General features: G+C 37.9%; 1 protein-coding gene and 1 pseudogene across 1 annotated transcript; one reads left to right on the top strand and one right to left on the bottom strand.

Moving 5' to 3' along the window:
• On the top strand, positions 12,337–13,047 carry SRY (sex determining region Y). Its single transcript, NM_214452.3, has one exon. It carries the CDS (start codon positions 12,337–12,339, stop codon positions 13,045–13,047), a length of 711 nt encoding a protein of 236 aa, NP_999617.2.
• On the bottom strand, positions 32,913–59,694 carry LOC100625900 (annotated as a pseudogene).

Here is a 72,089-nt window from a genome sequence, read left to right as displayed (position 1 = left end):
CCCCAAAGATTTGGTTGGGCTTATGACCATGCGGGAGCAGAGTGAGCTGGAGTTTGGCACTTGCCATCTGCCTCTACACAGATTGAATCATGAGCTGCTACAGCTGCTGGCCCTCAACACCCCCTGAAAGGAGCTCAGGGTGGAGATCAGGGATGAGACACTCTGCACTCTGGGAAGACTGGCAGAACAGGTCTTCAGATAGTTAGATTTTTTTTAGGAGAAGATTTTTCTGGTTCCAATTCTTGCATCTCCTTGTGTCTAAAGAAGTACTAAAATCCTCCATGGTGACACTGGCTCCTTATGACAGGTAGTGACCTTCATGAGACCAGGAGCAAACTTATATAAAATGGCATGTTCCCATCCTTTCACCAAAATTACATATATACTGATATTTCCATCTGCCTCTTTGGAGTGTCACTTCAGAAATATCTGAAGTGCTGCCTCCTGGGCCATAGCCCTGATTTTGCCCCAAATAAAACCTAACTCTCAACGTTCAGGTTGTGATTTTTTTATTTTTTTTATAGGTTGAAAGTTTATTAAGCCAATTTAATGAAAAACAGCAGGGCAGTCTGCCCCCTAATTACTTTGTCCAAACTTACTTATCCTAAGTAAGATCCTCCCAGTCCCTCCACTGAGGATAGCCCACTCAAAAAAAATCTTCTCAGTGTCTTCTACCCTGAGGATAACCTACTCGAGCAAAATCTTCTCAGTGCCTGAGAAGGATAACCCACCCAAGTACCCAACCTGAGCAAAAATCTTCCCAGTGGCTGTTATACTGAAGATAACCCAGCTACCACTTCAGACTAGGTTCCAAGGATAACACACTCTTCTAGGGAGAAGTTAACATCACTGAATAAAGTTTAGGACCATCAACCAGTAACAGGAGATCCTATTGTTGCCAAAACTTGGCCTCTGTCCACGGGTGCTGAATAGGAACGCAGAGACAGAGTTTGGAGTGAAGAAGGAAAAATAACTGTTATTGCTTCGCCGGGCAAAGGAGGCCACATTAGGCTAATAATGCCTTAAAGACTACGTTCACCATTTGAGGGAGAACCACAGGGAGTTTTATAGTCAAAAGGAGAAAACCAGAATCCTTATTCTTTCAGGATTGGGGCAAACATGCATGCTTCTTTCTTTGGGGGAATCTTGGTCATCACAGCCAGCATCAGGAGATCTTGACATAACCCTTTTTCTATTGCCTAAAATAACACTGCTCACAACAAGGGCACATTGACCAGAGATTAGAGCAAACTAGGAAGGTTCCTGAAAGATACCATCTGCTAACAATCTTCAACTCACAGGCAATTGTGCTCAGGGTGATTGTGTTTAGGGTGCAATCAAATGAGGGAGAGACACCAGGAAGGGCCATGAGATGTTCAATTTTAAAGTACTAATTTCTAAAAGAACCGTAAGGAATATCACTTTTCTCTTAGGTGTCTTAGATGCCTATGTCATGATATGTATCCCTTGAGAAGGAACCAGGACACCACCCCAAGCCTGTACTAGACTATTGCTTGACTCTTCCTCCTTTGTCTCTGTGTCCTCCTTTTTTCTCTGATCAGCAATGTCTGAACCTGCCCATTGCACTCAGGGAAGGCCATGGAGGCTGAATGAGACCCATTTTCCTAAAAACAAGAAATGGAGGACACAGAACGTCTTTTGTGCCCAGGAGATACATAGAGCTCTGCTTGGTCTTGCTAGCACAAGGAGAGACTCACACAGATTTGCCTGGACTCCCTGAGAGGCAGATGGAGAATCACAATGGGCCTCTGCTCATACCAGGGCTCCAGTTCCTTGCAGAGTTCAGGCAAGGGAGAGAAGTCTGCTCTGGTCTTCTTCATCACTCGTCATCATAAATGTTAACTGAAATAAATAAACGTATGACCTAAAAGTTGAGAGTTATGGTTTATTTGGGGCAAAGTGAGGCCTTAAGCCTGGGATCCAGCATCTCAGCTAACCCTGAGAAAGCCACTTCAAGGAGGTGAGGGAGGAGCTAGGGTCTACAGGAGTTTTGCAACATAGGGCAGTTGTTGGAACAAAATATTACTGCTAGTAACACAAAACTAGATATCTCAAGATAAAGAATTTAGTGTTTTTCTATGTGTGGGAAGATGCAAGGTCTAAGTGCACTGAAATCATTCCTTTTGATGTGTACCTTGGCTATCTGGGACCAGCATTGCGTGTTTTCATATCCTCAGTTTCCTCAGGGTGCACCATAGGGAGTGGAAGCTGTCTGGTAGCTGCTAGAATGCCAGTTTTGTTTGTTTCCTTCCTGAGTTCCCTCAGGGCTCACTGGTTCACCCTTGGAGGTGGTTGCCATTGCTATTGACTGTGACATATTTCATTCACTGATATGGCAGGCAAGAGTTTATTTCTCAAGAGTATCAAAAGAGAAAAGTGAAGGGTGGGAGAAGTAGAGAGAATGAGGTTTGCATGGGCTGTCAGTAGTGGAAACAAATAAGTTGCCTACTTATAAACATATGCACTTATGTATCTATCTATCTAAATCTATATCTGTATTTTTCCATATCATCTATATCATCATCTAGATATAGATGATCATCTATATCTATATTATCTATCTCTACCACCTATCTCTTTCATCTATCTATCATATATCTATCGATCATCTATCATCTATCTATCATCTATCTATCTATCTATCTATCTATCTATCTATCTATCTATCTATGTATCTATCTATCTATCTTCTATCTATCTATCATCTATCTATCTATCTACTATCTATCTATCTATCTACTCTCTATCTATCTACTATCTATCTATGCATCTATCTATCATCTATCTATCTATCTATCTATCTATCTATCTACTATCTATCTATGTATCTATGTATCTATCATCTATCTATCATCTATCTATTTATCTATCTATCTATCTATCATCTATCTATCTATCTATCTATCTATCTTTCATCTATCTACTAAATATCTATCTATCTATCATCTATCTATCTATCTATCATCTATCTATCTATCTCTCTATCATCTATCTATCTATCTATCTGTCTATCTATCTATCTATCTATCATATATACCAGTCTATCTATCTATCTATCTATCTATCTATCTATCTATCTATCTATCTATCTATCTATTTATCATCTATCTATCATATCTATCTATCTATCTATATATCTGTCTATCTATCTATCTATCATCTATCTATCTATCTAGCTATCTATCTAGCTATCTATCATATCTATCTATCTATCTCTCTATCATCTCTCTATCTATCTATCTATCTATCATCTATCTATCATATCTACCTATGTATCATCTATCTATCATATCTACCTATCTATCTATCTATCCTCTATCTATCTATCATCTATCTATTTGTCCATCTATCATCTATCTATCTACCTATCTATCATCTATCTATCTATCTATGTATTATCTATCATATCTATCTATCTATCTATCCTCTATCTATCTACTAAATATCTAGCTATCTATCATCTATCTAGCTATCTATCATCTATCTCTCTATCATCTATCTATCTATCTATCTAGCTATCTATCTGTCTATCTATCTATCTATCATGTATCTATCTATCTATCATCTATCTATGTATCTATATCACTTATTCCCCCAAAGTTCAAAAGCAGAGACTTGTTTGGTTGAAATAAAACCAGACACAACTAAAACAACCTCACAAATAAAAAATATTCATAGATAATTCAATGTCCTATTTTTTTATTATTATTCACAAATTTACGTAGAAAGTGTGACATGTTTTGCTTATCACCAGACTCAGATAATTGTTTGGGCTGACTTCTAATCAAATTTCAAGCAAGATATAACCAATTACTAAATAGCAGAGAAGTACAAACAGCCACAATTCTTCATATTTTTCCCTGTGTCATTATCAGATACCTGCTATAACTTCACCATAAAGACTATTTCAAAAGCAAGCAACATTGTCCGGCTGGTAAGATACTGAAACCAAAACTGAAAACACCCCTGAAGAACCCAGCCAGAACCCGATTTGGACTTGAACCCAAAAGCTGGGACTCAAATATATCCAAAATCCAGATTTGGACTTGAACCCATATGTCTGGATTTGAACCCAGCCTAAACCCTGACTGGGATTTGAACCCACAGTTTTTTAATTAGAATCACTCCCTTGGTGCTCCCACTTACTGAGGCTCAGGTTCTTTGCATCTCAGTGCAGAAGGAATTCAGTGAGGACAAAGTGATAGGCAAGAAATAGACTTATTAAAATAGGATTATTGTGAGGCAGGCAAGAGGGCAGGTGAGGAGGCTCTGCTCCGAGGATTAAGTGGGCTACATTTTTATAACCCAAGGGGAGTGTTGGGCAGGGACTGTTTTCTTCCTTGTTCTCTGAGTAGACATGAGGCTAATATTGCTAGCTCCTCCTTTGTATTGGGTAAGAGAGTATCTGACCCTGCGAGGTCAAACCAGGTGCTTATTTGAATCAGCAGAAGGATGGAAACATAGGCTAAAATATGTTGAACTATCTCAGGTTTCTATATAATGAGGGTTTCCTCCTTTGGAATGCCATCTTTTCCTTAAATTCCTGTCCTTAGTGTTGTGGTTTCTGTGAAAAAAAATTTTCCATATTTAAACCCAGGTGCAGAAAAGAGAAATTTATTGAGGCAAGAGACACTGTTAACCCACTGGGCCAACTTCCTTATAATCAGGGACAGCTGATTCTGGGTGCATGGTCGTGTCTGCTTTTATAGCCCAAAAGACAAAGGAGTGTGAGGAGAGGTCTTGCTGTACACCTGTTGACTTGCTGATTGGTTGGGGAAGGATGGGGTCTTCGGATACACTTGGTGGCTGTTTGGGGCATATATGGTGCCCCTATAGGTGTGGGGGAAGGAGTGGTCTACATACTTTTTCTAGTGGGGGGCAGGAAGATGTAGGCCAGGTTGATCAAGGGGAGGAGGTGAGGAGTGGGCCATGTACATTTCCTAGTAGGCCAAGTTTCTGGGGTGGGGAAGTCCTTAGGAATATTGTAGCAATTACAGTGAGACAGGTGGGGTGATAAGGGTCTGGTAATGCTTATCTCCGCTGGAGGCTTTTTGGGTTTTATCTCCTTGGAGATGCCTCAAAATCCCACTCTTGGTCTTAAGGATCTTTATCTTGCTGGACTTGAAGGAAGGCCCTCATTTTTTCTTTTACTCAATGACCTGAGGCATATTGTGTGCTCTTATTTACAGTTTTGTAGTTAAGCAAGCCTGCTTCCTTCTGATGGCTTTCTTGAGAAATTATTGACTTAGAGTGGTCTCCCAAAGTTCCCTAGGTTTCTCTCTCTTCTGTGACTTCTGCAACTATCTATATATCCCTCCAACTCCATCCCTATCAAAACCAATGTCTTTCAAACAAGACCAAAATAGGGATGAATAGCATAGCCATTATTACTGTGCTACTGTTTTGAAGGTTCAAAGATAAAAGGGATAAATGCCAATATATGGCAAAAAATAGTAAAAGGACCCATGAAATGAGTTTCAGCTAAAGGATGGTGAGTTTTTTATATATGAATGATGAAGAAGAAGAAAGAGGAGAAGGAGGAGAAGGAGAAGGAGAAGGAGAAGGAGGAGAAGAAGAAGAAGAAGGAGGAGAAGAAGAAGGAGGAGGAGGGGGAGGAGGAGGAGAAGAAGGAGAAGGAGAAGAAGGAGAAGGAGAAGGAGAAGGAGGAGGGGGAGGAGGAGGAGAAGAAGGAGAAGGAGAAGAAGAAGAAGAAGAAGAAGAAGAAGAAGAAGAAGAAGAAGAAGAAGAAGAAGAAGAAGAAGAAGAAGAAGAAGAAGAAGAAGAAGAAGAAGAAGAAGAAGACCTCCACAAAAAATATTTATGAGTTGACCAAGTATTGGGATACTAAACAAACTACTTCAAAAAATTAGAAACTGAGTGAAAACAGTTTCTGATATTAATGTAGAAAAGTGACAATAAATGTATATAAACTACAATGGAGCACTCCATGGAGTATCTTTAACTTTTTTTTCTTAAAAAGGCAGTTTTTTGTTCAAACAGTGGCTTAGTTTACTAGAGAACTGAGATAATAATTGACCTTGCATAGAAACAGAGGGGAGATCCAAAGTGACCTTCACTTTATACAAAAGCACCAGCTTAGACAAATAACATCTGAGCCGATAAGAGGAATTAAGAAGAGTAGCTCAGAAGTTAAGTGAAAGGAGTGACACCACCTGTATGTTTCAAGAAAGAAAGGAGGACTGCATTGTAACCCATTTTTCTGCTTACATATTTTAGATTTGGCTAGCACTGAAAGCAGTTCTTTTGCCCCTTTCCTGTTTATCCATTTATCTTCCCCTCTAAACTTAAAAGAGCCTAATTATAGGAAGAAGATCACTGGACAACTTAGCCTAACTCCTGATTTATGCACTTCTGAGTGCACACCATGCCTTGCCTAAACTGTTGATTCTTTGCTGAAATAATAATAATAATAATAAAAAAGAACAAACACTTAAATAGGTAAAGGATGATTAGCTCTCTAACATTAGTTAGGGGAAGATAAGCAAACTTGCAGGCAGATCACCCAGGCAAGAGAGACTCAGCCAGTCTGCCCAACATGGAGATTGATGCAGACCCCAATCTTCTGCCACAGTGATTCACTAGGACACCATCCCACCACCACCATTAAAATTGTGATGGCTGAGCAGAAACTTTGGATTTGGTTTCTGGACATGAGTCACAATCTCCCCATACTGATAGCTTTTCTGACTAAGGCACTTTTCCTTTCTCCTGACACTTGCTTATTGAATTACTGACTTTTGAGCTGTGAGCAGCTGAATCCTAAGTTCAATAACAGCAGAGGTGGTGCAATTTTTAATACCGTCATTTACAACTGATGTGGAAATATGCTTTGGGCTATATCAAGTTGTAGGCAATTTCCAATATTTTGGAATGATCAAAATGGTAAATTAAAAGAATACATTTAACTGAGGTTAGAAAAGAAAACAAGAAGCATTATTTTATGGTTGGAAACTGAATATAGCAGGAGCATATTTGCAAAATTATTTTGTTTGCCGTAGTTTCTTTTTCTTCTGCTCAGATTAATTAGGAGACCCCTGGGAAGGAGAACACAATGAAATTGATCCCATTTAAGAGAATCATATGCTACATGATTTACTGGATGAAAGTCTTGGAACAATGAAATAATTGAGCATCAATTTCCATATAGCACATTAAAAGAAAATTTCATTTTAATTCTTTAAGTCCAGGCCATATTTATTTTAAGACTCTGGCAAGCTTTAAAAAACAAACAAATAAATAAAAAGAACTTTAGGATATTTGCTCTCCAAAGTTCTGAAGGCAGTCTGTCTGTCTGTCTGTCTGTCTGTCTGTCTGTCTATCTATCTATCTATCTATCTATCTATCTATCATCTTTTATATCCAAGACATGGAAACAACTTAAATGTCCCTCAATGGAGGACTGGACAAAGAAGACATGGTATATATATACAATGGAATATTACTCTGTCACACAAAAAGAGAATGAAATATTGCCATTGCGGCAACGTGGGTGGACCTGGAGATGATCATAATTGTAAATCCAATAGAGAAAGACAAATCTCATATGATATCACTTACATGTGGAATCCAATTTTAAAATGATACCAAAGAACTTATTCAAAAAACAGAAACAATTTTAAGATTTCGAAACCAAACCTGTATTTATCAAAGGGAAAATGATGGGGGGCAATGGATTGGGAAGATGGATTGGCGTGTACACACTCCTGTATACAAAATTGATGGGTTATAAGGACCTACTGTAAAGCTTGGGGAAATCTGTTCAGTAGTCTGTGATAGCCCATGTGGGGAAGCAATCTGGAAAAGAATGGATATACATGTACATGCATGGCCGATTCACTTTGCTGTACACCCAAAGCTAGCAGAACATCGAGAGTCTCCAATACTCCAGTAAAATTTAATTTGAAGAGAGTGAGAGAGAGAATTGCAGGAGATCTCTAGGTCCCTTCTCTCATGTAAGGCCTCAGCAACAAGGCACCTTCTGTACACCAGAGGGTGGGCCCTCACTAGATGCTGAATCTCCTGGTGCTCTGACCATGGACTTCCAGAATCCAGAACTCTGAGAAATGAATTTCTGCTGTTTGTTTAAAAAATAATAATTATAATTATGGTGATGAAATTTTTTTAATTCGCAAATTAATATTACTCTATTTAACCTTTTCATTTATTTGGTAGTGACCTTTGATGCACAAGCATTTTAGTACTTGCTACTATGCACTTTATCCACTTTTTCCTTTTGTGTGTTTGTCTTTGGTGTCCTTTATTTCATTAGGCATTAAAAGATGGTTCCTGGGAAAACTGTAAAGGAAATGGACATGTGAGTGCACTTAGGTTAGTAAACTACAAGTGGTGTAAGATTTGAGGGGGTTATTTTACAATCACATATATTCATATTTTGATGGGGATGTCCTGATAAAATTAAAGGAAATTAATGTGGTAATAGTCATGTCATTTTCATTGTATGCATTTCTTAATTAAAAAATGTTCTGAATTTTTTGTGTGTGTATGTGTGTGGAGGGGGAGTGATGAGGAGGAAAAAAATTAAAAAAAATTATTAATGTAAAATTGTTCAGACTTGATTAGGAAAACACTGTTGAGCTCTGCTTCCATTCACCATAGAAGTTAAAACAACATCAACATCAACAATGTGAATAGAGTGTGTAGCACAAATACACTTTATTTCATTGGAATAATCTAAATTATCATTTTCAGTTCTCGTTTATTTTTTATTCTAAGTTGAAAAGGAACCAGACCATACATGAAATTACTGGAATCTGATATCTCTTGAGCATTTTTCTACTGCAAAGCTGTAATCTTCCCCAAAGAAAAAAATGAGTTTGTTAGTTGGACAGCATTTATTCTCAGTAAATTCCATTTGGATTTAACATTGGTAGGACTTACTCCCACTTTGCTTTTGGGTCTGATTGAGGAAAAGATATTTAACAACTGTTGGGACATAGCCAAAAATGAAAAAGAAAACTGGTAGTCATTTAACACAATAGTGTCTTAAAATTTTCTTTACTGAACATAGGGGATGGAAATGGCATTCCAGTTACCCAGGAGTTCAGGCAAGCATATTTGCACTCTCCAGAATAAAGACTCAATGTTCTAAGAACGGTTAAATATTGCACCTGGGCACAGCAGCTGAGTATCAGCCATGCCTGTGAAATAAAAATGAGTTGAAACATTAAATATGTACTTATAAATTCCCTGGGTAAGCTCAGTGGGTTAAGGAGCTGGCATTGTCACTGCTGTGGCTTTGGTTACTGCTGTGGTGGGGGTTCAATTCCTGGCCAGGGAACTTAAAAAAAATAAATAAATAAAAGGCACTCAAAGAAACATTAGGTAAACTGTTGATATCATATTAACAAGGTGGACCATGCCTCCCTCTCCCCCTCCCCTTTCCTCCATTTTTGAATAAAAAGGTGTTACTTTTGAGACTCATTGGGGGTTTTGTTTGTTTGTTTTAAGTGGATTACCACTTTCTTTCTTTCTCCAGGCTTGGAGCTATTTTCACTCCTTTTGTGATTTGAAGCATTGAAGAAATATTGCAAGGACCTAATGTATGCCAGGCTCTATTTTAGGAGCTCGACATCTAAAAGTGATGAAATCTCTCTTTTTATTGTACATGTTCTTGCCACCCCCTCCCTCAACGAATTCTCCCCACCTTTTGTGTAATTATATTCATATCTGAGAGGCTCTATTTTTCATTTTCTTTTTCTGATATGATTAAACATACATAATAATAATATTCATTCCATTCATTTTAAAGATCTAAAGTGTACAATTTGGTAGCTCAAGAGCATTCACAATGTTGTGCACCCATCATCTGTGTCTAGTTCCAGAATGTTTCATCACCCCAGGAAGACACCCTGCACCTCTTGGCAATTACCCCCCCTGCCCTCCTCCCTCTTATTCAGTCCTGCGCAACCATCACAGATCTGGTCCCTGACTCTTATGTATTTGCTTCTTCTGTAAATGAAATCATTCAGTATATGGCCTCTGGTGTCTGCCCTTTTTTTTCACATAAGGTGATGTTTTCACATAAGGTGATGTTTTCACAGTGCTTCCATAGTCCAGAATGTGTCACTTCTTTGCCTTTTAATTTCAAATTTGAAATGATATATATTTACTTTTTTTCTCATATATTAATTTCTAGCTTTACAAAATCTGCTTTTATGTATGAGCGCAATTTAAACACTTGAGTCTGTACCAATACAGCTGCTTTAAATTAGATCAAGTAACAGTATTTCATATTTTATTTGAGTCTTGAACACTAAACTTCTTTGGGTGACTAAGATACAATTATGGAATTTATACATGCTTTTTGAATGAATAAAGTTAATTTTTGTTTGGACTTTTTAATATTATTGTACCATAACACTTATTGCTTGAATCACATTTGGTGATGCAGATTATTTGTATGTGATGCATTTAAATTTTATTTTCTCATGCATTGTGGCATCATTCTTATGCAGTCTTGGTGAGACTTATTTTTACTTTTCATAGGTTATGTTCTGTGCAATCTACAGTCATTACTCCCATTTCCCAAACATGGTTTTAAAACTGTACGGGGGACATTTCCTCCTATTTTAGCACATGTAAGTATTTTATGACAACTTCCAAGTCTGCCTTAACAATCTATTTGGAGGAAGTATTCACTTATTTCATTTGGTAAGCCATGACCTTTAAATTTTAAAAATGTTGTCCTAAGATTGAACTAGAATAAAAAAAATGATGAATCAGTGGCTGTAATTTAAAAAATTAGATTTGTAAAGCATTGTTCTTTTCATTTTGTTCTGTTTTGATCATTAGTGATGTAAAAGTGAAGAAGACAGAGGCCAGTGGTGAGCATACTCCTGACAGTCTCGAGAACAAAATGGTCCCTTTGAAGTGTTATGTTCACCTCGGGAAACTTTGAGTTCCAAGGTTATCTGTTTTTCTCTTAATGGAACCATTTTTAAGTCTCTTGCCAGAATTCAGCCTCTGTCTGCCAGTGCCGAATTGAAAGAATTGAAACGCAGAGATGGGGTTTGGGGTAAAGAAAAAAAAAATAGCTTTATTGCTTTGCCAGGCAAAGGAGGATCAGAGCAGGCTAATTAATGCCCTAAAGACTGTGAAGACTGTGCTCCCCCACGCCCCACCCCCCCCCCCCAAAGAATTGTGAGGAGTTTACAGTAAAAAAGGAGAAAAACAGGTTTGCCGATAGAACCGGATTGGGACACACATGCATTCTTCTTTCTTTGGGGGAATCTTTGTCCTCAAAACTGGAGTCAGGAGATGTTCATGATGGTGGTCTTCTGGGTTATTGCCTAGGATAACAGTGCTTGCAAAAAGGGCGTACTGATCAGAGATTAGAACAAACCAGGAAAGTTCCTGACAAACATCAGGTACTAGTCATCTTTAACCCACAGGCCATTATGCTCAGAGGGCCTGACCTTTAGCTTAGAGGTGGTCCTGTTTAGGGTGCAATTAAGTCAGGGAGAAGGACAAGGAAGGACTCTAAGCTGTTTAACTTCAAAGTAGTCATTTCTAAAAGACACATAAGGAATATAACTTTTCTCTCAGGAGTATGAGGCACCTGCATCATATCTAATGTTATTTGACTCTGAGACTGGCCATTAAATAGATGCTAGTATATATTAACATACTGATAATCATCAGCAGAGGTATTCACATTTAGAATTCCCAATTATTTGCCACAGGAAAACTTAACAGAATTTTCAATAGTTCTTTAAGTAGAAGTGAAGAAACAAGAATGACGACTAGCATTCAACTCTATAACATCCGCCGCCTGGCAGGCGCACGTGCCTGCATTCTTGCCTGTGGGCCTGAGTGCTCTAATGGCCGAAAGGAAAGGAATTGGGTTATCTTGAATCTCTGTGTTAAACATAGCATTTACATATGCTCATAACGATAAACCATTGTCAGATGCTGCTGCACCGTCATCCTTTTAATTGAGTGGATAAAATAAAATAACTTAATAATGACAAAGTTTCCGGTTTTTTAAGGTTAGCAGAGCCTTCAGCAACTCGGATTAGACCTAGAACAGAAAGCAAGCCTTATTATCATAATAAGTAAGCAGTTTTGCTTGAGAATGGGTAGGTTGGTTCGGCTTTGGCTGGCTGGCTGCCTGCCGACCCCAGCGGTTTCCAGGGGAGGTACTGGGGGCGGAGAAATTGGTATTTCACTACAAAGATTAGAGTTACTCAAATCTCTGGTGGAAATAACCTTTAAATAGTGAAGACAACTTTCCAAACGCTTACGCTTTTGATTTCGCTTCCTCCCCCTTTTCAAATGGTGCAGTCATATGCTTCTGCTATGTTCAGAGTATTGAAAGCGGACGATTACAGCCCAGCGGCACAGCAGCAAAATATTCTCGCCTTGGGGAAAGGCTCCTCACTATTTCCGACGGACAATCATAGCTCAAACGATGGACGTGAAACTAGAGGAAGTGGTAGAGAGAGTGGCCAGGATCGTGTCAAGCGACCCATGAACGCTTTCATTGTGTGGTCTCGTGATCAAAGGAGAAAAGTGGCTCTAGAGAACCCTCAAATGCAAAACTCAGAGATCAGCAAGTGGCTGGGATGCAAGTGGAAAATGCTTACAGAAGCCGAAAAGCGCCCATTCTTCGAGGAGGCACAGAGGCTACAGGCGGTGCACCGAGATAAATACCCGGGCTATAAATACCGACCTCGTCGCAAGGGAGAGAGGGCACAGAATTTGCTTCCGGCAGAGGCGGCAGTACTATGCAGCCAAGTGCGCGTAGAGGAGAGGATGTATCCCTTCACATACACAGTCGCCAAGGCCAAGTGCTCAGGAACAGAAAGCCAGTTAAGTCACTCACAGCCCATGAACATAACCAGCTCACTTCTGCAACAGGAGGATCGCTGCAACTGGACAGGCCTGTGCCACAGTAGGGTAACATCCACCGGGCAGATCCGCGCCGACTTGCCTTTTCACCGTGGTTTACAGCCGGGACTTTCTCACATTTATTTTCCATATTGATTTCCTTTACTGTCGCGAACAGAGGGCCTATTCATCTCAGTTTTACTGTTATTTCACCTGTGACTTAGTTTCAGATTAAGGCAGATTAACATGTTTGACCTATAAAGAATTAGGGCATGCCAATATGACTCAACCTGTCTTTACGACTGCTTAAAAGAGCACTACCTTAATAAGAAAGTATCTTAACACACAAACTGCTTGATTTCGAAAACCATCTGTTTTTCCTTCTAATAGAACAATTTTTTTATACCTAATTTTAGTTGTTCCCGTGATTAGCCATTAAGTACGTAACAGTATATATTAGTATTCTGATAATCCTTAGCATAGCTGATAGAATTCTCTTTATTCTCACTGTCAAAACTGTAGTGCTGGGGAGCATGCACAAATTTATGATACAGGAACTTCCATGGAAGTATTTGTACCTAATAAAGCAGTCCCTTGTAGAGTCTGTTCTTTTGTCTTTTCAGCTATTTTGCCTGTCTTTGTAAACTGCAGGTAAAGTAGTGAATATATATGTGTAGTCTATCTGTTTTGAGATTCTTTCTGATATATTGCCTCTCCCAGCTTCAGAAGAGAAAGAAGAGTTTTGCTGCCATTTGCAACTCAGTTCCTTCACTCCGCACAAATCTATGCACTTTGACCTTGAGTTTGAACCATCATGACATCCTTCTGCTAAGACGAAATCTTTTTCTTCTTCTTTTTAATGAAATCTTTAATTGGCTCCTGTGAGACTCACGGTTTCGCGTCTTTTCCGAAAGTTTTCTTTTAACCAGGACCAAATGTTTGTTTCCATTGTCCTCAACTTTGACGTTCTGGGGGGTGCGGGTGGGGAATAGGGATATAATGTTGAGAATATGAACTATTCAGATTGGTGGGGAGGGGCGGGGGGAAGGGGGCATGGGAGGTGGACGAGCCTGTCCGGTTAATCTGGTGAGAAGTCAGTGAAAATGTAAGTCAAAGGCATTATAAAATTTGCCTATGGCCTAAAGTAGAAACTCTGGCAGTTTTCAGAGAAAAGCATCAATTTTTGAAATAAAAATAAGCTGATGGTCTCTTGTCTCTGTATTTATATACCATATGCCAAAATTAACTTTCCAGTGCATATATTCCAAAGCTTTAAAAAAAAAAAAAATTGTCTCAGGTAGTAAAACTCAAAACAGGAAAATGTATGTGGTAGAGTAAAATGTCACGTTTTTGAAAGAAAATACAAGGTAAAACAGGAATTAATTTCACGGACTAATTCGCTCCAGAAACAGTGCTGTTTATTCGGAGATTTACTGCCCCATCTCCCTCTACCCCCGCCCCCGCCCCCGCCCCAGGTGGGAATTATATGTTGCAATAACCTTTTAAACAACTGTCTAAACTACTCTTAGGTGGAAACTGTGAACAACAAACCTGCCATAAAAGTATCATCATGAGCTATGGGTCTGCTCCGGCCTATACTTGTCACCGCTTTGGTACACTTACCGGACATATTTCTGTCTGTTTAAACTTTGGTCAGCTAAAAATTAAAACTCCCGCCTGGACCAGACCCTAACCACCATCCCATGACTACTGACTAGGAGACTCAACACAGGACCCCTGCCCTATAAAACTTAACTCTCCCTACACAGCAGGAGGGGTGGGGTGGGGAGGGGCTGAGTTCTTTCTCAGTGCTCCTGGCCATCTCTTTGGTCAATAAAATTTGTTTGGGACCTCAGTGTTCCAGTTGACTGTCTTTTCTTCTCTTCTGTGTGTTAACAACTGCTTCGTATTTTTTAATGTTTTATATACATTTTACACACATATATATGAAACTGACAGTATTAATGGCCTGAACCTAGCCAGAACTCAGATTGGGACTTGAACCCATGATTTTAAATTAGAATCACTCACCCTGTGTCTGGACTCACTGAGGTTCAGGTTCTTCATGTCTCCTCGCAGAAGGAATTCAGCAAGAGACAAAGGGATAGGCAAGAAATAGGTTTATTAGGATAGGACGCTTGTGAGAGATGCAAGCAGGCAGGCAAGTTCTGCCCCAAGGATCTGAGGATCCAGATAGATGGGTGGGCTACAGTTTTATCCTCCAAGGGGAGTGGAGGTGGGAAAAGCCGGCCTTGGTATCCGGTAAGGTGTGTATTCAAATCAGCAGAAGGGTGGTCCTCAAACTCTTGCCCTTGATCTGAATCTGAATGCAGGCCCCATCCCATCTGCACCCAATGACCTGAGGCAATTCTCACACTTCCACTAGTTAAGCAAGCCTGCCTTGTTCTGATGGCTGTTTTTGAGCAATTTATTTACTTACAGTGGTCTCCCAATATCCCCTAAGTTTTCCTCTTTATCTGTGGTCCTTTACTGGGACCCCTAAAACTTCCTGTGCCTACTCCATCCCTATACATATATATATGTATGTATATATGTATATGTATGTATTTGTGTTTTATGTTTAAAACCTCTCTTTCTGAAACTGACAGCATTTATGACTTGAACCCAGCTAGAGCCCAGACTGGAACTTAACCCACTTTTTTTTCTTTTTTCTTTTTTTTAAATTAGAATCACTCACCCGGTGTCCAGCCTTACTGAGGGTCAGGTTCTTTGTGCCTCAGCACAGAAGGAATTCAATGGGAGACAAAGTGATAGTCAAGAAACAGATTTATTAAGACAGGACGCATGAGAGATGTCAAGTGGGCAGGCAAGGAAGCTCTGCCCTGAGGCTTAGGTGGGCTACAGTTTTATCCTCAAGGGGAGTGGAGGTCAGAAAAGCCTGCCTCTTCCTCTTTCTTCCAGTATCTGTTAAGAGAGTGTTTGACCCTGTAAGGTCAAACTAGGACTGTCATGGTGCATGTTCACATCAGCAGAAGGGTGGTCCTTAAACTCCTGCCCTTAGGTCTGAACCTGAATGCAAGCCTCACCACCCCCCCACCCCCTGGCACCCAGTGACCTGAGGCAATTCTCATGGCTCCACCACAGGAGAGCAAGCCTGCCTTATTCTGATGGCTTTCTTGAGCAGTTATTAACTTACAGTGATCTCCCAAAGTTCCCTAGGTTTCCCTCTCTATGGTCTTTTAGGACTTTTACAACTACCCGTGTAACTATCCTACTCCATCCCTATCATCTCCACATGTACAGAAATAACCTCTACTCAGACCTTCATCAAAAAAGATTGATTTTCCTTTTATCAAACTTCACATAAATCACAGCATAAAGTATTATGTCAAGTTTGTTGTGCTTAGTATAATTTCAGTGACATTTCAGCTTGTTTGTCTTAGAAATTACTATGTAATTCCATTCTATTTTTTTATAGACATGTGAATGGACACCTTCTGGTTTTAGCACAAGTACATTTGTATACATGTCCATGAGAGAACATTTACAGGCATTTCTACTGAGTATATACCTAGGAAAGAAATTTGTGTTTTTGACACATATTTAGCAGGTATTGATAACAAATATTTTTGTATTTTCTAAAGAATATTTGCCATATCTTCAAATGTCAACATCCAAAAAATATTTAAGGGTATGAACTAAGAGGATGGCCTCCAGAGTCAGTCAGTCTGGACCTGACTCCTTCCCTGCCATTTATTAGGCCAGACACTGAATGATTGCTTCATCTCTCTGGGCCTCAATTTTCTCACTTTTAAGTAAGAAGGAGAAGGAGGAGGAGGAAGAGGAGGAGGGGGGAGGAGGAAGGGGGAGAAGGAGAAAGAGAAGAAGAAGAAGAAGGATAATAATGATAATACTAACGAATGAAAATAAAACAATAAGAACAAAACCAACTTCATTGGGATATTGGGAAGACTAAAAAAGTTAAGGTGTATGATGATTCAATGTACATAAAATATAAAAAGTATATTTAAATAGTATTAAAGAATTTCCTGTCATGGTGCAGTGGCTATGAATTGACTAGGAACCATGAGGTTGTAGGTTCAATCCCTGGCCTCGTTCAGTGTGGTATAGGCTGGCAACTGCAGCTCTGATTCAGTGGGTTAAGGATCTGGAGTTGACATGAGCTGTGGTATGGGTCACTGAGGCGGCTTGGATCCGGCACTGCTGTGGCTGTGGCTGTGGCTGGCACCTGTAGCTCCAATTAGACCCCTAGCCTGGCCACCTCCATGTGCTGTGGCTGCAGCCCTAAAAAGCAAAAAAAAAAAAAAAAAAAAGTATTAAAAACAAAAGTCAAGATTAATTAAAAAAAACTAACTAGTAAGGGTAATAATAATGAAAACAAAAATTAGCAACTACAACAAAATCTGCCCACTGGGATGCTGTGAAGATTAAATAAGTGAAAGTGTATATAGTATGCTCTGAGCACACATACTGTCAGGACAGAAGTAAGCATCAGTAAAGAACTAACAACTTTGATAACTAATGATAGTAATAATAATGCTATAACAACAATGTAAAAACCTACCCCTGTAGGGAAACAGAGAGGACTAAATTACTTAAAGGCGTATAAGAATTCAAGGAGTAACTGTGTTTAAACTACATGGAACTGACGTGGGCATTGGTATATAATTAAAGAGTAAGCATAATAACACAAAATAGAAAAGAAGAGCAACAAAACCCCAAACTCATTGGGTGCTGTGAGCACTTTAGTCTTCTTTGGAAACAAAAGTGCCTAAAGATTCAATGAACAGGCATGCCTGTTGTGTCTCAGTGGGTTAAGAACTTGACATAATGTCTGTGAGGATGCTGATTTGATCCCTGTGTCAGTCATTGGGTTAAGGATTGGGCATTTCCACAAGCTGCAGCACAGGTTGCAGATGCAGCTCAGAACCAGTGTTGCCGTGGCTGTGGTGTAGGCTGGCAGCTGCAGCTCTGACTCAGCTCCTTGCCTGGGGACTTCTAAAGGCCACAGGCACAGCTGTAAAAAGGAAATACAACAACAACAACAACAAGTAAATATATTTTCCATACTGAGAGATCAACATTATTAAAGCACTAGCTAGAAATACCAATGATCAGCATGATAATGATGATAATAATAACAATAACAAAACCACCCCACTGAGATGCTGTGAGACTACATAAGTTAAGAATATGAAATTCAAGGAGCGAATACACAAAGAACTTAGAACAGAGGAGAGGGTGGCATTGGTCAAGAAATAATTAGTAATTATTAATAACAAAACAATAACAACCAAACTGACTCAGGGGGATGCTGTGGAGATGAAATCCCATAAGATGTATAGGATTCAATGAGTAAATTTATATGAAGTTCTAAGAACAGAGGTCAAGATCAGCAAGAAAAACTAAGTAGTAATGATGATGATGGTGATGGTCATGATTATGATGGCAATGTTAAACAAACAAAAAACAGGTACCTCAGGGACGTTGTCAAGAGTAACCATGTAAAGGTGTATAGCATTCAATGAAAAAATGTGTTGTAGTACAAAAACACTAGCTAGCAACAACAAGAACAACAATAATAGCTTGAAAATATTTTTTAATTTTATTATTTTATAATGGTTTTTATTTTTTCCATTATAGCTGGTTCCCAGTGTTCTGTCAATTTTCTACTGTACATCAAGGTGACCCAGTCACACATACATGTATGCATTCCTTTTTCTCACATTATCATGGTCCACCATAAGTAAATAGATATAGTTCCCAGTGCTACACAGCAGGATCTCATTGCTTATCCATTCCAAAGGCCATAGTTTGCGTCTATTAATAGCTCAAAAATAATAAAAACAACAAAGATATATCACTGGGGAACTGTGAAAGACATAATAAATTAAGGTTTATAAGGATTGAGTGAGGACTGTATATAATGTATTTAGAAAAGAAGATAGCCTTAGTAAAAGGCAAATAGGTACAAATAATAGAAAAAAAAGCAAACTACATAAAACCTACCTCACTCATTGAACATGCTAAAAGGTACAGGACCAAATAAGTAAGTATCAAAGTACTTGGAAAGGAGATCAACATTAATAAACAGCAACAGCAATAATAATAGTATAAAATGGCAAAAAAGTAAGAAGCAAAACATACCTCTCCGGGATGCTGTGAATAATAAATTAGTTAAGGCAGATGAGATTCCAGCAGTAAATGTGTGTAAAGGGCTTGGAATAGAGGTAAGCATCAGTAAAGAAGTAAATAACAGCAACAAAAACAACAACAACAGCAACAATAATTACAGCAAAACCTACCTCAATAGTATGCATTAAAGATTACAGGATTCAAGTGGTAAATGTATCAAAGTATGTAGAAGTCAGCATTAATTAAAAACTAACCGCATAAATTAAAGTAGAGAAACTGAGTACATATAAAATACAAAATGGATGTCAATTTTGTAAAGAACTCATTAATATATATTAACAATAATAAAAAACAATAACAAAAATAGCAATATATAACAATAAAACCTAACCCCTTTGAGATCTGTGATGACTAAGTAAAGTGTGTAGGACTCAATGAGCAAATGTATACACAGAGGTCAGTGTTAGTAAAAGCCAACTAGTGATAATAATATTAACAAAACAAAAATAGTTAAACAACAAACCCTACTTCAGTGGGATGCTGTGAAGAGTAAATCCCTTAAGGTGTATAATGATTGAATGAGTACATCTATGTAAAATACTTAGAACAGAGGCTGGCGTTAGTAAAGAACTAACCAGCAGTAACAGTCATAGTTATTAACAGGAAAAAAAAAAAAAAAGAAAAAAAAAGAAAACAACAAAACCAACCTAAATGGACTCTGTGAAGATGAAATATGTTAAAATGTATAGGAGTCAATGACTAAGTGCATACCAAGTACTTAGAACAGTGATGAGCATTATTAAAAAATGACTAATAATAATAATAACAACAGTCATAGTGAATAAAAACAAAACAAAACAAAATGACCTCATTGAAGTAGTGTGAAGTCTAAATAAGTTGAGGTGGAAAATTCAATGATTAAATGCTTATAATGTGCCAAGTCAGAGTACAGCTTTACTAAAGGACTAACTGGTAATGAATTTAATGAAAATAATAGTAATGATGATGATGAAGCAAAATTACCCGCACTAGGATGCTCTGAGGACAAATAAGTTATAGCATATTAGGATTTAATGAGGAAGTGTATGTAAAGTACTTAGACGGAGGTTGGCATTACTAAAGAACTAATGATTATGAATAATAATAAATAGTAATAGCAGCAATTAACAATAGTACTAAAATAACAGCAAAACAAAAACAAAACCTACCTATCTGGGATAGTCTAAAGATTAAATAATTTGAGATGTCTAAGGCTTCAAAGCATTAAGTTATATAAAGCACTTAGAAAAAAGTTGGCATTTATAAAGAACCATATGTCGATATTAATAATTAATATACAAAACAGCAACAACAACCTACCACACTGGGTTGTTGGGAAGACTCAATAAGTTAAGGTGAAGAAAACACAGGCAAAACACTCTCCGACATCAACATCATGAATGTTTTCTCAGGTCAGTCTCCCAAAGCAATAGCCATAAGAGCAACAATAAACCCATGGGACCTCATCAAACTGAAAAGCTTTTGCACAGCAAAGGAAACCAAAAAGAAAACAAAAAGACAACTGACAGAATGGGAGAAAATGGTTTCAAATGATGCAACCGACAAGGGCTTAATCTCTAGAATATATATAAGCAACTTATACAACCCAACAGCAAAAAAGCCAATCAATCAATGGAAAAATGGGCAAAAGACCTGAATAGACTGTTCTCCAAGGAAGATATACAGATCACCAGCAAACACACGAGAAAATGCTCATCGCTGATCATAAGAGAAATGCAAATCAAAACAACTATGAGATACCACCTCACACCAGTCAGAATGGCCATCATTAATAAATCCACAAATAACAAGTGCTGGAGGGGCTGTGGAGAAAAGGGAACCCTCCTGCACTGCTGGTGGGAATGTAAACTGGTACAGCCACTATGGAGAACAGTTTGGAGCCACCTTAAAAATCTATACATAGAACTTCCATATGACCCTGCAATCCCACTCTTGGGCATCTATCCGGACAAAGCTCTACTTAAAAGAGACACATGCACCCGCATGTTCATCGCAGCACTAGTCACAATAGCCAGGACATGGAAACAACCCAAATGTCCATCGACAGAGGATTGGATTCGGAAGATGTGGTATATATACACAATGGAATACTACTCAGCCATAAAAAAGAACAACATAATGCCATTTGCAGCAACATGGATGGAACTAGGGACTCTCATACTGAGTGAAATGAGCCAGAAAGACAAAGACAAATACCATATGATTTCACTTATAACTGGAATCTAATATCCAGCACAAATGAACCTTTCCACAGAAAATAAAATCATGGACTTGGAGAAGAGACTTGTGGCAGCCTGATGGGAGAGGGAGGGAGTGGGAGGGATCAGGAGCTTGGGCTTATCACACACAACTTAGAATAGATTTACAAGGAGATCCTGCTGAGTAGCATTGAGAACTATGTCTAGATACTCATGTTGCAACAGAACAAAGGGTAGGGGAAAAAAAATGTAATGTATACATGTAAGGATAACTTGATCCCCTTGCTGTACAGTGGGAAAAAAAAAAAATAGCAAATGAACACGATAGAAGTATTTGTGAACTGAATAACTTGGTGTTATAATAATTTTACATACATTACAAAACACACAGAAATAAAAAGAAATAAAAATATTATAAACAAAAATATTAAAAAAATAAGTTAAGGTGTATAATAAGTCAACGATGAAATGACTAAAATGTACTTAGAAGAGATGTTGACATTAGTAAACAATCAGTAGCAGCAATGCATGGTATACTTTGTACATACAGTATGTATAACACATAGTGTACATAGTGCTATAATACATAGGAGTAGTATAACAACAACAATAATAACAATAATAGTTAAAAAAAATAACTCCACTGATAGGCTGTGAAGATGAAATCAGTTCAGGTGTATAAGGATGCAATGTGTAAGTAGGTATAAATTAGAACAGAGGTCAGCATTAGTAAAGAACTAACAAATGGTATAAATAATTATAAGATAACAAGAAAATCTCCCATACTGGGATGCTATTAAGACTAAATATGTTAGGAGTTCCCATCATGGCTCAGTGGTTAGCGAATCCGACTAGGAACCATGAGGTTGCAGGTTCGATCAGTGGGTTGAGGATCTGGTGTTACCGTGAGCTGTGGTGCAGATTGCAGATGTGGCTCGGATCCTGCGTTGCTGTGGCTGGGGCATAGGCCGGTGGCTACAGCTCCAATTCAACCTGGGAACCTCCATATGCCGTGGGAGTGGCCCTAGAAATGGCAAAAAGACAAAAAAATTTAAAAAAAAAAGACTAAATATGTTAAAATGTAGAGGGATTCAGCACCCAAGTATCTATAAAGTACTTGGAATATTGATTGATGTTACTCAAGAACTTACTGGTAGTAATAATAATAACTAGTACTTTACTGACAAGGCCTGCTCGTCAACCCAGGTCCTGAAGTCAGCGGTGCCACAGAAATAAGAAAGAGACACAGAAGTAGAGTGGGGATCAGGGGGGCTTCTGCCTTCAAGAGGCAGTAGCAACCCTCTGAGCCAACTCATGGTTTTTATTCACTATTTTCTACTTCCTTGTACATGTAGGGGATACATCGGTATTTTACTTCAAACTTATTTACGGAAGCAGGATATGCTAGGACACTCATTCCTAAGCACATAAAGTAATCATAGATGTTTTAGCCCTCCCAGGCCATAATTTGTTGTCTGCATCAAGCCATCTATGGCCTCTCTCAAAAATCCCCCAAGCAAGGCTCCAGTCCTGAGAATGTCGGAGCTGATGGTTTTCCATCAGCAACATCAGTGCTTCAGCAGTCTTGTTTTCAAGATGCCATTCTTTGATGTTGTTCTCATTTGTTTTGCCTCAAGGGTCATGAGAGAGTCACAAGACTATGTAAAGTATAGACGGACCTCTACGGCCACTCTATGGTGCCAGTCTTTTCTTTCCATTCTTTTTCACATTGTGTATTTATACCTCCAACAATTTACAACAACAGAAACCAACCTGGGATGCTAAATGGATTGAATTCAAAGAATAAATATATGTAAAGTACTGAAAAGAGATGGCTGCATTAGTACAGAACTAGCTGTTAGTTGTCATTAACATAAAAATAATTGCTCCATGTACAAGACATTTTAGTGGAGGACTCTTGCAGGGTTGAGTGTTCAATAAGCACTCACAACTGAGTAACTACCACCCCTACTAGGGTTCTGGTGTTTCTTTGTGGTCAGTTTCCCCTATCAATGGCACATGTTCTATCATGAGGGATTAATTTTGCCTGAGCTTGAACTTCATATGAACAGAACCACGTGATTCATATTTCACTTGAATCTACAGCAGTTTAAGAAAACTGTTTTTGATGGATGTTTGTTGTTTGTGGTTGGAGGATTTTTCTTAACATGGCTGCCATAAAAAGTGGAGTTCAGTTCTCTGAGTAAACAGTTCACCCAGGCCAAAACCTAGGAATGAGATTTCTGGGTCATGAAGTAGTGGTATGGTTAACTTTGTGAAAACTTTCCCCAAATTTCCAGAGTGTGTGTACCATTTCATATTTCCATTAGCAATATACATGTGTATGGAAAAAGATTTCCACACACGCTCACCAAAATGTTCAGCAAAATTTGGAATTGTTCTTAAATTGTAACCATAAAAGGGAAGATGCGTAGTGATAATTAAAGTAGTTATTAATAAACCCTTCTAGGGCAAGTGTTCCCCCATTACTTTCCCCTCTTGGAATTTCTAGGTTAAATAGAGTTCTGTCTTTCTTTTGTTTTGTCTTAATCTTACCACTGTTCTTAAAAAGCTCCATACTGACTCAAAGGATCGGTAAATTCTGCTGGTTTTTTGGTTGAGTCCATGCAGAATTGGTAGGTTATCTTATGGAGAGTCACAAAACAGTAACATTAATGTTAGGCAAAAACAAAAGGAGTTCTAGGCTGCTATTTGGTAGCATTTGAAAGTAGTCTTCATGTTTGTTCAGAAACTTTTTGTGAGACTGCAGTAGGGAAGAAGAAACCTGACTCTGTATTAGATCACTTCCATTTCCTTTTAAACTTTGTCCTCTGTGCTTAGCCATGCTGGCTCTCCTCCTTTTGCATGAAGATGTTTCCTATAGCCTGAAGTATACAGGATAGCCTCTTTTTAAGGGTATTACATTTTTAGGTTAAAAATTGTAGAACAGAGAATAACATCTGTCTTGTTGGAGGTTTACAGGAACATCATGACCTGGCCTACATGAAAAAAGGATTCAGACACCAAGAGGTTTGAAAAAAACTATCCATGCCCCCTCCCCTCTCTTGAATAAAAAGAGCCTGGATTCTGACTGAGGGAAGAAGATTCCTTGAGACATCATTCTGCCATCTTCTCGCTCTGATGGGTTTCCAAACACATTCATAATTCCTTGATTAGCCTTCTCTGCAGTGAGCAGAAGGAGCTTGGACTTGGGAACAAGACTGCAGAAAAGTTAAATTGTTGCTTCCTTCCTTTGTTGCCAAAGGAGCAAGTGATTACTGCTCTTCCGGATTTTTCTTAGAGTATTTCCTTGAGGAAATTTGCATTTGTTTTTTTCTTTTCTGTTAACATGTAGGTAAATTTCTTTAAGAGCTAAATAAGCCCCTTGACAGCATGGTGATCCAGAGAAGTCTTTCTTGGAATTCCCTTGTGGGAAAGTGGGTTAAGGGCCCCAGGATTGTCACTGCTGTGGGGTGTGTTGGTTTGATCCCTGGGCCAGGGAACTTCCACATGCCAGGCAGACTGGCCAAAAATTAAAATAACAATAATTCTTTAAAGAACTGTCTTTAAAAAAGGAAAGAAAGAAAGAAAGAAAGAGAGAGAGAGAGAGAGAGAGAGAGAGAAAGAAAGAAAGAAAGAAAGAAAGAAAGAAAGAAAGAAAGAAAGAAAGAAAGAAAGAAAGAATGAAAGAAAGGGAAAGAAAAAAAAATTGAAATGCTGAACCCAGGTTCAGCTAAAAAGCTGAAATTGGCCTTTCACACCCACATCCAGAGTTTATTTCTTTGGTGAAAGACAGACAGTAAGAATGAGAATATTTAGCTTATTATTTCATGTTTTGGGATTGGGCCTAACCTAAATTCTCCTAAGGTCAACTAAAATTCTTTTCAACTGTGTAAGGGTGCTTTACCTGTTGTGGCAAGATAAAACTACTTTTCATTAAAACACATAGACATTTTAAAAATACTTGAAATCTATTAATTTTTGGCATGTACTCATTATGGTAACAAATACATTTCTCCTTGTTTCCACAATGATAATACTCTAAAGAAGATTCAGAAAAGTTTCAAATTTTGCTAAGCACTAGGGTATTAATCAAATTATTTCTCCCCATAGGCCCTTTTATTGCATCACATCTACACACTGAAAAAGGAACCATTCAATTTGGTCTTAGTGGTGCCTGGAGGTGAACACCCACATCAAACTCTGATCGTAAATATGACTCATATATTTTCTTCAAATTTAAGGGACTTTAGAATCTACTTAATGTCTTGTTTGGATTTAGTTTCATCATTCCACACTAACTTGGCAGACAAGAAATGGAGGGGAGGCTGGGGGGGCTCAAATGAAGCAACCCCTGTTAATAATAGAGGGACTTTTCCACACAATTTTACCCCAACCTCTATAGATTCTTTAAAGGGAAAAGACAGTAGGCCTTTTTCTTATTATTTTTATTTCAATTATATTTTCTATAAAGTAACCAAAATGTCTCCAAGCATGAAAATATTTAACTTTAAGGCTATGGCTTTTATGAAATGCAATTCACCAATTCCATTTGTGTAGTGGAGAGTTTTAATCAACAGCAATTCACACACAAATTTTGTTGTGAGGCCTTCTGCTCTTTGTGTAGTTGCAAATGTGTGTGAAACCACTTCCCACTCATGTTTCTTTCTCAACCTAATGTGACGGTGACTTTGTGCAAGATGATAGTGGGTCTTGGTTCCTTCACCAGAGCATATGCTCTGCCCTTTTCAAAGTAAGTAACCCTAAGCCCAATCACTTTTTCTTTTTTCTTTTCTTTTTTTTCTTTCCTTTTTTTTTTTTTTTTGCCTTTGGAATAAATAAAATAATGGAAATAAAGCAGTAGGCTTTCACTAAGGTATTGACACTGGTAAGTACATTGCGAATGGTAGGTTATGTGTGTCATTGTTAATTACTGGGGTAAAAAGGAACATGGGAATTCAAATTAAAAAGCAAGCTGGAGATTTTATTAAAAGGTTAAATCACATTTCTGTCCACTTAGAAATTATGCACCCCCCCAAAAACTGAGGGTTAAGTTTTATTTTGGGCCAAACGAGGGTGTTAGCCCAGGAGGCAGCATTTCAGATAGTTCTGGGAAACCGCTTCAAAGAGGCAGGGCAGAGGGGGGAGGTGGGAAGGCCAGCATATATGCGATCTTGGTGAAGGGTGAGGGGGTACATGCAGCCAAGCACACATTTTTACAGACAGTGGCTGATAGTCTCATGAAGGTCACTGCTAAGTCACAAGGAGAAGACATCATCACCATGAAGGATGTTTACTGCTTTTCTGCATCAGGACATGTAAAAATTTGGCTCATAAAAAACCTTCCTGAAAGTACCTAACTAACTGAAGACATGTTTCATTTTTCCCAGGGCATAGAGTATCTTACCCTGAACACATTTCAGGAGCTATTGCAGGTCAGCAGCTGCAATCCCTGTAGAGGCAGATGGCCAGCACCAGTCTCCGGTTCACAAGGCTTCTCCATGGTGATAAAGCCAACCATAATTTTAGGAGGCATTTCATGACTGTTTTGGCCCACAGTGCTGAGAATGCTCATTCCCAGGTCTGGCAAAGATTTCACGGATAGGCCACTCAGTGTGCTATTACTGAACTAGGCCTTATTAAAAGTAGTCAAGTGTCTCTGTGTTACTATTCTCTTATAGTTTTCATATTCTCCCCGTATGCAGAGTTATACTATCACAATCGATGACCCAGTAAAGAAGTATGTATTTCATCAACTGATTCACATCACCTTAGTCATTATTTTTGTTGGAGGCTCGGCCACACATTTTATAATATGGGAAAGGATACATATATATATATATATTTTTAACTGCAGCATTTTTTATTATGGGGTTATAACTGTATTTTATAGCAATTGATTGCTTTATTTATTGTTTAATTCAATGAATGTTATTATATTTAGAGTTGTACAACCATCACCACAACCTAATTTTAGAACATTTCCATCCCAAACCCCTTGTCCATCCTCCCTCCCCCACCAACCAGTCTCCTTTGATAACCACACGTTTTTCAAAATCTGTGAGTCTGAACAAACAATAATCTTGTAAAACTAGCAAAAAACAAACAATAGAGCTAATAACATTAATAGCATTACAAGCAAATATTGAAGTCAGGAACTTCCTACACTAAACTAGTTCTTGAAGGTGTTGTCAAGACTAGGGAAGGGGTTACTTAAGGCAGAAACCTGATTGTTCATATGATTCATTAACTTTTTTGTATTAGAGGATTTTTCAAGTATGAAAATAGAACATTCAGTTTAAATTATGGCACAGGTGCCTCCCTGAGATGCTGTGAGGGTGTCAATGGCCATGAAGTTTTATGGCACTACTTTCTCATCATAAAAACTTCAGGATTCAGTAGGCTAATAACATTGTTACTATCACTTAAGGCCCACTGAGTGAATTTTTTTAAGGCTTTGGTATGGCTGATTACACTCTCCAGACTATAGAGGGAGGAAAAATAGCTGCTAAATGGCCATACCAGTGGAATACAGATCTTTTGACTCATCAGACTCATCATATCAGTGATAGATTGGCCAAGGCCATCCTTAAATTGTTATGGGCTTTGAGTCCCAGGAAATCATGGAGTACATCTTCCTATCCATCCTGGTGGAAGCCAAGGTCATAAGTTAGCACCACAAATCCACTGAGTTCCACTGACCCAATCTGTTCTATACCAGTCACTGTCCCTAAAGATCATAACATGTAGGCATGGTTCATAAGGCACACCACCTATTTTTCTAGTGTTACTAGGATGATCATCCTTAGGATGATTCAATTGTTCCCAACGTACAGGAGATTTTAAACTTAAATGACCGTAGCCTGCTGTTAACCACATAATTCCATCCTACAATTGCAGGAGGTTCCCTTCAAATAAACAGGAGATAAGAGTTTTTTGATTGAGACATGCTTGTTCTGACTGAGCTTGAGTGACCCTAAAAGAAATTGCATATTTATGGTCAAGGTCAGGGAAGGTGCTATTAATTGGCCAGGTGAGGAAAATCCACCTACCAATAAAATTAATTTCCCAAGGCTATCCAATCTGAGCATTGGAGGGGAGAAATGCGTCGAGGTAACCCAGAAGTACTAGACAGAGGTAACTGGCAACAAAACCAACAACTGGACTTGCTTCTTCTCTTTAAGGCCTCACCTGTAGCACATGGAAGATCCCAGGCTATGGGTCAAATCAGAGCTACAGCCAAGGCCTATGTCACAGCCAAGGCAACACTGGCTCCAAACCACACGTTACCCATGCCACAGGTTGCAGCAACCCAGGATCCTTAACCCACTGAGCAAAACCATGGATCAAACCCACATTCTCATGGAGAATACATCAATTCTTTAACCCACTCAGGCACAGTGGGAACTCCTGGATTGATTTTTAAAATTAGTCTAGGATTGTGCCCATTATTGAAAAGACGTTTGACTCATATGCAGAGGTCCAAGAAGTCAAGAAAACTTTACAAATCATCATATGAGTCAGGCCCAGCATCCTGGGCCACCTGTATATTTCTGATATCATCTTCTTTTCATCCTGGTATAGCTTCTCCTCCATGTAAGTATCGTTTTAAGCTGATATTCAGATAATCAATACTCTCTATACACCACACTGGTGCAGGGGCCCTTTTTAAAGAGGGAAGCATGAAACCAAGAGTCAATTCCCTTTAGTTTTTCTGCACAAGAGCTACTTAAGAATACTTGCCAAGAGGCTTTCCATCTGGCTTGAAATCATCCTTTAAATTATGTCTTTTCCAGTATGCATAACCCCCCCCCCCCGCTTGCAGGTCCTGGAGCATCTGATCTTCATCCAAAAGTAGATTATTGAGTTTGGCTTTAGGAACAAGCTTAGAATGTCCTTTTAGAAGCCCAGTGATACATTTACAATAATGTAACCTAGCCCACTTTAATAGTATAGGTTCATACAATTCGTATCTAGTATCATTTGCCTCCAAGTGATAATTTTCAAAAGAGACAACTGATGTTTTCCAAGTGGGGTAGATCTTAGGTGAGGAGGACTCTGGAAGGGCCTTTGACCAGGGCAAGGGATAAATATCTATGATTTTAGCCAACCTGGTTTTAAGTGTTCCATTTGATCTTTCTACCAGCACAGGGGACTGTGGGTGGCAACCACAATGGATGTGCTGCATCATTGGCCAGATTTTATAAATTTCATTGACAATTTGTCCATTAAAATGGGTTCTCCTTCACTATGTATTTCTGCAGGGACTCCCCAAATGGGATTCACCCTCCGTAAAGTTATTTTGCCTACTGACTGTGCAGTGGCTCTTCTGCATGGTGATGCCTCAACCCAATGTGAAAACCCGTACAAATAATGACAAGTACATACTGGTAACCTCGAGAGGGAGGCATTTGGATAAAAACAATCTGCCAAATTTCAAAAGAGTCTACAGGTAGCGCAAGATTCCTTGAGAACTCTGCGATGGCCTTTTGTGGGTTGTGTTTTGGACATGTGGTACATCTGGAATAAACCTTTCAGGCTGTAGTGAAGGAAGGTGTTTTCCCCACAAATACCTTTTTATCTGTATTCTGCTGAGTTAAGTCATGGATATACTGTAAAATGGGATATTGAGATTCAAACAGAATGAGAGGCTTTCCTTTTGGGCCTATCCCGCATTCTCTATTAGAGTCAAATTTTCTGCCGTTATGTTTCCAGGTATCCTTTTTCTACCTCTTTTGCCATTTCCTGAAAATTCAGTGGAGTGTTGGTAAGGTTACAGAGAGTAAGGTGAGAGAGAAGCAGTGGTTAGTTTCCTGCTCTCCTTTTGCAGAGCTGTTGTCATGCTGGCATGATCTGCTGAGGAGTTCCCTTTTCCTCCCCTGGTGTCAGCCTTTGAGTGACCTCCCACCTTAATGAGAGCCAATGTATTTGGTAGAAGAATTGTATCCAATAATGCTACAACTTCTCTCTCATTTTTAATAGGCTCTCCAGAGGATGTTAAAAAAAAAAAAGCTCCCCTTTGTCCTCACATCAGGCCAAAATCTTGTGCTACCCCAAAAGTGTAGAGACTATCAGTGTAAATGTTAGCGGACTTCCCTTTTGGCCAATGGCAGGCTCTTGTTAGTGCCATTAATCCAGCCTGCTGGGCAGAAAAGACTTTATGTAAGGGATGATTCTCAAGGGCTCACACACTGGAGAAACAACAGCATTGCCAGCCTGGTATTTTCCACGAGGTTCTCACAGTCCTGAGCTGTCTGAATATCACAAAATCAGGATTCTCCATGGGGCTCTCTTGGAGATCAATCCTGGGGGATAAAAAATTGTCAGTTAAAGCTATACGATCATGTTTTCCATCACCAATGTCTGATTCCTCTGGTAGTAAGGTGGCTGGTTAATCCTGTTATATCTGTGAAGAGTTACATTTAGCAAGAGCGAGACAATTTCATGGGAGGTTAATCAACTTGCTGAATAATGTTGTGTGTGATGAGAGTTTAGTAAAGTCTCCCCAGAGTGAGAGACAAAAATAGTGAGATGGTGACTCATGACTACCCCTTCTCTGGTCTCACGCAGCAGAGCTGTCATTATGGCAACCCTGGGAGCAGGAGGTGTGGGGGCTGGCTACAGAATCTAGCTCTTGGATATAACATCCTATTGATCACCATGCTGTAGTCACCGTGTTGTAGATCACATGTGGTGGTCACCACGTTGCTGGGTTAGTCCTCCTTGTGCAGCCCCCTGTCATGAACAAAGAGGAGGATGCCCCATGGGCAGGCTGGGACCTTTGCCAGAAGGGTTTGTGTTTAAAATGTCTCCATGGCTTCAGAACGTCTTTCCGTGGTCCAGCAAAGAGGGTCAGGTTGGTCTTATTACACACTGGCTGAGATACTAAGAGAACAATTTGGAATCCAGTTCCTGTAGTCACCTGAAAGGTCTAAAAATCCCCTTAATTGCCTCTTTGTCTTTGGATAGGGAAGACTAAATGCCTGCCACACTGCAAGATCAATTAAAAGTCCTTTTTTAGATATCCTATCTCCTAAATATTTCACAGCAGTCTTACAATGTTGTACTTTCCCTTTAGACACTTGATGTCCATTTAAGGCTAACTTCTAAAGTAAATACAGGGTGTCCTACTGGGTGTTCATCAAAGAATTTGCACACAGCAGCAAATCATCTATATATTGTATCAAAACTGACCCGAGAGGAAAATCTTGATCATCCAGATCAGCTTTTTGTTTTGTTTTGATTTTTAGGGCTGCACCCACAGCATACGGAGGTTCCCAGGCTAGGGGGTCTGCAGCTACAGCTGCCAGCCTATGCCATGGTCGTAGCCAGATCCCAGCCATGTCTGAGACCTACACCATACCTCATGGCAATGCCAGATGCTTAACCCACTGAGCAAGGCCAGGGATGGAACCCACAACCTCATGCTTCCTAGTCAGATTCATTTCTGCTGTGCCATGGGAACTCCCTTTCTTTTTTTTCTTCTTTCCTCCTTTCTTCCTTCTTTTCCTCCTTCCTTCCTTCCTTCCTTCCTTCTTTCTTTCTTTCTTTTTTCTTTCTTTCTTTTTCTTTCTTTCTTTCTTTCTCCTTCTTTCTTTTTCTTTCTTTCTTTCTTTCTTTCTTTCTTTCTTTCTTTCTTTCTTTCTTTCTCTTTCTCTCTTTCTTTTTCTTTCTTTCTTTCTTTCTTTCTTTCTTTCTTTCTTTCTTTCTTTCTTTCTTTCTTTCTCTTTCTTTCTTTCTTTCTCTCTCTTTTTTTCTCTCTTTCTTTTTCTCTCTCTTTCTTTCCTTCTTTCTTTCCTTCTTTTTCTCTCTCTTTCTTTTTCTCTCTCTTTCTTTTTCTCTCTCTTTCTTTCTTTCTTTCTTTCTTTCTTTCTTTCTTTCTCTCTCTCTCTCTCTCTTTTTCTTTCTTTCTTTCTTTCGACCAGCTTTTAATATCTGGGAGAAGTGGGTGGAGTTTTCAGTGTAGCCCTGTGGCATTAGAGTCCATGTAAATTGCCATTCATTCCAAATGAAGGCAAAAAGATACTGATCATCAGGATGCACAGCATACTTAAAAATGCACTACAGAGATCTATCATCAAAAAGAAGTCACTGGTTTTAGGGATATAGGATAATAATGTATGGGGGGTTGGCACTATGGACTGACAAGGGATAATAATAGCATTGAGAGATCTCAAGTCCTGTACCATTCTCCAACCCTTGCAATTGGGTTTTTTTAATAGGCAGAATGGGAGTGTTGCAAAAGCTGGTTACAAGGCACCATAAGCCCTTTCTCAGCGTAAGGTGATATTAAAGGTTTCCTTTCTTCTGTGGCCTCCTGATGTAGTAGTTATTGATGGATATTGGGCAGGGGCTTATTCTTATCTACACTGATTTAATGGGTGATGCAGAATGTATCCTTCCAATGTCAGTAGTGCCTATAATTCATCAGGTGCTAAACCTAGTAATTTCTCTTTTTGTCATAATGGGTCACAAATATTATATGATGAAAGAAGTCTGATCCTTTAAGTCTAGGAATATTTATCCTTTAAGAGTGAAGGAAATGTGGGCTTCATAAGCTTCCAATAGGTCTCTACAAATCAGGAGAACAGGAGCACTTTTTTTTAATGTCCTAAATTGCTCATTAGGTGAGAATTTTACCATTACTTATATTAGCAGTAATGGGTGGAGCTGAAGAGTGTTGTGCCTTCTCCAAGTCCCACAGCAAGAACAACCAATAGTGTGAGGGAACCTGTGGCCCTTCCTAAGGCCATGGCTCTTTCTGCCTACAGCAGTAAGCCCTCACATCTCACTGTACTTGTGGACTGCTTTGGTGATCCTCTGAGTGTCAGAATTACTTCTGATAGCTTTATGGAATGGGTCAATGAGGATAACTTCAAATAATTTGTACTTAGCATCTTCACCAACACAGTAACAATTCAGGGCACTCAGAGCCACACAAGGGACATTCAACTCACTCTCAGCAACAGATTGAAGGTTTTTAACAAACTTTAGATGGTTGACACCCTAGTGGACATGCTTGCCATAGATGTCACACTTAGGAAATGGGCATTTGCAACCCCACCACTCGCAAACAAATCTGATACATGACATAACCCTGCTTGGCCTTTTACCCAAGCCTGCATGCCTTATTGGGCTGGGGACGGGGAGAGGGCTGTGGAGAACAGAGAGCTGATGTTACTGCCAGAAGAACACCAGAGAAGAAAGCAAATGATGACAGACTGCTTCTTTCTCTGTTTTGTGGCCTCCTGTGGCTGCCAAAGCAATAAAGCTATTTTTTTCTCTTTTGCCATTCCCTCAAAAGGACAAAACAAAATAAAACCCACTTTTCCTTCTTGGTTTCCCCTTCTTCACTTTCAGTTCTGTTTTGTTTTGTTTTGTTGTTTTTTTAATTTTACGGCTATGCATATGTAAGTCCCCAGGCTAGGGGTTGAAACAGAGCTGTGTCTGCAACCTATACCACAGCTCACAGCAATGCAGGATCCTGAAGCAACTGAGTGAGGCCAGTACAGAACCCACATCCTCATGGATACTAGGTGGTTTTGTAACTGGCTGGGCCACAACAGGAACTCCCTGCAGTTCATTTTCAATGCCCTGTTTTCTTACCATAAAAGCCACCTTTGCCTTTCTCTTCTGGTTGGACATAATTCAGGGTCGGTCAAACTTTGACTAGGCTTGGGTACTTAGTTGGCACAGCTGAAGGTTCATAATTTTTGTAGCTATCCTATTCCCTCTTTTTTTAATGGTTTGAACCATTAAAAAAAGAAAACTTGATCAGCCAATGTAAAAAGGGCCTTTGCATGAAAGGGGGACCAATCTGGACTGTGTCTTTTTACTAGAGTAGCCAAATCCTCATCTAAGCCTTTGCAAAAGGCAGATTGAGCAAAGAGTCAAGCTGATAGGTAGAGAATGATTTTGGTGTCAAGCTAGAATGCTGTTTAAAAGTTTTTTCAAACTTTCATATTAGCAGAGGATTGACTCATCCAGTCTTTGCTGGTCCTGTTGAGTCTTTGTCCAGTCCATGTTGTTCGTTTGTTTGTCTGTTTGTGTTTGTGTTTTGTTTTGTTTTGAAAAAGCTCTGGGATAAATGTGAGTAATTTCTGAGCTAACACCTTACATTCATTGCAAGCCTGTGGACTGTGTGAGTCAGAGCTCTTCAAGGGGCATTTCCACTCTTCCTTCTCTATCTATTTCCTTGCTTTGCCCTCAGAAACTAATAGCTGTGTGGATTGATATAGACCTGAAAACGCTGGTTCTTAGGTCCAGATGCTTAACTCAAATTCCTAAGCAGATCCGAAGTGGTCCTGTCCTGGATTGGGAAATTCCTTAGCCAAGACTCTAAGTTTTGCCTTAACTTAATTTAACATTAGCACAACTCTAAATTTTCCCATTACCAAGTACCTGGAGAGATTATTTTAAAGCAGATGTTCCTAAACCAGTTATTCCTGAAGAGTTCACCCAAAATTTCTTACCTCATTTACATTTAATTTACTTAGAAAAACTTTAGCATACCAAGTAGTTTTTCTTGTTGAAAAATTTACAGCATATATAACAAGAGCTTATTTAACTTCTACTAAGCTTAGGTACAATAGAAGTATTTTGCTTAATGTCAATGACCCTAAAGATATGTCTACATTAGTCACATTAATAAAATTTATTTCCAGATACTCATTTACTACTGAATATTTCCTGGTTCACAAGAACTTAAAATTATTTCTGGCCAGTTATCTTCTGTATTTTTGAGAAGTTATATAAACACTTATTTTCCATTAAGCCAATTAAGTAAAGCTCATTTACAAAACAATTTTGACAATACTGTCTAAAAGTTAAGACATATATAATGCACACACTAACATCTAGACAGACACAACCTGAGATCTCATAGACTCATTTTCTAAGTTTAGTCATGAGTCAGATATCACAATATAAAATTCACTACTTTGTAAATAGCAGTTGGTATATGTTTTGAAAATATTTCACTGCCCCCCCCCCCCGCCTTTTTTTCCTTTAGTCTCAGGAGTTAGAGATGATCTAAGGGTTCCTGAGAGCCCAGGGAGAGAAAGCAAATTCTCCTGGTAGGACTAGTTCCCCCAGGGTTAGAATTCTGAAAATGATTTTTTTTTTTCCTTCTAGCTAGCTTTCTCTAATAACTGCATGTGCAATAAAAGAGCCAATTTTGACTATTTGGGGGGATAATGTTGGGCAATTTTCTTTTCCTTTCATACTCAATTAGGTAGATACTTGCAAGTATAAATCCTGTGCATACGTAAATCTGGATGAGGTGCTAGTTGGAGGCTGACTTTCTGACACATCTTATTTCTCTGTTTGAGAGACTCTGTTTCCCATTTTAAAGCTGAAATAGATAGGAATAAAGTTTACTAATGACATTGTGTATTGGACCAAGGTGCGGCTTGAGAGCTTAACTCCTCTAGGTTTTACCCAGTGTTCCTTCAGCCCTCTATTATGTGTCATGGAATGGCCAGTCCTTTATTCACATCCCTGGTTGAGCAGGTTCTAATTAACAAGTGGGTTTCACTGTGGAAACTCACTGCAGGGCATGAGGACTCAGATTCCACCACTTTTGTAAATTTCTCAGTCACTTGAGGAAGCCATAACAGATTGGGAGTTTCTTTCTTTCTTTTTTTTGAGAAAAGTCTCTCTTGCAATACCTTCACCTTTATCCCAGCAAATCGTATTAAGGCAGCCAAATTGAGGAAAAGCTTCAGGTCAGCCTCTTAAAAGACCAATCAGCCCAGACCACTCAGTCCCTTTCAACTGAACAAAACTTGGCACATTTCATCCAAGCCCCCCTCAGTACCTGTCACTGAAGAATTATTCCCTGATATCATTCAACCAGTGCTCCTACCCACCCCCAGTACCTCTCAAGTGAGGGCTGGGTACCTATTACACACCACCAAATAAAACACAGGCTCATCACCAATCCTAGAGATCTGAAAACTGGGAGAGTTTCACCCAAACTCATCTGGACACCCCGAGGGGGCAGAAGGGCACAAGAGCCTTTGCTGGTATCAAGGCTCCAGATCTTGTAGAGTTCAGGTGAAGGAGAAAAGTCTGCCCTATGGTCCCTTTTACATGGTCACCATAATTGTTGACTTAAAAAACTATATATACATATATATATATATAACCTAAAAGCTGAGACTTAAGTTTTACTTGGGGCAAAATGAGGATTATAGACCAGGAGGCAGCATTTCAGATAGCTGTGAAATACCACCCCAAAGAGACAGGGGAAAATGTCAGCATGTTTGTGCAACTTTGATGAAAGGGAGAATCACAAGCACACATTCTTACAGAAGGTTGCTGCTAGACTCATGAAGGTTACTGCTAGTCACAAGGACAGACATTGCTGTGAAAGATTTCAGTGCTTTTCTAGATAAGAGGGGATGTAAGAATTGGGCTCATAAAATCTTCTTCTGAAAGTATCTGACTATCGGGAAGACCTGTTCTACAAGTCTTTCCAGAGCACAGAGTGCTTCACTCCTTATCTCCACCCAGAGCTCCTTTCAGGGATGTTGAGGGTCATCAGCTGCAGCAGACTCATGATTCAGTCCCTGTAGGGGCAGATGGCAAGTGCTAACCTCCAGTTCACAGTTTCTGCATAAGAGAATGAGGAAAAGAATGCTTACTGACATTTAGACTTTCATTCAAAATGCAACTAAACTTTGCTGTCTTTTTCTGGTCATTCTTTTCTTTAATAATTCAGGACATAATTTTTTTTTACAATTTAAAAGTTCAAGGCTTTGACGTTAGTTAAAAACTTTTACAAGTAAGTCAATCCAATTTTAATTTAAATTTTTTTGGTAAATGAATAATGGCGATTCAGAGAAAAAGTATCTTTGCCTCTTAGCCATTATGTGCATCAAAAGGAGATAATGCTTTTCTTAAATAAGTTTGTGTGGTGAGAGAAATATTCTCCACCTCTTTCTCTTTTGTTATTTTGGGTGTCATTTAAAATCACATAAGGAGGTTCAACAGGAGAAGATCAAAGTTATTTTGTACACATGGGGGATTCACAAAGGCATGAAGAATACCAAAGACAGTGAAGGCAAAGTGAAGTATCATGTCATTCTGGAGTAAGAAGGAGATAGGTGTGTGGGGCTCCATAGAAAAATAAGTTCAGTTCTCAAGAAGATGAAAAGAATTAATGTTTGGTTAACAAGTGTTTATCGCTATCCCAAGACAACAGGACATAGAGAAGACTTTGCTGAAAGGGGTCTTACTGCCCCCTCCTCCCCTCACCCCCCCATCTGCTATACCTAATTCACACTCCAGTGTTAGTTATCTATGAAGATAGCTCCTTCCTAGAATGGCCCTCCTTTCTTAATCCTTTCAGGCAGCAATGGAGTTCAAAGGTTCTTCCTGAGTCTTCTGGGCCTTGCTTGTTTGGGGCTTGGCATAAGCCACATACCAAGGTAGTGTATTTTTAGGCAGCATGTCCTGCACCCCATCTCTTGTATTATATGAAAAAGAGTACATCAACTTCTTTTATTTAGAAGCAATTTACTGGGCTATAAAATTGCCTTTCTTAATATAGAATTAAAACCACACAATTTATTTTGGGGCTTGAACCTAGACAAGACTCTGACTGGGATTTGCACCAATTCTTTCCTAATGAGCATCACACACCGGCTCTCAGGACTTACTGAAGTTCCAATTATTTATGTCTCAGTGCAGAAGGAACTTGAACAGAAGAAAAATGATAGGTATGAAGCGGTTTAACTGAGAGAGATAGACAAAGTGTGGGCCATCAGAGAAGCTGAGAGCCTGGGACATAAACTTTCCAAAGAAAGAATGTTGTCTATCTCAAAAAGTGAGATTGTGGCCCTGGGAGATACATGCTCCACAGACAGCGTGTGGTCCATCTCAGAAGGAGAGAGGCCCTGAAACACGGGGTGGTGGGTTTTTATGGGCTGGCTAACTTTGTAGGCTAATGAGTGGGAGGATTATTCCAACTATGTCATGGAAGGGCTTGGGATTTCCAGGAACTGGGCCATCATCCAGTTTTTACCCTCTCGTAGTTGGTCTTAGAACTGTCATGGTGCCTGTGGCATGTCATTTAGCATGCTGTTATGTTTACAATGAAGAAGGCTTACAGGAAGCAAGCCTCAAGGTTTACTGGAAGTCAAGTCAACAGCCATCACTGACCTAACTTGTTCTAACCAGTTTTTGTCCTATATGCCAAAGATGTGTCATGCTTTTAAAAGTCGTGCCCTGCCCTCCTTCCTCCTGTTTCAGAATTTATTAATTTTTTTTTCTTTTTATGGCCACACTTGTAGCATTTTGAAGCTCCCTCGCCAGTGCCCAAATCAGAACCACATCTGCAACCTAAGCCATAGCTTGTGGAAATGCCAGATCCTTAACCCACTGATTGAGGCCAGGGATCAAGCTCACACTCTCACTGAGACTATATTGGTTTTCTTAATGCACTGAGCCACAATGGGATCTCCAAAACTGATTACTTTTTATACCTGTGGTGCTTACAATACTTTTCCACTTAGAACAGATCTTCAGAAGCCTCATGACAGATGACTAGAGTACTTGGGGAGTGTGACATTAACCGAAATCAAACAATAAAGAATATTTTAAAGTATGGATTGTGTTTGTTTTAGATAGTGTAAACTTCTAGTTAAGTAAACCCCTGAATCATAAAGACATTTTTCACATTCCAAATATTACATCACATATATGTTTTTTAATTTTTAATTTTATTTTTTCATTCTTAAAGGGTTTTTTTTTGTTTGTTTTCTTTTTCACTTTTTACTTTTTATTTATTTATTTATTTATTTTGTCTTTTTGCATTTTCTAGAGCTGCTCCTGTGGCATATGGAGGTTCCCAGGCTAGGGGTCTAATCGGAGCTGTAGCTGCCAGCCTATGCCAGAGCCACAGCAATGTGGGATCTGAGCCGCATCTGCAACCTACACCACAGCTCACAGCAATGCCAGATCCTTAACCCACTGAGCAAGGCCAAGGATCGAACCCCCAACCTCATGGTTCCTAGTCAGATTCATTAACCACTGAGCCACAACAGGAACTCTGATTCTTAAAGATTTTTAAATGTGATTTTGATGTAACAAAATAAAAACAGGACCCCACTAAAAAAGAAAAAAAAAAGCGTCCCCTAGAGGTACCATTATGAAGAGTTTCTATGGACATTATCCAGTATGTGTGGCCATACTCTGCATATGGTCCTGTAAATTGCTTCTATCCAATTTTGATTTTTTACACACAAATACATACATATATACATACAAACATACACATTCATACTTATATATACATTCATACATGTCATCTTTGGTCAACTTTCCATGGACTTATCTTCATTAATTTATACTTTATTGCATTAGTTTTAAATTTTACCATATGAAACCACTTCAAACTTCCAGAAAAATTGTACCACTAGTGACAAAAAGTGATGAAACCCTTATCTGAAACTGAGCAAGACCCTACTGCAGGCCCTTCCCAGAGCAAGCCCTTTCCCCATATACACTGGCTTTAGCTCTTCTCTGAGGTAGCCAGATAATAGTATCTCATAAGTAATTTGGGAGCTTTTCAGATGCTAAAAGCACCACAAAAATGGAAGAAATTAACTACTTGAGGATAATGAGCTCCTAGACCTACTGGCAGCTAAGGATTAATGATGTTAACCCCCTCGATACTGTCCTCTATCGACATCAACAAGTCAGAGAACTGTGCATAGGCTGATTACATACCTTGTGATTTTCCCCATCCTCACCAGGGTTTTTTAAGTGTTTTGCTGAAATCTTTTGAGGGGTTTGGCACTTTAGAGGTATGAGCCACCTGTCTTATCTCCTTACTTGCCCTCACAATAAAACTTATTCTTCTCCAAACTCCAACATGTAGATATTGTTTGGCCTCATTGTGCATCTGGCACATGAACTTGTGGTCACCAACATAACTACTCTCAAAAACTGTAAACACCTTTTTGCCTTGTCACTAATGTTTTCTTTATATGAATACACATACTATGAATTTTTCCATGGAAAAATTTCCTAATAACCCACATATATCATGATTCCTTATTCCTCAATATTTTAGGATGCATTTTTAAAGACAAAGACCACAGTTCAGTAGTTAAATTCAGGAAACTTAGTCATGCTCTGCTACCAACTAATCTATACTAGAGTAGCTCTAACTGCTATCCGGATGGGATCAGTTAGGTAAAATTTACCTCTGTTAACAACTCTCTCCTGGGTAAAGTCCACAATTTAAACTCTCCCAGGTAGTTGTGTTAGCACAAGTCCATGTGCCCAATGCATAGTGAGGCCAAACATACTGGAACACTGGAGTTTGGAGTAGAAAAAGTTTTATTTCAGGGTCATGCAAGAAGATGAGTGGCTCATGCCTCCAAACATCCCAAACCCTCTGAATCAAAACTGCAAAGCATTTTTAAAGGCAAAGCAATGGAAGGGCATGATTGGTTGTTGCAAACTTATTGGTCCAGAGATCCTTTGTTCTTGAGGCAGTCCACAGTGGTCAGGTCATGATGTTTCTCTAAACCTCCAACAAGTTACATATTATACTTCAGGGAGGAGCTAAATCAGAGGATATGGGCCTGCCCCAAGATAGGGTCCTTCTGGGTTGCAATTCCCCCCGCCTCCCACCGTTGGTATGCTTCAATCTTGAGGAGAACAAATGTTGGGCAAGAAAGGGAATAGACATTCAGATAAAGAGGTTAATCATGAATTTGATAGAGCTACTTACAGAGTCCTGCTCAGTTTCATCAGCAGACACTGCTTTGAGAATGTGTGACCTCTGTGTCTGACATGGCCACTCCATTTTTAATTTCAAACTCATTTCTTTCCTCAGTGGCCAAGGCAGAAGTCACCACTAACAATTTTAATGCTTTCCTAGATATGAAAAAATGCAAAATTTGGGCTCATAAAATCTTCTGAAAATATCTATCTGAAGGCTTGTTATGTTGTTTTTTCCCAGAGCACAGAGGGCCTCATTCCTTATGTCCATACTGAGTTCCCTTTGGAGTGTGTTAAAGTCAGTGGCCACAGTGTCTATTGACCTACTCCTCATAGAAGTAGATGGAAATTGCCAATTTTTAGTTGGCAGCACCCCTTTGGTGTCATAAACTTGACCATGGTTTTGGGGGCATTTCATCCCATGGTGCTAAGATTGCTCATCCCCAGGTCTGATGAAGATTTCATTGGTAGGCCACTCAGTGTGCTATTACTGGGCTGGGCTTTATCAGCAGTCTTATCAAATGTCTCTGGACCACATTTCTTACTAGTCTCTTATGGTCCAGAAAAATATTCCCTCTAGTTGCTTCCTTCCTAATCCAGAGTTATATGATTACAATCATGGCTCTCTTATGGAACTATGCATTATCAGAGGCTCGGCCACACATTGGTTAGTGCAAGAAATGACAACTCTGTAGAACAGACAATTTCCATCATAAGTAAGTCATGGGTAAGTCAATGTAAGTCATAGGTTGTTGTAAATGTCTTCTGGTTTCAGTCAGGAGAATTTATTGCAACTATCTCCTGGTTTCAGAGATTATGTGTTACAATTTCTTCTTTCCTGCAGCCCTTCTTTCACAGGTGGGCTGGGCAAGGATATTCCCTATGAGCTGAAAGAAGTTATTTTATTTTAGTTTAACAACCAAGGATGGGGAGGGGGGGACTTCCCTGAGATGGGTCATTACGTATATTATAAGCTATTCCAATGTTAAACCAAAGAAACAGATTTAATAAGGGGTCAGAATTGCTATTCTCTACTACATTTCCCCACTGTTAATGTCCTTTCTACCATCCTGTGGAAAAGGGGGCAATGAGTTCTGTTAACTGGCTACTGTAACTGAGCTGGGCCCAGTGGGGCTCCTAGGCAAAAAAGGCTTCCTCTACCTCCTCTTTCTTATTCTTAGGAAATGGGCCTCATTCAGTCTCCATGGCCTTCCCTGAGTTCAGGCAGTTGCTGATCAGGGAAGGGAGAGGAGGCAAAAACAAGGACAGAAGAGTTAGGCAACAATAGTACAGCCTTCGGCAGAATCCTGGTTCCCTCTCAAGGGATACGCATAATGATATAGACATCTTATACACCTAAGAGAAAAGTGATGTTCTTTATGCTTCTTGTGGAAATGAATACTTCAAAATAAACAGATTAGAGTCCTTTCTTGTCCTTCTCCCTGACTTAATTTCACCCTACAGACAACTGCTCATAAATTAAAGATTAGGCACTCAGCACAACTGCCTATGGGCTAAATAGTATTAGCACATGATTTCCCCCCCCCCAGGAAACTTTGCTATTATGTTCTAACCTCTGATCAACATACCCTTTTCACAAGAAGAGTTGTGCTAGGCAATAAGCCAAAGATCAGGCTGAGGTCTTCTGACACCAGCTTCAATGACTAGGATTCCCGCCAAGGGGGGAAAAAAAATGCACTTTTGCCTCAATCCTGATTCCTATCCAATAGCCCATTTTTCTCCTTTTTACTCTAACACTCCCCACAATACTTCACAATGGAGGGCACAGTCTTTAAGGCATTAACCTGCCCTGGCCTCCTTTCCCTGGCAAATCAGTAAAGCTATTTTTTTCCCCTTCACCCAAAACTCTGCCTCCATATTTCCATTCAGCACTGGCAGACAGAGGCTGAGTTTTGGCAACAATACTTCCTGCTGAACTGGGGCTATGAAAATGACTGTGGGAGTTCCCGTCGTGGCGCAGGGGTTAACGAATCTGACAAGGAACCATGAGGTTGCGGGTTCGGTCCCTGCCCTTGCTCAGTGGGTTAATGATCCGGCGTTGCCATGAGCTGTGGCGTAGGTCGCAGACGCGGCTCGGATCCTGAGTTGCTGTGGCTCTGGCGTAGGCCGGTGGCTACAGCTCCGATTCGACCCCTAGCCTGGGGACCTCCATATGCTGCGGGAGCGGCCTAAGAAATAGCAAAAAGACAAAAAAAAAAAAAAAAAAAAAAAAAAAAAAAAAAAAAAAAAAGAAAAAAGAAAATGATTGTGGAACCGAATTGTTCAGCCTTGAGCAGGGAATATTTATTAGAATCTTCAGTAAATACCACAATTATCTTTCTTTTACCATCTGCAACTACATGAACCTGACGAAGCTCTGTTGTTGTCTAATGAGTAATTGGACTTAGGCTTTTGGGTTCCGGTTCCCATACCTACCTATCAGCTTTCTGGCTATGTCATAATGAAGCTGACAGCACCAAGAGCCTGAACCTAGCCAGAACATGACCTGGGACTTGATCCCATGGGCCAGGATTCAAACCCAGCCTAAACCCAGATTGGGACTTGAACACAAAGTTTTAAATTAGAATCACTCACCCTGTGGCTGGACTCACTGAGGTTTACGTAATTCATGTCCCCACAAAGATGGAACTCAGCAAGAGACAAAATGACAGACAAGAAACAGATTTGTTAAGATAGGACACTTGTGAGAGATGAAAGTGACCTGGCATGGAGGCCCTGCCCAAGGATCCAGTGGGCTAGAGTTTTATCATCCAAGGGGAATGGAGGGGTGGGAAAAGCTCACCTCTTCCTTTCTGGGAGTAGTGGCTCCTCCTTAGTATCTGGTAAGGTGAGTATTCAAATAGCAGAAGGGTGATCCTCAAACTTAGTCTGAATCTGAATGCAGACCTCATCCCATGCCCCACCCAATGGCCTGAGGCAATTCTCACACTTGCACTAGTCAAGGAAGCCTGCCGTGTGCTGATGGCTTTTTCGAACAATGTATTAACTTACAATGATCTCCCCAAATCCCCTAGATTTCCCTCTCTATCTATGATCCTATATTGGGACTTCTCAACCACCTTGCCTACTCCATCCCTATCAATAACTATACGAGATTCCCATGCCATTCTATTGAACAAGAGTAAACAAGTAGGTTGAATCACCCTGCTCCAGCTCTAGTGAAGGAACTACCTGGAAGGTGAATCTTAGTAAATGCAGACTTCAGTTAACAGAATCAGATTTGTTTGTTTGCTTTGCTTTGCTTTTTAGGACCATAACTGTGGCATATGTAAATTCCCAGGCTAGAGGTCAAATTGGAGCTGCAGCTGCTGGCCTACACCACAGCTCACAGTGATGCTGGATCCTTAACCCGCAGTCTGATTTCACCTGGCAGATTTGGAAGAATTCCTCCCTTTCTGAGGTCTCCAAAATACTTTGAGGTTCTTTTGGGACCCCACCCCCCAAACACCTGAAGAGTAAACTAGAAAGCTGGCCTTCCTAACTTATCTGGTAGCCAAAGCATTTGCAATCTCTGGAGGGGTTGTTAGATAATGAGAAAAGACAAACACTTCAACCCTGCCCACAAAGGTATAATCCTCCAAACAGCTGCAAGTCACAAGTATCCCAAGGGGTAAACTTTCCCCACATCTGGGGGAAAAAAACACAAATCAAAGCCAGGAACATCACAAGCAAACCCCAAAGTTATCACCACATTCATCAATTTACTCAATCTCACATACTCCATCTTACCAACAGTTCTGTGAAATCAAAGTTTCCATTAGACTTTCAAAATATCTTATGTAGTTTAGCAATATAAATAAAAAGTTATCAGAAACCTGTTTTCAGGAAATGTCCTGCTTCTTGAAGATATGGCATCAGCTTAACTACCTATGAAAGACTTAAAAAGAGTTAAAGAGGCAATCAGAATTTTTCATGACAAGGTCACAGCCAAACTATTTGTGACATACACCACTTTAAGATGACTACAATCATAACATGGCATATCCTAATATCAGAAACTTTACATAATTTCTAGAATGTCTATATTAATAACATTTATTCATACTATGTAGCAAGAGAAGGCTTTATCACTCACTTGAATAGAACTGTCTATGTAATTTAACATACCATGCCAAACTAGTTACGTATGTATTTTTTTTTTCCCAGCTGCCTCAGGGACCCTCTGAAGCCCCTAAATTAGCAGAAATCAAAAGACCTTAATCAGAATTTGATAGGAAGTCCATTAAAAAATACAAGCTTAAAAAACACTTCCTGAGATGGAATTATGATGGCAGAATAGAAGGATTGGAGCTCAATTTCTCTCATGAAAACAGCAAAATTACAACCAAATGCTGAGCAATCTTCAACCAAATGGACTGGAAACTTTCAAAAAGATATCCTCATCCAGAAGACAAAGAGCAGGCCACATCAAGATGGTAGGAGGGGTGATTATGTGATATAAACAATCCCATAGCTCCCAGGCGGGAAGCCCCACAGACTGGAAAGTAATTGTATCACAGAGTGTCACCTAAAGCAGTGAGAGATCTGAGCCCCATGTCAAATCTCCATGCCTGGCGATCTGGCACTGGGAGAAAGAGCACCCGGAGCATGTGACATCAAAGGCCAGTGGGGCTTGTGCGCAGGAGCTCCATGGGACTGGGGGAAACAGAGAGCCCATTCGTGAAAGATGTTCTCAGATTTCACATGCACTGGGTGCCAGGGGCAAAGCAAAGACTCCATAGGAATCTGGATCAGAACTGACTGCGGTTCTTGGAGGATCTCCTGGGAAAACAGGGGCTGACTGTGGCTTGTTTTGGTGGAAGGGCATTGGAGGCAAAGCTCTTCAGGCTATTCATCAGCATGCCTTTCTCTGGAGGTGGCCATCTTGGGAAAATCTGGTCCCACCCATCAGCACTGAGAAGCCCCAGGCCAAACAATAATCCAGGTGGGATCACAGCACCACCCATCAACAAACAGCTGCCTAAAGACACCCCCCCATCCAGGCACACAGCCATCTCTAATCTCACCCAGAGACAAAGCCCCAAACACCAGAGGGATAGGAATCAGCCTGACAAACCACTGGGCAGGCACCAGTCCCTCCCATCAGGAAGCATACAGCAAGCCCCTGTACCAACTTCAGCCATGAAGGGGGTCAGACGCCAGAAGTAATTGAGGCTACAACTCTATTGTCTGCCAAAAGGTCACCACACCAAAGACCTATAAAAAATGAAAAGACAGAGAACTATAACTCAGATGAGGGAGAAGGAAAAACCCCGGAGAAACAGTTAAGTGGTCAGGAGATTATCAGCCTCCAGGAAAAGGACTTTAGACTGCTGATGCTGAAAATGATGTAAGACATTGGAAATAAACTGGAGGCAAAGAAGGGTAATTTACAGGAAACACTGAAAAAAGAAATACAAGACATAAAACTTACGCAAGAAGAGATGCAAAATACAATAACTGAAATAAAAAATTCATTAGAAGCAGCCAACAGCAGAATACAGGAGGCAGAAGAATGAATTAAGCGAGGTGGGTGACAGACTAGTGGCAATAACTGATGCGGAACAGAAAAGAGAAAAAAGATTGAAAAGAAATGAAGAGAGTCTCAGAGAACTCTGGGACAACGTTAAATGCACCAACATCCATATTATAGGGGTGTCAGAAGGAGAAGAGAGAGAAAAAGGAACCGAAAAAAATATTTGAAGACGTAATAGCCAAAAATTTCCCTAACATGGGAAAGGAACCACTCACTCAAATCCTGGAAGCACAATGAGTACTATATAAAATAAACCCAAGGAGGAATACCCTAAGACACATACTTATCAAACTGACCAAAATTAAAGACAAAGAGAAAAATTTGAAAGCAGCTAGGGAAAAGAAACTAATAACATGCAAGAGAACCCTGATAAGGTTATTGGCAGAGTTTTCAGCAGAAACTCTGCAGGCCAGAAGGGGGTGGCACGATATACTTCATGTGATGAAAGGAAAAAACCTCCAACCAAGATTACTTTACCCAGCAAGGCTCTCATTCCCACTTGAAGGAGAAATCAAAAGCTTTACAGATAAGCAAACTCTAAGAGAATTCACCACCACTAAACCAGCTTTACACCAAACACTAAAGGAACTTCTCTAGGCAGAAAAGGAAAGTCCACAACCAGAAACAAAATTACCACAAATGACAAGGCTCACCAGAAAAGGCATACCTACAGTAAAGATGTGAAATCATCCACACAAAATTATGCTACCAAAATCAGAACTCATGAGAAGAAGACAGCACAAATGCAGGACACTGGAGATGCCCTGGCAATTAAGAGACCAATAACTTAACCTCGTGTATGTATATATGTAGACTCCTATATCAGAACTTCAGGGCGACTGCAAACCAAAAATCTACAACTGATACACACACAAATAAGAAAAACCAACTCAAAAACAACACTAAAGATAGGTATCAAATCACAAGAGGAGAGAACAAGAGAAGAAGGGAAGAAAAAAAGAGCAGCAAAAGCAAATCCAAAACACTTAATAAAATGGCAATAAGAACATATGCATCAATAATTACCTTAAATGTTAATGGACTAAATGCCCCAGCCAAAAAGACATGGAATGGCTGAATGGGTACAAAAACAAGACCCATATATGTGCTGTCTTCAAGAGACTTGCTTCACTTCTAGGGTCACATACAAATTGAAAGTGAGAGGATTGGAAGAAAATATTTCACGCAAACAGGAATCAAAAGAAAGATGGAGCAGCAATAGTCATATTAGAAAAAATAGACCCTTAAAATAAAGACTATCTTAAGAGACAAGGAAGGACACTATATAATGATCAAAGGATCAACCCAAGAAGAATATTACAATTTTAAATATCTGTGCACCCAACCTAAGACCACCGCAACATATACGGCCCCTGCTAACAACCTTAAAAGGACAAATCAACAATAACACAGTAATAGTGGGGGACTTTAACACTCCTCTAACAGCAATGAACAGATCATCCAAACAGAAAATCAGTAAGTAAACACAGGCCCTGAATGAAGCACTAGACCAGATGGACTTAGTAGATATTTATAGGACATCCCACCCAAAAGCAACAGAATACACATTCTTCTCAAGAGCACACCGAACATTCTCTAACATTGATCACATCCTGGGCTACAAACCAAGCCTCAGTAACTTTAAGAAAATAGAAATCATATCAAGCATCTTTTCCGTCCACAATGCTATATGACTGGGAAAAAACTGCAAAAGACACAAACACGTGGAGACTCAACAACATGCTACTAAACAACCAATGGATCACTGAAGAAATCAAAGAGGAAATTAAAAAATACCTAGCAGCAAATGACAGCAAAGATATGACACTCCAAAACCTATGGGATGCAGCAAAAGCAGTTCTAAGAGGAAAGTTTATAGCAATACCTGTCTACCTCAAGAAACAAGAAAAAGCTCAAATAAACAACCTAAGTTTACATCTAAAGCAGCTTGAGAGAGAAGAAGGTCGTCGGAGACCTAAAGATCGTAGAAGGAAATACATCATAAAGATCAGAGCAGAAATCAATGAAATAGAAGCAAAGAAAACCACAGAGAAGATCAATGAAATGAAAAGCTGGTTCTTTGAAAAGATCAACAAAATGGATAAACCCTTAGCCAGATTTATCAAGAAAAAAAGAGAGCAGACTCAAATAATAAAATTAGAAATGGAAAAGGAGAAGTAACAATGGACATCACGGAAATACAAAGGAGCATAAGAGACTGCTATATGCAACTATATGCCAATAAAATGGAAAACCTAGAAGAAATGGACAAATTCTTAGAAAAGTACCATCTTCCACCACTAAAGCAAGATGGAATAAATAAGATGAACAAACCAGTCACAAGTACTGGAAATTGAAACTGTGATTAATAAACTTCCAACAAACAAAAGTCCAGGACCAGATGGCATCACAGGTGAATTCTATCAAATATTTAGAGAATTGCTAACACCTATCCTTCTGCAATTATTTCCAAAAACTGCAGAGGAAAGGATACTCCCAAACTCATTTATTTGGCCACCATCACCCTGATACCAAAACCAGACAAAGACACCACACATTCACACAAAAAAGAAAAAATTACAGGCCAATTTCACTGATGAACACAGATGCAAAAATCCTCCACAAAATACTAGCAAACTGCACCCAAATATACATTAAAATGATTGTATATCATGATCAAGTGGGATTTATCCCAGGGATGCAAGTGTTCTTCAATATCCACAAATCAGTTTGATACACCACATTAACACACTGAGGAATAAAAACCATGTGATCCTCTCAATAGATGAATAAAAAGCCCTTGACAAAATCCAACACCCATTTCTAATGAAAACCCTTCAGAAAGTGGGCAGAGAGGGAAGCTACCTCAACATAATAAAGGTCATATGTGAAAAACCTAGAGCTAACATCATTCTCAATGGTAAAAAGCTGAAAGAATTTCTCCTGAGATCAGCAACAAGACAAGGATATCCACTCTTGCCACTACTCTTCAACATAGTTTTGCAAGTCCTAGCCACAGCAATCAGAGAAGTTAAAGAGATAAAAGTAATCCAAACTGGAAAGGAAGAAATAAAACAATCACTATTTGCAGATGACATGATACTATACCTAGAGAATTCTAAAAGTTCTACCAGAAAACTATTAGACCTCACCCATGAATTTGGCAAAGTCACAGGATTCAAAATTAACAGACAGAAATTGACTGCATTTCTATAAACTAACAGTGAAATGTCAGAAAGAGAATTTAGGGAAGCAATCCCATTTACCATCACATCCGAAAGAATAAAATACCTAGGAGTGAACCCACCTAAAGAGACAAAAGACCTGTACTCTGAAAACTATAAGCCACTGATGAAAGAAATCACAGATGACACAAATAGATGGAACGACATACCATGCTCTTGGATTGGAACAGTCAATATTAGCAAAAAGCAACTGTTAGGAAAATGGAGCTGGAGGAATCAGGCTCCCTGACTTCAGATGATACTACAAAGCTACAGTCATCAAAACCACATGGTCCTTGCACTAAGACAGACATGCAGATCAGTGGAACAGATTAGAAAGCTCAGAATTAGACTCACACACCTATAGTCAACTCATCTATGACAAAGGAAGCAAGAATATACAATTTAGAAAAGACAGCCTGATCAATAGGTGGTGCTGGGAAAACTGGACAGCCGCATGGAAAAGAATGAAAACACAACACTCCCTAACACTGCACACAAAAATAAACTCCAAATGGATTAAAGACCTAGATGTAAGACCAGATACTATAAAACACTTAGAGGAAAACAGAGGCCAAACATTCTCTGGTATAAACCACAGCAACATCTTCTGATATCCATCTCTTAGAGTAATGACAGTAAAAACAAAAATAAACAAATGGGACCTAATCAAACTTAAAAGTTTCTGCATAGCAAAGGAAATCCTCAACAAAAATAAATGACAACCCAGAGACAGGGAAAAAATATTTGCAAATGAATCAACTGACAAGGGATTAATCTCCAAAATTTATAAACACCCCCTACAACTCAAAACCAAAAACCGAACAACACCATAAGAAAATGGGCAGAAGGTATAAACAGACAATTCTCCAAAGAAGACATACAGATACACATGAAAAGATATTCAACAGCATTCCTTATTAGGGAAATGCAAATCAAAACCACTATGAGGCACCACATTATTCCAGCCATAATGGCCATCATCAAAAAGTCTACAAACAATGAGGGCTGGAGAGGGTGTGGAGAAAAAGGAACCTTACTACACTGTTGGTGGGATTGTAAATGGGTGCAACCAGTATGGAGATTCCCCAGAAAACGAAAAATAGAACTACTATTTGATCCAGCAATCCCACTCCTAGGCATCTATCCAGAGAAACTATGACTCGCAAAAAGACACATGTACTCAGATCTTCATTGCAGCACTATTTGCAATAGCCAACCCATGGACACAACCTAAATGTCCATCAACAGAGGAGTGGCTGAAGAAGATGTAGTACATATACACAATGGAATATTACTCAGGCATTAAAAGGAAAGAAATAACTGCATTTGCAGCAACATGAATGGACCTAGTAATTATCATGCTAAGTAAAGTCAGTCAGACAATGAGACATAAGCATCCACTCACATGTGGAATCTAAAGAAAAGTTCAGAGTGAACTTTTTTGCAGAACAGATACCGACTCTCAGACTTTGAAAAACTTATGTTTTCCAATGAGACAGTTTGGTGCGTGGAGGGGATACACTGAGTGCTTGTGATGGAAATTTAGTTGTGGTGATTGTTGTACACATATAAATGTAATAAAATTCATTAATAATTATAAACAAAATAAATCAAAGTTGTGTATATCTCATTATATATTTCCCAGATGATTATTCATTTTGAGCATCTCTTTGTATCTGTTGGATTCATCAATATCTGTTTTGGAAAAATATCTCTTTACTGCTCTTCCCAGTTGTCATCTGGATTGTTGGGTTGTGTGTGTGTGTGTTTGTATGTCTGTGTGTGTTTGATTTGCTATTGAGTTCTTAATATATTATGGAATATTAACTTTTTACCCGGTATGTCATTTGCAATTTTTTGTCCCTTTCCTTATGCTGTCTTTTTATTTGTTGTTTCTTTGGCTGTGCAGAAACTTTTCAGTTTGATGTAGTACTACTATTTATTTTTTCCTTGGTTGTTTACATGTTGGTTTCATATCAAAGAACCATAGCTAAAAACTGTTTTAAGAACTTGGTCCCTATGTTTTCTCTTAGATGTGTAATGATTTCACATCTTATATTTAAATGTGTAATTTATTATAAGCTAATATCAGTGAGTGGTGTAAGATAGCAGTTCAATTTGACTATTCCTTTAAAATTGTTTTATAAGCACGTGTAGAAATTGTTTTAGAAACAAATCTCGAACATTCAGTGCTTCTCTTAAGACAAATGTACTTGTGAACACATGTACATGTGGTTATTCTGTTTTCCTAATACTGTATATTGAAGAGACTATCTTTTTCTCATTGAGAATTCTTGACTATGAGGTATTAGTTGGCTGCATGAGAACTATATCAAGGGTCTTTGATTCCATACAATTATTTTATGTGTTTATTTTTATGCCAGCACTATGTTGATTAAAATTTATAGCATTGTCTTATAGCTTGAATTTAGGAAATTTTCCATTCTTAGTTTTATTTCTAAGGAAAATTTTTGTTATTTTAAGTTTTTGTGATTCCATAGAGATATTACTATATTTTCTTCTATTCCCATGAAGATGATATTGGAATTCTGATAAGGATTGCATCAAATATAATTGCAGTTGGGAAGTAAGGCCATTTTAACAAAAGAATTCTTCCAATTCATAAATATGGAAATAAATTTATTTATTATTTATTTATTTATTTATTTATTTATTTATTTACTTATTTTGCTTTTCAGGTCCACACCTGCAACATATGGAAAATTCCCAAGAGAGTGGTTGAATTGGAGCTGCAGCTGCTGGCCTATTCCATAATCACAGCATGCAGGATCTAAGGTGTGTTTGTGGGGGTGGTGGTGTGTTGTAGCCCTGTGAGGCTAGGGAATGAACACACAACTCCATGGATACTAGTTATTTTTGTAACCCACTTAGCCATAATGGAATTTCCAGCATGGGAAATCTCCGTTTTTCTTTTCTTCAACTGATTTACTTTTGCAGCATTCTGTAGTTTTCTTATGTCTCCGTTTTTATATGTATCAAGATATTTTTCTATTTTTGTCTTGATTTTTTTTTTACCCATTGGTTGTTTGGAGGTGTGTTGATTTCCATATATTAGTGTATTTGTCCATTTTTTATTACCTTCTAGTCTGATACAATTTTGATCAGAAAAGATGCTTAGAATTATTTAAACTTCTTAAATTTGGTATGTATTATTTTGTGACCTAACATATGTTTATCCCAAGGAATGTTCATATGCACTTGAGGAGGGATGTGTTTTTGTCTGTAGGTCCCTTGGCCTGTGGTGTTTTTTAAGGCCAATGTTTCTTGATCTTCTCTCTGGATGATGTAGCCGTTACTGAAATGAAGTATGGAAATCCCTTGGTATTTTATTATACATATATAATTTGTAATATTATATATATATTTATATTTATGTATATAATTATATTTGCATATTTTATATCATATTTAGGGCTATACCCATGGCATATGGAAGTTCCTAAGCTAAGGGTCAAATCAGAGCTGCAGCTGCCAGCCTATATCACAGACACAGCCATGTGGGATCTGAGCTGTATATTCCGCCTACACCAGAGCTCACATCAATGCCAGATCCTTAATGTACTGAGCAAGGCCAGGGCCTGAACTTGTGTCTTCATGAATACTAGTCAGGTTTGTTACCACTGAGCCACAAGGGAAATCCTATTTCCCGTCTGTTATCTACTGTTATCTATTTCTCCCTTTATTTTGTATTAATTTATTACATTTATGTAATAATGATGTATAGTTATAATTGTTACACCTTGAATGGCTGATGATGTATAATTGCTACACCATGAATGGTTGACTTCCTTATGATTATACAATTAACTCCTTTGTCATTTGTTACTGTTTTTAGCTTTTAGCTTAAATTCTACTTTTTTTTTTCAGAAGCGTAACTTTTGTCTTCTATTGTTTTTCATATGCACAGAATATTTTTGACTTTATATCTGTCCTTAAGGCTTAAGTGAATCACTTGTCAATAGTGTAAATTGGGGACATTTTTTAAAAAAAGAATATAGTTACTCTATGCACTTTTGACTAAAGAATTACTCAATTTTCATTTACAGTATTTATTACTAGATAATGACGTTGATTCCAATGTTGTTTTCTTTCTGTTTTTTCATTTTCTTTTTTCTTCTTCCACATATTTCCGCATCTTTTTGTGAATTAGAAATTTTCCTTAATGGCATCCTTTGATTCCTGCTCTTAATTGGGAGGTATCAGCTATCTCACTCAGGCTTTACTCACTGCCTTGAGGAGAGGGATATTTTCCATCAGCCCTGCTTGGTTTTATTAGGTTTTCTCAGGAATTCAATTGTTCTCTTAAACTTATAAAACTTTTCATGTAAAAAAATTTTTTTGAAGTATAGTTGATTTATGTTGTGTTGATTTTTGTTATATAGAAAAGTGATTCAAATTCATATATTCATATATGTATGTATATATGTATGTGCGTGTGTATATATGTGTATACATACACGCATATACACACACACGTATATATATATCTCTGTGACTGTGTATGTATACACAGATATCCATTCCCATATAGGGATAGTGAGCAGAATTCCCTGTCCTACACAGCAGGTCCCAACTGATCATCTATTCCATATACAAAAGTGTGTGTTTGCCATTTCCAAATCCCCAGTGGATCCCTCATGCCTATCCTGTCCTATTGGTAACAATGATTTTTTTTTTCAAAGTCTGTGAGTCTGTTTTATAGATAAATGTGTCATTTTTATAATGCATCACATATAAATGATATCATACATATTTGTCTTTGCCTGACTTACTTCACTATATAATAATATCTAAGTCCATAATGTTGTTGCAAATGACGTGATTTCATTCATTTCTGTGGCTGAGTAATATTCCACTGTCTACATGTATCACATCTTCTTAATCCATTCATCTGTCACTGGACATTTAGGTTGCTTCCATGTTTTGGATATTGTAAATAGTGATGCAATGAACATCAGGGTGCATGTGTGTTTTTGAATTATAGTTTTCTTCAAATATATGCTCAGGAGTGGGATTGATAGATGGTAGTTCTAATTTTAGTTTTTTGAGTGAACACTATACTGTTTTCCATAATGGTTCTATCAATTTACATTCCCAACAGAGTGTAGTACTCCCTTTTTGCTACACTGTCTCCAGCATTCATTGTTTGTTGGCATTTTGATGACGACCATTCTGGCCAATATGAGGTGATACTTCATTGTAGTTTTGACTTGCATTCCTTTAATAATTAGTGATGTTGGACATTTTTCATGTGATTTTTAGCTACCTGTATGTCTTTTATATATCAGTCATTTTTTTTTAGATTGGGTTATTAGTTCTTATATAAAGCTGAATGAGGTCTGTGTATATTTTGGAGAATAATCCTTTGTCAACTGCTTCATTTGCAAAGATTTTCTCCCATCATGTGTATTGTCTTTTCATTCTGTTTAAGATGTCCTTTGCTGTGTAAGAGGTTTTAAGCATAATTAGGTCCCATTTATGTGTGCATGCGTGTGTGCAAGTGTGTGTACATGTGTGAGTGTGTATTAATCCTAGGAAATGGATTCAAAAAACTCTTGATACAATTCACATCAAACTGTTTTCTGCCTATTTTTCTCTAAGAGTTGTATATTATCCAGTTTTATATTTAGGTCCTTAATCCATTTTGAGTTTATTTTTATGTATGATGTTAGAGAATGTCCTAATTTAATTATTTTACATATAGCTGTCCAGTTTTCCCAGCAACATTTATTGAAGGGACTGTCTTTCCTCCATTGCATATTCTTGCCTCCTTTATCATAGATTAGTTGACCATAGATGTGTGGGTTTTTCTCTGGGCTTCCTATCCTGTTCTACTGATCTATTACTGTTTTTGTATGACTACCATGTTGTTTTGATGCATGTAACTTTGCAATATAGTTTCAAGTCAGGGAACCTGATTCCTCTAGCTCAATTTTTCTTTCACAGGATTGCTTGGGGTATTTGGGGTCTTTTGTGTTTCCATGGGAACTAAAATCTTATTTTTTCTCATTCTGTGAAAAATGTCTGATAATTTCATAGGGATTGAAAAGAATCTATACATTACTTTGGCATAGCCATTTTGACAATATTGATTATTCCAATCCAAGAGCATTTTATACTTTCCATCTTTGTCATCTTTCATTTCTTTCATTGGCATATTATAATTTTCAAAGTACAGGTCTTTGGCTCCTCAGGAAAGTGCTTTTTTTTTTCCCCAATAATTTTTGATGTGATGGTAAGTGGGGTTATCTATTGTTTTTAATTAGAGTATTTTTTAATTTATTTTTTATTGTTATTTTCCCCAACACACTTTTTTTTTTCCCTACTGTATAACATGGGGACTCAGTTACCTACACGTATACATAATTTTTTCTCCCATTGTCATGCTGCGTTGTAAGTATCTAGACATAGTTTTCAGGGCTACACAACAGGATCTCATTGTAAATCCACTACATGAGCAATAGTTTGCATCCGTTGACCCCAAGCTCCCAATCCTTCCCACTCCCTCCCCTTCCCCCCAGGCAACCACAAGTCTATTCTTAAGTTTATGCCATGTCTCAAGAGCACAAATCTTGATAGAGTCTATGATACAGTTAGCAGAATCTGTGTCTTTTTAATGGCCTCATAATCCTATCTGCCACTCTCCTAGCTTCTTTTCCTCCTCTAGCCATGTAGCTCATGAATCTTGGGATGGGAAAGAAATGGCCTTCTTTGGCAGCATCCAATACAGCTGGGGAAGTTGGAGTTTCATCAGCATCTCATTTTTCTTTGCTGGAAAAATCATGGGCTGAGAAGATATAGTTTTCCTTTAGGCTGTAATACCTTGGGGCAGGATTTTATGTGAGTGTTAAATCTGTTATTTCAAACCTCTCCAGTGCATCTAAAGTCAATTTGTTTTCATTGCCCAATGATTGAACTTCTCATGTGAACTTTTGCAAAGGATCTCTTTTCTATATACTTCTCTCATTTTTCCAAGACTTCACAAAAGCCCTGTTGTCTGTGTGTGATTATCTAACCAAGTTTGCCGGGGATTCAAGTCTGTAATTGAATCAATTAATGGACCACTGTAGGGTCCAAAGCCATGATTAGATCTGCATATCTACTTCATTTGACAGGTATATTAGACTCCTTCTGGGTTCATTGGCATATGGTGCTTCCCACAAATCCAAAAAGGCACTTTGGTGAGCGGATGGATGCCAATTTATTGTCGATGAGGAGGGGTGATGTCTTATTCAACCACAGTTATGTCACTTTTAGCCATTTCCAAATACACAGTTTAGCACCATTAAATACATTCACAGTGTTGTGCAGCTATCACCACTATTTCCAGAGATTTAAAAAAAAAATCCTCTCAAACCAAAACTCTGCACACACTAAACAATAACTCATTAACTTGGAAAGAAGTCAAATTTTAGTTTCAAGGTAACCCTGGTAGAGATAACTTATAAGAGTAGACATTATAAGTCTTATAATGTCTACTTATAAGACTATATTTATATAGACTATGAATACAGTCTAGCCTACATTATCATTCTGTAGGTGGCTTGTAGTCCAAAAAGTCCTTCTTTCACATTGACCAAGCCAAAATGAGAAACAGTTTTAATAGTGTTAAATTAGAATCTTCTGTGATGTAACAGCCCAAGACCAGAGAATGGAGGAAATACTAATTAATGGGAATTTGTGAGGGTCTTCTAAAATGGCTATACTGAAATAAATTATTATTAAACTGATGAATAATTAAGTTTCAACTCACAGAACATGGAGGGAATTCACTTTAGTGATACTGGGCACATCAAGGAGGTTGTGTCATTTTCAGAATATATATTTAGATGAAATTATTACGCTACAGATTTTCAGAGGATTAAAAAAATCAGTTGGATTTATGGAGGGTATTTAAATATTTGAAAGGAAAAATTAAGTTTATGCCTAACTTAACACATTAATACCAGATACTCTATGTTTCATGTTCACTATCATGTTTCATTTTACTAAAATCTGTTAAACTGAGAAGAGATACAGACTTTGAATTTTCTTAGAATTTTTCTACTTGATGTTTCTCCCTTCTTCCAAATTATCTACCTCCCTGGAGAGAAGACAGTTTTATATCTATACAAATTAATGAGTAAGAAGAGAAAGGTAGTTCTATCTTGCTTTTGTTTAGATTATGAGAAACAATATGTTTTAAGTTATAGTTACAAGCTGGAATTTTGCTCATTTTTGACCTGGATATCAGAGGAGAAGTGAAGCTGATAGAAAACAGCAATAAACATCCCCAGTTAAAGTGAAGATATTTAAATAGTTTGAAATATAAGCATAATTATCTGAGAAGAGAAACATGGTTCCCATTAACCACAGGATAAATTGTCTACCAACCAATCTTGTTGGTAGACAATTTATTCTGTTTCAATTTACCCAATTCTGTGTGCTGGAGAATTCTAACTCAGAAAAACTTGCTATGATTCAAGGAATAAAGACATTCTATTGGTCCTTGTAAAGGACACTAACTATTGTTTAGACATTTAATAGCTAGACACAGTTGGAGTAGACTTGGATAAAAGATCAAAGATTTTTCAATATGACTGTTCTTGTCTACCCTTTGTGAAAATTAAGAATTTTTTTCATCATTTTTAAGGCTGAAGACCTCTGAGTCACTTCACTTAGCAAGTATTTGACAAGAATGATTCTAAGGGATGAGAATATAGATTGGAATAAAAGAGACAAAATCCTGGCCTTCATGAATCTCACACTCTGCTGTCACAATTTTTCAGCTCTATAGCTAAAAGAATACAGGGTTTCCTACACCACTGTGAAGACAGGTGAACTCTTTTTCTTTAGGCTCTAAACAAAATTAACATATTTAACTTACTTGAAGGTCACTTTTCTATCTATAGAATGGGAATGATTATTCCTTCTACATGTCATCAGATTGGTGGGAAGATTAAATGAAATAACTGTAATGAAGTGTTTAATACTGTAGTGGCACTGGGTTATTTCCTAAGACTATAATGTTACCATCTGCAACTGTAAGGAGGATGGGTCTGAAGACTTTAAATAATTTTTAGACTTGTTATGGTTGATTAAAAGGAGGAAGGAGTATTTCCCCAGTAATATGAAATTAGTCAAATGCTTTTTGATGAATACATGCAGATATACCCCCAGTTATATTTTTTTGAAAAATTAATTCACATTAATTTGAAGAATTTGGTAACAAACAATATAAAATGGATGGCAGCAATTTATGAAGTAAAAGACGTGCATGGTTAAATGTAACTCATTATTCATTGTAGTGAAATACAATTGGAAAGTGACATTAGTTTTAATGTTTACCAAAATAAGTATTTATTTCAACCACAGTATTTGTTTTTGTGTACACATTGTTTAAACATTATTCTAAATTAGGTACATGGTGAAGAATTACACCAGAAATACAAAAAACTAGTCAGAATAGTTGTTGCTTTTATGAGGAAGACGGTGAAGGGATTTACATATTTAATTGGGCTAGTCAGCATTTACTTTTCACTATATTATCATTTACAATTTTTAAAAATTTGTGATTTAAAAAAAAAAAAAACAAAAACATTGGATGAGGAAGCCTAACCCTTCTTTGCCCTCTAGGTTTCCATATACTGAATTGACAAATGAAAGGCTTCATCCTCAGGTAACGTACTTCCCTAACGGCATACATTTGAAACGTGAAACGATTAAGTCTAACCTCCTAAACTTTTTTTTTCCATAAAGCATTAACTATCTCTCACATCCACAAGCATACTACGTCACTTTGGACATGAGTGTAGTGGATCACCTCGTCTCCTTTCACCACGGCGCTGACAGTTGCAGTGGTCAAACGGCCGTCATAATAGGAATTTTGGAGCCAGTCATTTCCGGCAGAGACTGGTTGAGGTCTCATCTCGCGAGACAGTGATGCCATAGTGTAGTCAACGGTCTCTTCTGAAGTATTCTCTCAGCTTCTTCAGAGGTAAGAATCGCGTTCCCGGACTTCAGGCAAGAATCTGTAGGTTATGACTAATTTGAGGGTAAATGTTGCCACTTTTTGCTCTCAGCTGTTAGCAGTTTTCTAACATCGACTTTGTCATGGATGTGTGTGAACAGTTTTCTTTGTATCCCTCTAAATGTTGCCCCTTTAGTTTTTGACTTACCTGATCGTTTTCTCAGTCTTTTGTGTGTGTAAATATTTTTTATAAACTGTATTGCTGTGCTCTTCAGCTATTGTTGCTACTTTCACACCGATATGCCTCTTTGTATAATTTTTGCCATTTTTCATTGTGTCTTAATCCTCACTTGTAGTCTTACACTTTTCTTCTTGTTGGTCTGTCTTTATCAAAATTTCTTTTATATTTGTAATCACGTTATTTTCAGTATTTTTAAACTTAGTTTTAATTTCTATGACTTTTGCCCATCCCTTTTTGTTCCCTCTGCTTCTTTTCCTATATCTTTTGCTGTCTCCTCATTTTCTTTCTGTGTCAAACTATCCGTATTTGTTTTTTTTTTTTTTTCTCTTTAAATAATTTACTCTTAAAATTAAAAAAAAGAAAAAGTTTGTAAACCAGTGTTTCACAATCCCTGGTTTTTCACCCATTGTTCCCCAAGATTTTATATAGGAAAAGAGTTCTCCACCAAACTTTTTTTCCCTTGTATTTCAGTATTCAAACTGTATGTACTGGCTCTTTTTCTCTATTTCTTAATGGTAACCATTTCCCCTTTCCTTTTTTCTCCTTAGGCGCTTTGAACTCTTGCAATCCCTTTGTCTTTCTTTTTGCTTTTAGACTTCCTCTTTCTTGTGCTCTTTTTTTCTCTTTTTCCTCTCCTGCCTTTCTTTCCTTGCTGTCATTTCTTTCAATCTTTTGTCTTTTGATTATCTTTAATGCTGTTTCTTCATGGATGCTTTTAAAGTCTTTTTGAGTTTCGCTGTTCTATACATTTGTCTGTCTCTCTTCTTTACTGTTTACATATTCTTTTATGATAGTTTATGGCTATGTGAGTAGTGATATTTTGCCTTGTTATGTCTTTTGTTTTCTCTCTGGTTTTTCTCATTTTCTTTTTATTCCCCTTTCTCTTTCATTGCATGTACATTTTTTTTTCTTAAAATTTCCTTAAACTTTGTCCTTCCCCACAATATTGTGGGTCCTTTCCCAGTATACTGTGGGTTCCCGCCACCCGCCATTTTGTGTCTTGAGTTTGACGTTTGCCAGATTTTTCTGAATCTTTCAAAAATGAGGATTGGGAGTGTCATCTTTTGTTTATAGTTACTAACATCTATGAGGCTAAACATGGAATGGTTTGGTACACAATATAAGAATGTTCTGCCCTTTGTTTCTGCTTTCTTTACTTAGCTACTGTAGATACTTCAATTGCTCTAGGTTTGTATTTGTCTCTAATTTTCCGAGATTAGTATGGCTGTGGCAAATGGTAAACTGTAGTGCTGTGGGTGCCTTGTACTTTTTTTTTTTCCCCATTTCCTGTCTCTGACTTTTTCTGTTTCTCTTTTTCTTGCCTGTATCTTCCATTCTCTCTTGTTCTTTAATTTCTGCTACGTAGTGTTTCCCTCCTATATTTGCCTTCTTCAGTTTACTCCAGGATTAAAAACCATTTCAGTATAATTTGGCCTGATTATCATATGCAATGTGTTGTTGAAAGTCACTTATTATTTCACCTTTCTTGTTCTTTTTCCTTTGATCTTAGTTGTTTTTTTCTTTTTTGTTTTGGCATTTATTCATCTGTTTATTATGTTACATTTTCATGTTTTCAAGATTGCTCCCTTCCAGTTTTTGTTTTGTCTGTTACTGAAAGTTAAATTTACTTGCTCTTTTCCCTTCATCTCTTTAAGTTGGTAGTTTTCTTTCTTTTTATCTGAACTACCCAAATCTTGCAGTATAAACAAAATGGGAAACTAGATTTTCTTGGCTTTTGTAGGACCTAATGTGAAGATGGCAGAAGAATACGCATCACCTTCATCTACTGCCTCTCAGGAAGAAGAACAATTGAAAAACAGAAACTTGATAATTTACTCTATGGCTGAAGAATACCACACAGATGCCTTGACTAAACCCCCCATGACTTTGTCCAGTTTTGTCAATATCAAGCCCAGCACTGGCTCTGTCAAGAAATTGGTAATCAGAAACTTTAAAGGTAATGTGATGATCATTTTAAAAAAGATTTTGGTTTGGCTTCTCATATCCTATTGCTGCTTTTTAATTGTAAATTGGAAGATATACAAGTTAATGAGCACAATTTTTAGATGAATTTGAAACATCATTCATTTTGGACTCTGAAGACCTGGGCTCAGCCATGTTTTTACCACTGAAATTATTTCATTCTTCAAATTTGGCTTTCCTCTAAAAAATGACAGGCTCCAATAAATTTTGCAATACAGTTTTAGAATGGTGCACTTTTGCTTATTATTGAATGGATCTGAAATATTAATGTGAGATCGTTTCCCCTGGTGGTCAAAAGGCAACCATTTTAATTTTTTAACTTGTGGAACATATACACAAAAAAACAATGCACATGAAAAAAACACAATGAACCAAGATAAAGATTCATTATTAAGAATAAATGACTTTCAAAAATTTCTGGGGAAATACAAATGTCATTGAAAAGTTAGAAATTAAGCAGGGCTGCTTAATCCATTTTTCCTTGTAAAAAAAAAATTACATGGGTATTTTAACTTGTAAAAACCAACATCCTTGGTATCTTATCAGATATCTACTTATCTACTTCTTAATTTACATATCCCAACCTCAATTGTATCTTTGTCAGGAGAAAATTTAAGTTTTCCCATTTTAATTAATTATATTTATTTAAAAATTTTGTATTCAGTTCTTTTCTCATTGAATAATTCTATTCTTCATAGTAGTAAAAATATCACCTATTACAGAAATTTCTGAATAAAACACAAGACTTTTTCAAACATGAAATTGTTTTTCCCACTGTTCCTTATCCAGAACCTAATGCATGCTGAATTTTTGTGCTGAATCTTTAGTTTTCAAAGTGTGAGAAAAAAATCTAACTTTAGGAACTAGTTAATATTTTAAATAGTAGAAATTTCCACAATTTCTGTAATATTCATGCATTATTGCATATGATGTTTCTAGTGTTTTATGGTATATTTTATCATTTATAGAATACATTTCAGTATACAGAATGCCTTGGTCTCTATTTATTTTATTTTTTTTTTTTCGGTAAACATTAGCTGTTCATTTGATCTGTATTTTCATACTTAAGGTTTATTACATACATTAAATATCTCCTAAAGTTTTTTAAATACTTTTATATAATTTCATATTTATGAGTGATATAAATGAAAACTGTCATTTTGTTTTCGATTTTAAAAACTATGAAAAACTAGAAAATTTTCTCTTGGTAGAGTTGGAACATTGAGTAATTCTCTTGATTATCAGAACCAAATACCTGATTTTTAGTCTTTTTTGCTGACTTTTAAAATGTAAACTCATAGATTTTTAAACAGTAGTACTTATTTCATTTTCACGATATAATTAATAATAATGTTTTTCGTACTTTTAAAATAACTCATTCTTTCAGAGTAAAATTTGTTTTATTAGATGAATTCTGTGGAAAGGGGGAATATTTGCCACCTTGGAGAATGAAATTTCTAGAGTGTGAGAGAGAGTATATTTCTTTACAACACACAGAAAAAAAAAAATGGAATCTAATCTGGAACTTATTCTTGGCCTAAAAAACTTACCTTCTGAGGAGTTTCAAAATAAGTACCTTTTTTTTTTTAAAGAAGTATATTTCTGGTTTCTTGTTTGGCTTTCTGAAGTGGCTTAATTTATGTAAATATAAATATATATACACACACACACACAATATATATTATTAAACATACGCATTGTAGTTATATATATATATATACACATAATATGACTCACAGTTATGTGGATATATAGTTTCCCTCTCCCAAAGAGAGAAAATCTTGAATTAGCTGTTTTCTGAATCAGTTAATTTTCTTTTTTTTTTGTCTTTTGTATTTTTAGGGCCCCACCAGTGGCATATGGAGGTTCCCTTGCTAGGGGTCTGATTGGAGCTGTTTTTGCTGGCCTATGCCAGAGCCACAGCAATGCCAGATCCAAGCCACGTCTGCAACCTACACCATGGCAATACCAGATCCTCAACCCACTGAGCGAGCCCAGGGATCGAACCCGCAACCTCTTGGTTCCTAGTTGGATTCATTTCCACTGCACCACTACAGGAACTCCCTGAATCAGTTAATTTGTGATTGAATTTGTATTTATTTTTTCCTCATTTTTTTATTCACTTTGTTATGCTTTGACAGCTTCTTAGGTATAACCTTATCATCTAATTGTTTTAAAATATTATTTTTCTTTAGTAATTTAAATGTGAAAATTAAAAATTTTTTCATGACAGTATTTTTAATAATACCGTACTTATATTTTTACTGAGGCAAAATCCACATAGCATAAAATTAGGTATTAACTATTTTAAAATATAAGTGTACACTTCATTGTTAGTAGATGACAATGTTGTATACCCACCACCTCAGTCTAATTCAGGACATTTTCATCACCTCAAAATGAGTCTCCATACCTATAAGCAATCCCCATTTCTCAGTTCCCTTTCTTTTCTCTTCCCTCCTGTCTTCTCACTAAGCAATCAGCAGTCTGCTTTCCTTCTCTATAGGTTTGCCTATTCAGAGTGTTTCATATAAATGAGATCATTGAATAAGTGACCTTTTATGTCTGGCTTCTTTTTCTTTGCATAGTACCTTGGAAATTCATCCACATTGTAACATATATGAGTCATTTCTATAGTTTAAATAAAATTTCATTGTATGGGAACATTTATATAAAAGTTTGCCCAGTACATTTATATTTCATTTGAATACCTGTTTTTAATTCTTTTGGGTATAAACCAGGAGTGGAATTGTGTGGTCACATGATAATTCAGTGTTTAATAACTTAAAGAACTTCCAAACTTACACACTGGCTATACCAGTTTATATTCCACCAGGAATTTATAATGATTGCAGTTTTTCACCTCCTCTCAATAACTTAAATATTTTCTAGGAGATCTGAGTGGTATGTCATGGCTTTGACTAGTATTTCCCTACTGATTAATTATGTTGAGCAACTTTTCATAAAATAGTTGTCCATGTGTATGTCATGGGAAATGTCTTTTCATATTCTTTGCTTAACTTTAATTAAATTTATTTTTTGTGTAGTTGAGTTTAAGGGTTCTTTATTCAGCAGATATTATCTTCTGTCCTGAGGACCTTTTGCTTTATTGAACATGTCCTTTGATGAACAAAGATTTTTAATTTTAATTTAATGATACTCAGTGAGTTTTTTTAATTATCATATGTGTAAACCTATTACTAATCCCAGGTCATGAAGAATTTGACTTCTTTTAAGAGTTTTATAAGTTTTGCCCTTATATTTATATATTTGATCCATTTTATGTTATTTTTTGAATATGATATGAAATGGTGGTACTTATTCATTCTTTTGTATGTGGCTATCATTGTACTGGCACATTTGTTGAAGGGACTATTTGTCTCCACTGAAAGAACCTTGTTTATGAACAGTTCACCATAGATGCATTTGGTGATGTTACATTTAAAAATCTTTTTTGACATTGTCTCCTAAAAGATTTGTTTTGTAATCTTTTTTTTTTAAATGTTTAGATAAACCACTGATGCTGGAAAACTATACTGAAGAAACATGGCAAAAATTAAAGGAAGCTGTACAAGCTATCCAGAACAATATCTCTGTTAAGTACAGCTTGGAAGAACTCTATCAGGTGTGTGTTACTTTAGATGCAATTATTCACTAGTCATAGCAGTGTTAGTTTTTAATTTGACTCTGTTTATATTGACTCAGTACTTACAGTGACTCTATATTAATTGTATTATATTTGTTTTGGATCTCTGAGATTTTTATAATGAAATTTTTTGTAATTATGAACTCACCAACAGATAATACTCATACAATCATGAAAAATTTTTTCTTTGTATATATATTTGATTTGTTTAGCTGCAATTTTGCTTTGTATACAATATATACTTGCATATATATTCTCATTTTTCAAGTTTAAAAAAAATTTAGTTTAGTAGGGTTTTATACACCTTTCTCCTCTATGAAGAGTGTGGAATGGTGTTAAAGTTGGAGTAAAACATTTAATCGCAAAGGGACATGGAAATCTAGGACTTTGTTATTAATTGCATAGTAGATATTTAAAAGATAATTAAATCATTGAATATCTACCTTTGTTTTTTAATCTCAGTATAAAATATTTATTTTTCTGTCTGTCTAGGTATATCATTACATCAAGGAGATATTTCTTAAGTTCTTATGGTAAAATCTGAGAGATGCTTTTTGGGACCAATATTTATTTGATTTGGTCATTCATAATCAATTCCTATTGCATTGACATCTTTTTGTAATTATCCTCTTTCACTCTCTGTATTACATGGATTGTAAATTATAAGCCATTAGTATTGCTTTTTTCATTATTATTTTTTTCTTTTTGGTTGTGCTTTTGGCATGGGGAAGGTCCCAGGCAAGGAAGTGAACCCATGCCATGGTAGTGATGACACTGGATCCTTAACCCACTACACACCAAGGAACTCCTTTTTGTTAGTTTTCTTTTCAAATCTAATGCCTTATACATTCATGCTGTCTTCATTACTTTTTCTTTGTGTTGTCAGTGTACAATTTTCATGCTGATCCTCAGTTTTTTTGAATGAATAATTTCATTCTACTCCACACTCTTAGAAATCACTGCTCATATACTGATGTATATTGCTTATGAAGCCTCCCAGTTATCAGCTCTGTGATGAAATCACTTGGCAGGCCTGATGAACACATTTCACAGGTGATTCCACCTTTCTGAGTCTGTTTCTTATCTATAAAATACTAAGAATAAAAGTATAGTAAAGTTTAATTTTTTAAGGATGAAATTATGTATGATTTATATAAATCATTTGAAACACTTTGACTAATAGTAAGGCCTTAATATGTTGAAAAATCATTCTTTCTCTTTAAGATCATCCTTCTTCAAATAAGAGCTGTAGTTTCACAGCCATATACCTTATTTATAGATGTCTGGTAAAATAAACTGCCTTACCTACCTTCCACAAGAGACTTTCTTACTGTTATATACTGTTATCTTATGACCAACATGTATGTTTGCTGCCTGTTGCTGTTAATCTGGTCCTCTTTGGTTCTGCCAGGGTCCATTTCCTCATGTGACCTGTGCATTCGAGTGACCCAATCAGATCAAGGGGTTACATGGACTTTGCTTTACTCCACTCATTTTTCCTGTTCCGGAGAAATTCATGGAAGTTGTACTCACAACAGGACCACTTATTCTATCTGTCAACAGGGGGACCAATATACTTGCTTTAATCCATGGTGCTCACCAACTGAGGAATGGTTAGAAGGCCATCGTTCTCATATATCAGGGCAGTTAATTAAGGGGAGACAAATTACCAACCCCAAGTTGCCAGTATCAATACTCTTTGATGCCTGCGAAGATATGGGTCATGGACTTCTACTAGACCACGTGAAAGCCTGTCATGGGAAAGAGAATATAGGCTCCAGCATAAATATATGTGCTGGGGAACCACCTGGAGTGGTTGCCAGGAATGCACTTATTGGAGTTGTGTGACCTGGGCAACCTGGAATAAGGGAGACAAAACAGTTGTCTTTCAAAAGGGTATAGCCCATCCAGACTGTCAGACTAAAACTTGTAGCCCATTTAATTTCACTATTTTTAATTCCAGTGAGCCCAAATGGAAGGAGGGTTTCAAAATAAGCATTCACATAGCTGGAAGAGGCCTTGACACTGGAGCTGTGCTACATTTCCAGAGAATCATGTTTGTGGTCTAAGCTGCCTCTCACAGGGTCTTTCATTCCTTTTATAAAGAGGTAAAAAACACCCCACCTCCCATTCTGGCCACAACTAAGAACTTGTTCTTAGCCCTGGCAGAAACTATTGCACAAACTCTCAAGGTCTTCTCTTGTTATGTATACAGGGGAACAAACACAGGAGACCACTGGCCTTGGCAAGCCAGAGAACTGGACCCATTAGAGCTTCATAATGAGACTGCATACCCCCAACTCACCAGTGGGGTATGGCTCCTCAGCACTGCTATTATAGGGAGAAATTGTCTTACGAGGTGGGGAGGATGGTTTAATGTTTCAGTTGGAAGCCTAACATGTTTAAGGCCTAAGATATTATAATCTGACTGCCAAAAAGAATCAATGGTGATCATCCTGCAACCTCTCAGAGCCCAAGCCTAATCCCCTGTCCAACTTTTCCCACCTCCTACGAGCATGGGAAGATATCAGTGCTAATATCCAATGGTGGACACCATGAGGATTATATCAGATTTGTAGAAAAAATGGCCTATTCCATACTCCCCCCTCCCCAGTTGGGCTGGGGCATGTGTACTGTGAACAATCAGATGTTCCTTCTTCCTGCTCCCACTGTCACTAGGGGAGCAACTGGGAGTTCCTATATATAGGGCACAGGGTACCCAGAGAGATGGGAGGGCTCTCCAAATTGGAGACTGGAAAGATGATGAATGGCTGCAGAATTGATAATTCAACATTATGGACCTGCCACCTGGGCAGAGGACGGCTCTTGGGGATATCGCATCCCTATCTATATGCTGAACCACATCATCAGACTACAGGCAGTTTTGGAACTTATTAACAAATTACACTGCAAAGGCCTTGACTATATTGGCCCAACAACAAACTAAATGCACAGTGTAATCTACCAAAATCGCTTGGCCTTGGATTATTTACTTGCTTTTGAAGGAGGGGTTTGTAAAAAATTTAGCTTAAGTAATTGCTGTCTACAAATAGATGACACTGGAAAGGTGATAGAAGAAATTGCTGACCTCATGACTAAACTTGCCCATGTGCCTGTACAAACTTGGAAAGGCTGGGATGCAGACAGTCTCTTTGGTAAATAGTTCTCTTTGTTGGGAGGAATTAAGACAATGGTCAGAGTAATCATACTCACAAGGTGCCCACTTATTCCCTGCCTTGCACCTCTCCTGATAAATATTATAAAAGATTTTAATAAAAACCATGGTTAAAAAAAAAAAAAAACAGCCTCCCACCTGCTACTTATCAGAGGCTACCAAAGGGTTATGACTGATGATGATCTCTGAAGGGTGCAGATGCACCCTAAACATCAAGAGGGGGGAATGAAATAGAGTTTTAACTAAAGAACAACCCCCCCCCCCTTGGCTAAGAAGGCAGCTGCAAGCCTTTCCAGCCATGCTCCTCACTATACCACCCTTTTGTAATAATGTAACAACTGTGGGCCCTATGTCCAAGCCAGCAGCCCTGCTAATCATGTACCCAATATTGCTTATCAGTTCTGCTTCTGTAACCTTGCTTGCTCAGTTTCTTAGGGAGGAACACTGTCTGCTTGGGGATGGGGGGGAGGTCCCGGACGCTTACATGGCACAATCAAGACCTTGTAGTGTATAAAAGTTACTGAGAACAAAGACCTGGTGCTCAGACTCTGGAGTCTGCACCAGTGCTGAATAAACCTTGCTTTTCCACATCTCCGAGTGCTGTTTGTCTCCTTCCACTGCCACGGTTTTTGCAGTTTCTGCAACATCAGAGCAGAAGCCACTGGGGGAGAGCTGAAGGACCCATGTTAACACTAAACCTCTAGTTTAAAATTTGCCATTTTAGCTAGTTTCAGTAGATATGCTTCCACTTCCTTCTCAAAATTTGAATCACCATTTTGTGAGATTGTATAGTTTACAAAGGCTTGAGATACTTTGACAAGAGATAGGAGCTATACACCTTGATATCAGGTGGATTTGGCATTCAAAGTGTGTACATAATATTCATCATGTAATTAATTCCATCACCAGAGCTTCCTGATGGACTTTGCATAATAATCCTTGGCCTGCATTCTCATGGTAAATTTCATGCTTTATCTTTGCAGAGGGATTTCAGGATTTCTTTCAGCAGAGCTTCAGTGTGGCAGCATGATAACTTATGCTGCCTCTACAGCAACCAATGCTCCACCTACTCTTTTGATGTCCACTCAGTCAGCACACTCTCCATGTACTCTACACACATTTTGGCAGTAAGTCATGCAGTAGGTGAGACTTTTGTTCTGATTTTGAGAGTTTATTCCATTGGCAATGTCACTTTATCACATTTCCTCCTACTAATTGGTCTTTTCTCATGATTTTTCATGTTATTAAAACAACCTGAATGTCACAAATTGTTTTCTCCCTCTTTGAATTTTTTCTTTATTTTTTGGTGGGTGTTTTGTGGAGACAATATAATAAAATTGTTTTACTGAAAGTAACTTGACAGATATTTTGGAGAAAGGAGATGTGCCAATGTTAAAATATTTTGTTAGTTACTCATGTGCATGTGGTTATTCTAATATGTACTCTCCTAAACACAAATTTAGCAAATAGTCTATTCTTTGAATCCCTACCCAAAAATGCTAGGATGTGAAGTAGCTCTGCAGTGAAATGATAACAGACAGCCTCAATATAATTCATTGCTATATCTCTCCCACTGGAGATGAAATAGCTTCCCCCATCATCTCTCTAATAGGAGAATGCTTGCAAGGCAAAAGGATATTTATATTGTCATGGGGAAATACAAACATAAATAAAAGTGTTGATGTAAGATTTTGTTCCCAGTTAAAAACACTTTGCAATACATCACACTGGTTCTTGATTCTATGTTTTCCATGTTATTCACCAGACTCGAGTTCAGAAAAATTGGAGACATTTCTCATCTACAGCTTAAAAAATAGTATCAAGTGTGTGATTCTATTGTTCCTCAGGGGGAAAATTCTGCAAAAACCTTTGGACCTAACAGTGGAATGGTTGGATGCCAGACTGCATTGACACCTAAGTAAACTTACGCTGTCATGGTACATTTCATGTTTTATCTTTGCAGAGGGATATTGGGATTCTGCTCAGAATAGCTTCAGTTACACATCATGATGTCTAATGCTGCCTCCACATTGACAAATACTCCACATGTTCTTTTGACATCCAGTCACCACACTCTCCCTGCACTTGAAAAACATTTTGGGCAATAAATCACCCTGTACAAGAGGATTTTGTTTTGATTTCAAAAGTTTATTTAGGTGGCAATGTCTCTTTTTCATACTTCCTCTTTCCATTTCATCATTTATCATGATTTTTCCATTGCTTCCAACAACTGGAATGTCACAGAAGAGTTTTCTCACACTTTGAATTTTTTTTCCTTTGGGGGGGGCTCTTATTGCAGATGCAGTTTCATATAAGTTCCTTTACTGGAGGGAATTTGGCAGATATTTCAGGGGAAAACATTGTGTAAATGTCTGTGTATTACAGAATATTACACATGTGCATGTTGCTATCCTCGACTGTACACAACTAAATACAAAATTTTGACAAATGATCTGTTCTTTTTATCCCCACTCAAATATGGAAAGAGTAGAGGAGGCTCTTCTGTGCAATTGTGAGAGAAGGACTCAATATAATTCTATGCTACATCTCTGCCCACTGGAGATGAAATACCTTCCTCACTCATCTCACTCTCAGGAGAACAATGCTTGCAAGGCAGAATCTATGTGTATATTCTCATGTGGAAATCCAAAACAAACAAAAACAGTGATGATATTTTTTTGTTGAAAATTCATTTGAATTTGCAATAAACCACACTGGTTTCTAATACTATTTTGTCCCTGTATGTTGTCAGCATTGAGGTCAGAAAAAGTGGAGATATTATTCATCTACAGTTCAAAACAAAGGATCAAGTGGGTGATTCTGTAGTTCCCCAGGAGGAAGATTCTGCACAAACTTTTGGACCTGAGAATGGAGTGTTTGGAGGCATAGGAGAGCACAGCAAATTTAGGAAAGAAGAATGTTTCATAGTATTGGTATTGATCCCTAGTGAACATTTTACATCCTTTTGGACAAAGTTTATTCCAAAAGTCAAAGAGGAATCATGAACTCTGTTGAAATACTCTGGTTAATAATATCCCAATGATATGATCATTCAGGTTTTTGGAAAGACAAGTATCCATGAAATCCTACTACACTCCATAGGGATGGGGGATCATGGCCAGGATCTACCTTAAGCTAGAGGGCCTTTCATGTTTTCTAGTGTAAAGAAAATCTTCATAAGACCTTCTCCATCATCTTTCTGCAGGGAGAGATCCTGGGCATCTCAGTCAAAAGTTTTGTTGTTTGGCATATATTATGGAGTGGGAAATCTTATCATAAATTTTTTAGATGAGAAGACAAACACCAAG

This window comes from Sus scrofa, chromosome Y, assembly GCF_000003025.6.
Source record: "Sus scrofa isolate TJ Tabasco breed Duroc chromosome Y, Sscrofa11.1, whole genome shotgun sequence".
Lineage (NCBI taxonomy): Eukaryota > Metazoa > Chordata > Mammalia > Artiodactyla > Suidae > Sus > Sus scrofa.
The sequence above is the reverse complement of the archived record's forward strand: the minus strand, read 5'-3'. Positions and strand labels throughout refer to the sequence as shown.

What these genes read in the sequence shown, in the direction of transcription:
- SRY (NM_214452.3), top strand. Translation starts at nt 12,337, where the DNA reads ATGGTGCAGTCATATGCTTCTGCTATGTTCAGAGTATTGAAAGCGGAC.